The sequence below is a fragment of the Rattus norvegicus genome, chromosome 5 (assembly GCF_036323735.1).
Source record: "Rattus norvegicus strain BN/NHsdMcwi chromosome 5, GRCr8, whole genome shotgun sequence".
In the NCBI taxonomy this organism is placed as follows: domain Eukaryota; kingdom Metazoa; phylum Chordata; class Mammalia; order Rodentia; family Muridae; genus Rattus; species Rattus norvegicus.
Genome location: NC_086023.1, coordinates 165,458,057 through 165,520,700, shown reverse-complemented (window position 1 = coordinate 165,520,700; position 62,644 = coordinate 165,458,057). Strand labels below are relative to the sequence as shown.

General features: G+C 49.5%; 2 protein-coding genes and 1 long non-coding RNA gene across 9 annotated transcripts in view; 2 read left to right on the top strand and 1 right to left on the bottom strand.

The window, feature by feature from the left end:
* Positions 1-2,514: 2,514 nt before the first annotated feature.
* Positions 2,515-42,631, top strand: Slc25a33 (solute carrier family 25 member 33). 4 transcript variants are annotated; one of them, XM_063288452.1, is made up of 9 exons: positions 2,515-2,753; positions 15,896-16,052; positions 17,416-17,940; positions 28,840-29,019; positions 33,840-33,917; positions 35,856-35,956; positions 37,324-37,390; positions 40,593-40,873; positions 42,167-42,631. In XM_063288452.1, the coding sequence occupies exons 3-9, from the start codon at positions 17,885-17,887 to the stop codon at positions 42,364-42,366; spliced, it is 963 nt and encodes a 320-aa protein (XP_063144522.1). In that variant the 5' UTR covers positions 2,515-2,753; positions 15,896-16,052; positions 17,416-17,884; the 3' UTR covers positions 42,367-42,631. The 4 variants fall into 4 exon arrangements, with proteins under 4 accessions (XP_063144522.1, XP_063144523.1, NP_001121046.1 ...); XM_063288453.1 differs by lacking the exon at positions 15,896-16,052 and having other exon boundaries at positions 2,528-2,753; NM_001127574.1 differs by lacking the exons at positions 2,515-2,753; positions 15,896-16,052 and having other exon boundaries at positions 17,728-17,940.
* On the bottom strand, positions 7,867-15,901 carry LOC102548220 (uncharacterized). Of its 4 annotated transcripts, none has more exons than XR_010066746.1 (4): positions 12,876-15,901; positions 9,246-12,193; positions 8,421-8,556; positions 7,867-7,964 (listed from the first exon to the last, which is right to left on the bottom strand). It is a non-coding gene; the product is annotated as an uncharacterized LOC102548220 (long non-coding RNA). The 4 variants fall into 4 exon arrangements; XR_010066744.1 differs by having other exon boundaries at positions 9,246-12,132; XR_010066745.1 differs by having other exon boundaries at positions 9,246-15,258; positions 15,661-15,901.
* Positions 42,632-48,799: 6,168 nt separating the features above from the next.
* The window catches only part of Tmem201 (transmembrane protein 201), a 22,632-nt gene continuing 8,787 nt past the window's right edge, over positions 48,800-62,644 (top strand). The window contains exons 1-6 of the mRNA XM_001078224.7: positions 48,800-49,029; positions 55,075-55,195; positions 55,723-55,917; positions 57,357-57,533; positions 58,592-58,941; positions 59,398-59,601. Of these exons, the coding sequence (XP_001078224.2) occupies positions 48,917-49,029; positions 55,075-55,195; positions 55,723-55,917; positions 57,357-57,533; positions 58,592-58,941; positions 59,398-59,601 (1,160 nt within the window). The 5' untranslated portion in view covers positions 48,800-48,916. The remainder of the gene's footprint in view (positions 49,030-55,074; positions 55,196-55,722; positions 55,918-57,356; positions 57,534-58,591; positions 58,942-59,397; positions 59,602-62,644) is intronic.

Below are 62,644 nucleotides of genomic sequence, written 5' to 3'. Positions count from 1 at the left end.
ACTCGAAGAATGGCTCATCTTGTGGTTGCCTGAGCAATGCTGGCACAGCTTCTCCTGGAGGATTATCTGACCCCCATTCCCCTACCATCCCCAGAGGGAAAGCCCTAGCGCAACGGACAGCTGAAGGAAGAAACATCTCCTGGGACAGCAAGTTCCCAGGAACCCTTGGGGCTCCGCCAGGACAAGCCAGTCTCTCAGGGAACGACAAATGGGGTGAGGAAAGGAAGTGGTGCAAAGTGTGTGCTCTAGAATGGAGAGTGCAGCCAGGCCGTGGTGGCCTATGCCCTTAATCCCAGCGCTCAGGAGGCAGAGGTGGGCGGATCTTTGAGTTCAAGGCCAGCCTGGTCTATAGAGGTAGTTCCAGGACAGCCAGGGCTACATAGAAAAACCCTGTCTCAGAAAGAAAAAGAGAGGGAGAGGGGAAAGGGGAGGGAGGAGAGAGAGGGGGAGAAAGAGGGGAAGGAGAGAAAGAGGGAAAGGGGAGGGAGAGAGAGGTGGAGGGAGGGAAAGAAAAAAAAGGAAAGTGCATTTATTGATCTATTGAATCGATGGTGTGCCTGATGCATGTGTATGAGGATCATATTTCCAGATGCAGAGACTCTAGGACTGTATCAGTCAGGGTTCTGCAGAGGAACGGAACACAGAAAGAGATTCATGGCCAGATACGGTGGCACATGCCCACAAACCCAGAATCTGATACGGGGAGGGAAGGAAGGAGGATTTGATAGTTAGAAACCCGCCTGGACTACATAATGGTGTTTGGGTTCTGTTGCTGTGATAAAGACCATAACCAAAAGCAATTAAGGGACGAAAGGGTTTATTTGGCTTACATATCCCTGGTCACGGCCCAGTGAAGGAAGACAAGGCAGGAACCTAGCGGCAAGAACTGAAAAAAAAAGCCAGAGTAACTGTGTTCACTGGCTTGCTCTCCAAGGCTCACTTTCCAAGGTTTGCTTGCTCGACCTGCTTTCTATACAGTCCAGGGCCCGCCCACTCAGGGGTGGCCCCGCCCACAGCCGCCTGAGCCCTCCCACATTAGTCATTAAAAAAAAAAAAATACCCCACGAACTTGCCCACAGACCAATCTGATGGAGGCATTTTCTCAAGTGAGGTTCCTCTTCCCAAATGACTCTAGTTCGAATAGAGTTGACAAAAAGCCAATCAACTCGGAGGCCTTGTCTCAAGAAAACAAAAAGAGAAGAAAGAAGAGGAACAGAGGAGAGGGTGACAAGAAATTTGTTTACTTAGGTGACTATAGAGGCTGAGAAGTGGTGGCATCTACAGGCTAGGATCCCAGAGAAACTAAAGCTATAGTTTCAGCTCAAACCCAAGGTCTCGATTGCTTAAATTCTCGAAACTACGAACTCCATTGCCCAAGGGCAGGTAAAGACAGATGACCAGGTAAAGGGATAGTGAGGATTACCCTCCCCTGTGTCTGCATTCTAGTAGGGCCACCAATGGATCAGACAGTATGTTTTGTCTTTTTATTTTATGTGAATGGGTGTTTCGCCTGCATATGTATGTGTGTGCACTGTGTGCATTCCTGTTACCCTCAGATGCTAGAAATGGGGTTCAGATCCCCTGGGACTAGAGTTACAGATAGCTGTGAACCATCATGTAGGTGCTGGGAATCTTTGTAGGTCCTCTACAAAGAGCAGCGAGTGCTCTTAAGTACTGAGACATCTCTCCCTCCAGCCCTGAGTAGCCATGAAGTGGCAGAAGGGAGCGCCTGGGCAACCCTGCCCCTGGGCAGACCCATGCCCCTGAGTGGATCCATGACCCTGGGCGGACCCATTTCCGGCAGAACCATGTCCAATTATTCTCTGTGAGAAATCAGCCAAAAGAGTTTATTGGGGACCTGTAGAAAGGGGTAGAGGCAGAGAACAGGGATAGAGAAAGACACAGAGAGAGAGGAAGAGAGAAAGAGGGGAAAAGACTGGTTGAGGACACATGGGGAAGGGGTGGTGGAGAGAGAAGGTGGCAGGGAGAGAAATGGGAAATGGAGAAAGGCCAAACAGTCTTTTTTAAAACGAGCCAGGCTCTTAACCTGGCTAGCAACTGTTGCTAGGTAACTGTGTTGGGCGGAGCCTAGAGGAAATGCTAACGCGGAGAGTCTAACTTTTTACCAATTCAAATATTGATCTCAACCAGAAAACCTTCACAGGTGCGCCCAGAATCACCATGCTACTAGCCGGCAGGGCGTCCTTTGACCCAGTTAAATTGAAATTCAGTGTCACAAGGACTTTTCTTTTTGTAAAGAGCCTTGTAGGTCACACAGCACCCGCTTAAGCAACGAGGCTGCTGAAAGACCCCAGGCCTGGAGGGCAAATCCCTCCCACTTACTGACATTGACCTCCAGCTGCTTCTCCGCCCCCAAATTCTTCCCCTAACTCTCTCTGTCCGCCCACCCCCGCCCCCAACTCACCAGGCTTCAGCCACACTGGCCTGCTTCTTTCTGTCTCTTACATAATCCGAACTTCCTTTCACCTCAGAGCCTTCACACTTCCTGTTCCCACTGGTCAGACGGTGGCCCCAGCCCCTTACCAATGGCGCCTCAGCCTCGTGCCAGCTCTGCACTCTCCCTGAAGAGAATGTTAGATGGTTACAGTGATTGCGTGTTCACTGCCTTCCTGCGCAGAACTCGAGCGTAGTTTAATGGACCTTTATTTCTTCATTTGCAGTCGATCTCCACCACTGGGACTGAGCTCCACAGAGGACCGGAATCCTGGGTCTGACATTGAGGTAGAATTCAGGTAGAAGCTGTGTGTGTGTGCGTGTCTACAAGAGTGCGCGCGCCTGTGCCTGTGCGCCTGCGTGGTGTGTGTGCTATATGTAGACATGCGAGTACACACACTTGAGTGTGTATATGTGTGCAAAGGGAAACGTTGGGTGTCCTGCTCTCTCTTTTCCTTTGCCCTACTCTCATGAGACAGGCTCTCTCACTGAACCTGGAGCTAGGCTGGCAGCTCCCAAGTCCCAGCTATCCTCCTGCCTCCAACCTCCCACAGCTTTTATAGCCCTGGAATCCAAACTCAGGTCTTCATGGTTCTTGCCCACTGAGCTATCTCTCCAATCCAATGCTCTCCCTTCTCCCCTTCCTCCCTCCCCCCCCTCCAGACTTTTGCAGTAATGGGGAATGAAAATCCACTCAAAGCCTGGCACATGCTCAGTGCATGCAGAGCTCCACCCCTGCCCTATGGCCTACTTTACTTAGCAAAATGAAACCATAGTTTTCCAGCGTCTTTAAGGGCTGGCACTGGAGATAAGGTGCCCCTGTCCTAGTGGAACCAGCAGGTCAGTGGGAAGGGCCTTGGGGCAGAGCCACGAAAGCTGTAAGGAAGGAGTAGGCAGAGTCCCAAGGGAGCAGGAAAGGTCACTTCCAACCCTTAGGAGCCAAACCACACAAAACAGGTTCTCGGTGCCTCAGTCTCTTCCTTTGTAAGGGGGGGGGGGGGTTCGATAACGTGGCCTCTGCTTTGTGTTACTGTGAGTGAATCTAGGAGAACAGCATGAGACACACTCTCTACTTGTGACCAGATGCCGGACCTGACAGGCCTGGCCTCTTTCACATGGAAATCTCCTAACTCAGCTCTGCTCACGCTGTGGCTGTGCCAAGGCTGCAACTGGAGCCAGCTCTTTGGAAGGACACAAACACGGATCATTTCTATGAGCTAATGAATTCTTTAAATCCTTGGGACCTACTGGCCCTGGGCAGAGTGCTTTGATTCCCTCTTTCGGAGTAACTGGGCCTAGAAAAATAAATAGCCACAGAGGGTTAGGACCCTGCAGGGCTAGGGCCACACAGGGCTAGGGATGTAGCTCGGTGAGTAGAGTGGTTGCCTGGCACACATGAAGCCCCGGGTTCTATCCCCTGCACTGCAAAAACTGGAGCAGATCTGTCTTTTGTGTACTAGATAGATGGAGGCAGAAGACTCAGAAATTGAAAGCCCTCTTTGGCTAGATATCAAGGTTGAGCCCCACCTGGACTACACAAGAGCCTTTCTCAAAACAAGCAAGCAAGCAAACAAACCATAATTGCTCACAGAAAAGTGTCTTGGTGACCCTGAGGCTATTCTGCCTCCCCTACAGCACAGGGACCTCTGTATGAGTCATTACCAGGTGTCCCTGACTTCGACCTAGGACTTTCAACTTTGAGTGACTGTTGGTGTCAGACACTTCAGTCCCTTGTCTTCCAGAGGGGACTCTTAAATGCTGCTAGATGCAATTGAGGCGAAGCCACCACGTCCAGCAGACAGAGCCCCTCCCTACTCAGACACTTCAGCCTTACCCGCAGTCCTTCCTTTCTGGTTTGCCTGCCTAGCAGAATAAACAGAGGATACCCGGATTTCTGTTGTGGATCTAGGATCTGCACTTTGGCTCTGAGCCTCTAGGTCTGGGCATGCTTTGAAAGTGTAACCAGATCAGGCTTGGTTTGGGGGGGCCAGCAGTTTCCATTGGAATAGCATGGTAACCCCAGGCCCTCTCTTCCGCTCCCTTCCTGCTCCTCTCCAGCCCCACAGGATTCATGCCTTGTCAGCCTTTCTCTCCAGGCTCCAGGCCTTGTCCCCCCAAGCTCTCTATCCCTAGGTCACTCTCCCAACTCTTGCCGATCAATTTTCAGGTACCCCTTCCTCAGAGAAACTCCCAATGCCTTCCCAGAGGAATTCAATGACTCTCGGCTCTCATACCTTTCAGGGCTTTTGCATTTTCTAAGGATCTCAATGAAGCTTGCGTTCTGAAGGCCAGCGTCACGGTCAGATTTGTAGCAGAGAAAGGGGCAAATCAGCATTCATCATGTGCAGGCGTGAATAAATGAATGAATGAATGAGGTCTGTTCTGGTCCCCTGCTCCTCAGGGTTGGATGCTGGTATGAATCTAGGTATCATTTTATCTCCAACACAAGATGGCCATATTAATGCCCTTGGTCCAGCATCCCTCAGAACTCAGAGCACTCAATTCTGGGAGCAACAGGTCTTTTCCTGTGCTGGTTTGAATAGGTTTGGCCCCTGTCATAGGGTTTTACTGCTGTGAACCACGACCAGGGCAACTCTTATAAGAATAGCATTTAATTGGGGCTGGCTTACAGGTTCAGAGGTTCAATCCATTATCATCAGGATGGGAACACGACAGCATCCAGGCAGGCATGGTGCAGGAGAACATGAGAGTTCTACATCTTCATCTGAAGGCTGCTAATAGAATAGTAGCTTCCAGGCAGCTAGGATGAGGGCCTTAAAGCTCATACCCACAGTGACACACCCACTCCAACAAGTCCACACCTATTCCAACAGGGCCACACCTTCTAATAGTGCCACTCCCTGGGCCAAGCATTCTAACACATGAGTCTATGGGGGCTGTGATGGTTTATATATGCTTGGCCCAGGGAATGGCACAATTAGAAGGTGTGGTCCTGTTGGAGTAAGTGTGGCCTTATTGAGGAAAGTGTGTCACTGTGAGGGTGGGCTTTGCGATCTCTAGGCTTAAGTTCTGCCCACTGTGGAATTCCAGTCTCCTCCTGGCTGCCTTCAGATCGAGATGTAGAGCTCTCAGAACAGATTCTCCTCCAGCGCCAGGTCTGCCTGCAGGCTGCCATGCTCCCTGCCATGGTGATAATGAACTAACCCTCTGAACCTGTAAGCCAGCCTGATTAAATATTTGCCTTTATAAGAGTTGCCTTGGTCATGGTGTCTCTCCACAGCAATGACATCTCCTCACGTCAGAGCCACACTGTGTGGACAAGAACCCACCTTTCCTCTTGTGCTGAGGATCCTCAAAGGCCTTTCTGCCACTCAGTGTAGCATAAATCTGTTGCATTTAAAAAAAAAAACACGAGGTTGGGGATTTAGCTCAGTGGTAAAGCGCTTGCCTAGCAAGCGCAAGGCCCTGGGTTCGATCCCCAGCTCCAGAGAAAAAAGAAGAAAAAAAAAACCCACGTGACGGGTTCCCACACTGCAAGCTTCTCTCCAGGCCTCTCTCTGACCCAGGCAGTCCTCGGGCCGTTCCATCATGGCACCTTGCTACTTTGGTCTCTAATGTTAGCTCCAGTACCCGTGGGGCCATATAGACGTAACCTAATTTATCTCTGATTAGTATCTCTCCTGGCAGATCTCTATTAACCTCAAACTCTCTGGTTCAGTTACCCGGTATAATAATGGCTTTCGAAGTCCAGCTTGGGGCTGGCCTATCACGGCTCCCTGCCATGGACTCTGCCCATACTCCCAGCAACCCAGTGAAATCAAGACTCAACAAACTGTAATTTATCAATCAGATTTATATGGTAAATTCTCAATCCACAATACATCCACACAATAAACTCACAACCAATTGATAAGGATATAAACCTCCTCCTAGATAAGAAATTTGCCTACAGAAATCAATCCCAACTACTTTGGCAATGCAAGACCATTTCTGACTCTGGACAGGACAATGTACTTAATCTCTCTCATTCAATCTCTCTCTCTCTCTCTCTCTCTCTCTCTCTCTCTCTCTCTCCCCCTCTCCCTCTCCCTCCTTCCCTCCCTCCCTTCCTCCTTCCCTCCCTCCCTCTCTCCCTTCCTTTTCCCCTTTCCTCCCCACTTCTCTCTCTTGTATGCATATGTCTTACACATGTATGTTTGCATGGATATGTTCGTGTGTGGGGGAGCAGCACATGCATGTGTGTGCATAAGCCAGAGTTTAAAATCAGGTGTCTTTCTCGCCCTTAAAAAGACAAGCAAACAACAGACAACAGGGTCTCTTACTGACCCTGGAGCTGATTGGTCCAGGCAGGATGCTTGATGAGCTCACCCTGTCTCCACCCCCTTGGCATTGGCACCGGGGAACATGCACATCATCGGCCTGGCTCTCACATGGTGCTGAGGATTCAAACTCAAGTCCTCGAGTTTGCTCAGCCTTAGCACGCTGTCTCCCAGCAGTTAGCCTCTCTTGAATGAATGGAGATAGTAAGCCCCGAGTGGTTGGGAGGCTCACGTAGATAAGGTGTATGAAGGGCTGCTGTGCCGCAGCCGACAGACTCAAGGGGCATGACCGAGGATCTAGCTCAGTGAGGGAGAGCTCACTTAGCACATGTGCGATTCGAAGGAGAAGAGTGTTTGGGGGACGATGAACAGGGACAGAGCGTTTGCCTGGTGTGCCTGGCATTGCATCTAGAACTCACCCGCAGTTGGTGTCTGGCTGTCAGATGAAGTGAAGCAGACACAAAGTCCTTCATCTGCAGTTGTAAAGCCCCCAAAGTCACAAAGGCGAGATTAACCCTGTTGGCATCAGAAGGTCACCTGGCAAGACCTCATCTGGCAGCGCAACCTGACCTTTACTTACCACAAAGCTGCTTAAAGGGTGCTTGTTAATCCCTGCATGTGACCACTCGAAACTTTATATCTGGAAATGCAGTGCTGCCAGAGCCAGGCATACCTGCTATCCGACTTCTGGAAAATCATTCCAACCTGGAAAGCACATCTAGGCTTCTGCTGTCATACACTCTCCCTGAGCTGTTCCCCCTGACCTAAGCATTGTGCTTATAACACCCTTGGCCCATGACTGTCTCTGTGTCTCTGTCTCTGTCTCTCTGTCTGTCTCTGTCTCTCCCTGTCTCTTTCTCTCTATGTCTCTCTCTGTCTCTGTCTCTCTTTCTCTCTCTCTGTCTTTCTGTCTCTCTCTCTCACACACACACACACACACACCTGGCTGTCCTAAAACTTGCTCTGTAGACCAGACTGGCCTTGAACTCAGAGATCTGCCTGCCTCTGCCTCCTGAGTGCTAGGATTAAAGACATGTACCACCGTGCCCAGTCAGTCCTTTCTTTTAAGATTAGAACACCCTTAACATCTTTCTTTACAGCCCAACCTAGTCTCTTGTGTTTGAAACAAAAGTTCCTTTTTATAAAAGATTTATTTGCGGGGTTGGGGATTTAGCTCAGTGGTAGAGCGCTTGCCTAGGAAGCGCAAGGCCCTGGGTTCGGTCCCCAGCTCTGAAAAAAAGAACCAAAAAAAAAAAAAAGATTTATTTGCACCCGTGTGCAAGAGAGAGAGGGGGGAGAGAGAGAGAGAGAGAGAGAGAGAGAGAGAGAGAGAGAGAGAGAGCGCACGCTTGCATGTGCCTGTTAAGGCCAGATGAGGATTTAAGATTCTCTGGAACTGACAGTTCCGAGCCACTGGATGTAGGTACTGGGACCTGAACCGGTTCTCAGCAAGAGCAACAATTGCTCTTAACGGCTGAGGCATTGCTCCACCCCCTACCTCAGTCATTATTAATCCTCACTCTGAAGTATCAGTTCAATTAGCCTGGCCCCCTGCCACAGCAGGTGGGGAAACAGAGGCACAGGTGGCTCTTTGGTCACAGAGCCTCGTGCCCTGCAGCCTCTCGGAAGCTAAAGCCAAGACGAAAGCAGGAGGAAGAGAGGAGACCTTTTCTGGACAGTACCTACCCACTGGCCAGTCTGTGGACACAGAGGTGCCAGCCACTCCTTTGCGTGACCACGGAGTTTTCCACACCATTCAGCATAGTATGGAACACAAGTGTAAGCCTCTCAAACTTGACGTTATTCCAAAGGTGATTTCCTCCTAAGAAACAATCAGAACAGGAACAGGGGCCTCTCAGGGAGTCAGGGAAAGCAGGTTCCAGCCTGGCAGACAGAGGAGACTCACAGCCCGCCCTGGCTTTTCCTTGCCAAGCAAGGACAACGTTGGCCTTTCATTAACGAGAAAGCTTGGCTTGCAAATTCTCACTAGGACATAGCAGGGAAACATGGCGCAGGCTGGATCTGGTACAAAGAAAGAGATAGGGGAGCAAAGAGGCCCGGCGATGGTGTTTACCGCCACACTTCTGTTGCCTCTGTTGCTACCCTCCTTGCCCCTGGATGGAAACCAGTCTCACTGGCTATCTATCGGTCGATTATACAGGAAGCTACCAGAAGCCTCCAGAGAGAGAAATGACCCCGAGCCCCACCTCGGGTGCCCATAGAGCAACAATCCCTCAAACTCTCCACAAAGCAATGAAACCTCAAAGCCACTGTGGCGGCCGGCGGCGGCCGGCGAGTTGTTACCTGCGCCGGCAGTTTCTGTAGGAAAACAAGAATTAGGGAATTAGAGGCTTGAGAGACAGCAGTAAGAGGAAGAAACAAGACGGAGCCTGCCTCGGGTCACAGGAAGTCACTGGCCTTGGAAACCTGAGTGGGCAAGGTCACTTTTCTTCTTCCACCCATCAAGTCGGGGACAGCAAATGGATGGATGGATGGGTAACCCATACTTACCTCATCAGCTCTGAACTTGACATATGGTATATTTGGTCCACTTTATCTACTTCTTTATGCTAACGGCAGAACTCGGCCTGGTGTAGTAGCGGCTGAACCCAGGGCCTCGCGGCTGTTAGCATTTTGTCTAGGCCCCGCCCCAGGGTTACCTGGCAACAGCCCGACTCACTGTAAAAGGGGCTGCTTGCCCCCTCCTCTCTCTCTCTTCCTTCTAGCTCTCACTGTGTCCTCTCATTCCCCTCCCCCGTCTCTCTCCACATGCTCTTGGCCAGCCTCTACTCCTCTGCTCTTTCTGTCTTTCTCTGTCTTTACTACCCCCTTAACTCTCCTTCCGATGCTCAGAATAAACTCTATTCTATACAGTCAGGGAGAAGGGCCTCAGCATGGCACCCCTTTCCCCACACCTGACTGCATATCCACCAAACATATTCTCAATGGACACTAAGCATGTACTCTACCACTGAGCTACACCTGGCTCCTGGGCTAGTGGTACATGTAGTTGGCCTTGCTTTTTTTCTAATCAACTTCACTGAGATGCAACATACACACAATAAAACGTATCTGTTGTAAAGGGGACTGGGGGGGGGGGGGTGTGGCGGGACTGGTTTCACATGATCCAGAATAGCTTCAGAATTGCCATGTAGTCAAGCATGATCTCAAACTCCTGATCCTCCTCTCCTGCCTCTGCTTTCCTGAGTGCTGAGATTATGGGCATGATCCAGCATTTCTGGCAAATTTACACTTTCTTTTCTTTGGATACAGGGTCTTATGTGTCCTAGGTTGGCCATGAATTCACTATAGAGCAGAGAGGATAACTCTGAACTTCTGGTCATCCTGCCTCTGTCTCCCAAGCACTGAGTTGAAAGCTTGCACCGCCATGCCCAGCCTCAGAGTGGAACTTTCAGTTAATTGTGTTCTTATTAGGTTCCTATGCCTATATATCAGTATACGGGGCATTTCCTTGACTCTCGGAAGTTTCCTCCAGCTTCTACTACGCTGGATAGTTTTATGTCAACGTGACACACACTGGAGTCATCTGACAGGAGGGAACCTCAATCAGAAAAATGGCTCCAAAATGGGTTTGTAGCGGCTGGGAGCTTACTTTTAATCCCAGCACTCCAGAGACAGATCTCTCTGAGTTCAAGGCCAGCTTGGTCTACACAGAGATGCTGTCTCAAAGACAAGAAAACAAAACAAAATGGATCGGGTTGCAGGCAAGCCTGTAGGGCATCTTCTTAACTAATGATAGATATGGCAGGGCGTAGCCCATTGTGGGCAGTTCCACCCCTAGGCTGTGGTCTGGGGTTCTGTAAGAAAGGAGGCTGGGCAGCCCTGAGGAGCAGGTCGGTAAGCAGCACTCCTCCATGGCCTCTGCATCAGCCCCTGCCTCTAAGTTCCTGCTCTGTTTGACTGCTTCCACTGAGAGCTGCTATGTGGACAGATATGTGAAGAGAGCAAGCTCTTTCCTCTCCAAGTTGCTTTTGGTCATGGTGTGTTAGCACTGCAGTAGCAACACTAAGACACCTAGTCATCAGTCATCCCTTTCCCATCCCACCCCAGGCAGTCAGCCGCTCGCTTGCCTAGCAGGAATCCGTCCTCCCACCCCCATCCTGTTATATAAACAGAACTATGGATTCTTTTACACCTGTTTCTCTCTCGCTTTCCGATCTTTTCCCTCTTAATGCTATTGTAGATGAGGTCCTTTTAAAGCTCCGTTTGTTTGCATGTGTGTGGGCATTTGTGTGGTGTGGCACGTTTGGAGGTGAAAGGACTGTTTGCAGAACTGTCTCTGTCCCCCCACCGCATACTGAGCTCAGGTCATCAGACTCTGTGGCGAGTGCCTTTACCTGCTGAGTCATCTTGTTGGCCCCAAACGGAATTTCGTAAAGCTTCATAAGCCACTTATTTGAAAGGAAAAAAAAGTTTCTTTCATATACTGTCTTTACTCCCTGTGACCTTGCTGACTTTACCAGTTCGTTCCTAGTCGGTATGAAAATTCCCTGGGATTTCATAATAGTTACATCATCTGTGGCTGAAACAAACATTAGCAGACTCAGGCCTATCGCACAGAAAGTCAATGTCCAAGAGACCGACAACGTTGAGGAAGAGACAGCAGAGCTCCCTGGGGTTGCTACTTACTTACTTAGTATCTCCAGATGGCCTTTCGACCATTGGAAAGGAAGAGATGTTTACAGGAGGATCAGGCTAGGGGCTGCAGAAGCAAGTACCCTAAGAACTTTAGTCAGTGGACTGGTGTTTTGACACCTACCAGAGGTGATACTCTCCTGGCAATCACCATAAATTCATGTGCCTGCGTGCGTGCATGCATGTGTGTGTGTGCATATTTACATGTGTATACATATCTGCATAGTGAAATAGGATCATATCTACCCTATTTCCCTGCTCCCGTGTTCCTTCAACATGCCCCTTTCCAACCTGCTGTCTCTCTCTCTCTCTCTCTCTCTCTCTCTCTCTCTCTCTCTCTCTCTCTCACACACACACACACACACACACACACACACACACACACACACACACGCAGTTATTGCTGACTGTATGTGCACAGATGTGAGGCCATCCTGTGGAGCATGGAAAACCTACCAGTGGCCACATCCTTAGAAGTGAATTCTTCCTCCCCTGGCAACTACTCACGGTCAATAGCTCCTCAGGAAAGAAAGAGTGGGGCTCGCAGGTCATCTCCGCTGTCTGTGCCGGGACGTTGGCTAGTCTGATACTGTGCAGATGGGTCACCTCAGATGCCGTGAGCTGACTGCAGTGCTCACATCACATCCAGAAAACAGCATTCCACCTCTCCATCCTCCTCTTCCCCAGGTCCCAGTGGTGGCGGAGTTAATAGAGACGTGCCATCCAGGGCTGAGCTCAGTCTCTTTTGAGGATGGGAGAGGATGGGAATAAATCGGGATGGAGTCAAGGCAGCAACCTAGCTGCTGTTGTAATAATATGAAAAATAAAAAAAAAAAAAGTAGGGTCGTCTTCTATCCCCGCTAGGTCTGGCACCGCGGTGCCCCAAGATATCTGCTGGATATCTTAAGTCTCAGTCAGCAAAGCGTCTCACCCGCTCTGCTCCATCCCATATCACACTGCCGAAGGCTTCTCTCTGAGTCTGGCAGCAACCTCTCTACCTATGTAATTCTCAAGGCAGGTTTCCATGCCAGAAACACACATCCCAACTCTGTGGTGGCCCAGACCAGCCACCACACACTCCATTACACTTAAATCTACACATGAAAGAACACACAACCCAAAAACCTTTGACCCAATTGAAAATATATAATATATGCCCACCTAAACATACAGAGCCCTGTTCACACCCATCCCTTAAGAACATTAACAGCAACCTGTAAATACACAGAGCAGAACCTTAATGTCACCTTGCATGTTGTCTACCGGCTTCTCTCTCTCTCTCTCTCTCTCTCTCTCTCTCTCTCTCTCTCTCCCTCCCTCCCTCCTTCTTTCTGTTCCAGTCTCCTTCTCTTCCTTCAAACTTTTCTCCCACCCATCCTTCCTTCTCGTCCAGTGACAGGCCTCCTCCTATCTTGTACCTGCCTCACCTGTGACATCATCCCACACCTAGCCCATAACCTTTGGGCCTTTCATTTATTTTCTTACCTTATTGCGCAGTCTGGGGCCACTCATACAGCGACGGAGAAGAGTTGGAGCTCACACCTTTGCCGCTAATCTTGGGGAATAGGCAGCCACTTTTTGCCATTAAGTATGATGTCAGCTGTAGGATTGTTCCGGACAAGGTCTCATGTAGCTCAGGCTGGCTTTGAACTCCTGATCTTCTAGCCTCCGCCTCCCGAATGAAGGACCACAGGTCAGACAAATAGGCAGGCAGGGAGGGAAGAGATGCTCTAGGTAGATTAATACTCTTTCCGCTTAAACATTCAAGGTGGTTAGCTTCCTTGAAGACAAGGATTTGCTGCACATTTTGCTGCCAGGGGGAACTTTTCAGTGGAGCTTTCTTTTTTTTTTTTTTTTTTTTTTTTTTTTTGGTTCTTTTTTTCAGAGCTGGGGACCGAACCCAGGGCCTTGCGCTTCCTAGCTAAGCGCTCTACCACTGAGCTAAATCCCCAGCCCCTCAGTGGAGCTTTCAAAGGAGGGTGAGCTAGTTTGGTTTTCTATGCTGAGGACCAGCCAGCTTCTCTTTCTTTCTTCTTTTTTTTTTCTTTTCTTTTCTTTTTTTCGGAGCTGGGGACCGAACCCAGGGCCTTGTGCTTGCTAGGCAAGCGCTCTACCACTGAGCTAAATCCCCAACCCCCAGCTTCTCTTTCTTTGTCTAGATTACTGGCCCCCTGTGTTAGCCCAAACCAGCTAGTCCTGATGCGCACACACATTGCTTTTAATAAAACTTGGCTGAGGGAGCTGGAGAGATGGCTCACTGGTTAAGAGCACTGCTTTTGCAGAGGACCTGCGTTCACTTCCCAGCACCCACATGATGCTCCCATGTTAAACCAGCTTCACGTTTCTGTATTATAAGCCGCCTGCTCCTATTTTACCCTTTTTCTATAATCGCTGAGTTTGATTGTGTGTTTTGTTGTTTTGTTTTTGAGAAAACATTTTATATAGCCTAGGCTGGCATAGAACTGTGTAGCCAAGGACGACTGAGACCTTACCATCCTTCTATCTCTGCCTCTTAAATACTGGGATTACAGATACATACCACCATGGCCATCTATGTATCTATGTCTGTCTGTCTGTCTGTCTCTCTCTCTGTCTCTCTCTGTCTCTCTCTGTCTCTCTGTCTCTCTGTCTGTCTGTCTGTCTCTCTCTCTCTCTCTCTCTCTCTCTCTCTCTCTCTCTCTCCCTGTGTGTGTGTATGTGTGTTTTGCCTGTACATCTGTGTGCCTGATGCCCTTGGAAGCCAGAAGAGGGCGCTGGATCCCCTGCAAGTGGAGTTACAGACAGTTGTAAACATAAACTGTGGGTATGAATGCTGGCAATCAAACCTGGATCCTTTGGAAGAGCTGCCTGTGCTCGTAACTGCTGAGCCAGCTCTCCAGTCCATGCACAGTTTTTATGCCATGCTGGGTTCGATACACGCAGCGTTGTGCAAGCACACTACCGACCACTGACCCAGTGGGAAGGATTCTTATCCATTTCCATCCCTGCTGTACCTCAGAGCCTGAAATACTGATTTAAACAGTAGATGTGTTAAACAACAGAAACCAATAGCTCTTACCTCGTGGCATTGCTTAGCAAAATAATGTATTCACATACATCAACAGAAATTCCCAGACTTCCCTCTGAAAACCCTGCCCGAGTCCTTCCTTCCCGGCAAGAGATAACTCCAGGGAGTTAATTCGAGTAGTTCACGACCTCCTGCTATAGTTCCATAGTGTGCTGCAGGCAACTCCTTTCAGGGAACAGGAGCCAAGAGGGACTAGAGGGAAGCTTCACGAGGAGGCCAATCGCTGAGCTGGCTTGATACTCAGTCCGAGGAGGAAGGAGGAGAGGTAGTGTAGGTCCAGAAGGAACCTGCCCGGTGGAGGAAGGCTGACATCCTGGAGTCAGAAACAGCTCATTCAAAAGCACAGAGGCGTGACAGAGGGTTGCATCAGCCACCAACTTAGCTGTTGACCTTGAGTGGCTGTGTCCTGCTTGTTCATAAGAGGGAACAAAACAACAGGGCTGCCAACAACATGGGTTTGCAGTGATAATGGATGTGAAAGACCTTGGGAATGCTCTCACAGGGAAACTGCATTGCTGACAAGCAGAGTGGAGTCTCAGCCGGCCATGTGTCCAGCTCAGCACTGCACTGCCAGGCCCTAGGAGAAGAAGCTAGGAGATTGGCTCTGGCGAAGGGTTAGAACCTGGGTCCCAGTCTCAAACAGCAACCAAGGAAAGGGTGTGCTCCCAGGGTGGCACCTCCTCTGATTTAAAACCCAGCGGGCAGGCGGGCGGGCAGGCAGGCAGGCAGGCAGTGTTCTGGGAGTTCAAACTTAGCTTTGTTCACATAGTGAGTTCCAGACTACATAGTAAGACCTTGTCTCTGGAAAGACAGACAGACAAAAATAGACAAACAAAACCCAAAATCCTGCATAGAGAGGGACAATTCCCTTCCGGTTAACAGCCTGGCAGTACCCTGTTTAAGTTCCCCACTACCCTACAAACCTCCTTTAACTGGAGCTGGAGAGATGGCTCAGCCATCTTGGAGAGGACCTGAGTTCTGTTCCCAGCACGGATATGTTGGTTCACAACTTTCTGTAACCCCAGTTCCAGGGGATCTGACTGCCTCTTTGGGCCTCCTTGGACCCTAGGCATACACGTGGTATATTTATACACATAATTTTTTTTTTATTAAAAGACTTAAAAATCTACCTCAGCTAAAGTAAGCTTCCTAGGCAACTAAAGCGAAGGATTTGGTAGACACAGGAAAGAAGAAGAATCTCACCTTTTCCTCCCCTGTGTCCAATATAGAGCTGGTGTGCATCCTCCCACACGGAGGCTCCACATGGATTCAATGCCAGCTCTGTCTGGCAGCAATGGCTTTAATATGGAGCAATCACTGTGTTTGTAGACGACTGAGCCTAGCAGTTGTTTCTAAGCGATGCCTGTTATCAAATACAGATTGGCCTTGTTTGCTCACGGCTCGCCTCCTACTCCGGTTTCTCCTTGTGTACACACAGGATGTCTGGCAGCTTTGACGGCTAAAGGTGGTGCTTTTCATCAGGTGTGGGAGACGGAAGACAGAGGGTTGGTGTGTTCTGCATCTCTGAAGACTCTGGAGGGAAAAGGAGCGAAGGAGTGGCCCATGGGAACAGCTAGCTTTCGGCTGTGGAGTTGGTGGGATACATTCGCTGATCTGGAATCCCTAGTGGGGGAGGGGCCAGAGAGAAAGAAAGGGATGGATTCTGGGACTTGCAGGAGCTAGAAGTCAGAAGGAGAGGAAGGGAGAAAGATAGATGGAGGAGAGGAATGGAGGCAGGGAGAGGGAGAGAGTATGAGTCAGTTTAGGAGCAGAATACATTTATGGCCTTGGTGCCTGTGCAGAATTCAGAGTCACTACCAGGGCAGGGAACAGGAGAGGCTGAGCAGGTTTGGGGGAGGTGTGGAATGATCCGTTCAATCTAGGACATTTGTTTATTAGTTCCTTGGGCAATACTAGGTGGCAAGAACAATCTGTTAAGAACAACCATGAAGTGTAAAAAAACAAGCCCCCCCCCCCTTCCCATGAAGCTCACATTCCAGAATGGGAGGGAACAGTTTGAATAAAACAGCAGAGTGAGGGCAGAAACCCACATGAGGAAAGTCACCGAAGTCATGTGATCAGGGTGCTGCCAGGGCAACCAGGCAAAGCCCAGCCAGAGCCAGGCTTGGACGTAAGAAGGTGCCAGTCTCCCTATGGCAGTGGTCCAGGATATCTAGTGGAGGAGCGGTCTGGGTATCTCAGTCTGAGCATCAGAGCACACAGTACAAAATCCACATGGAAAAACACATACCAAACATGATGCTATTTATAGAAAGATGCACACACGAAACACTAAGGGTACGCTGGAGGAGGGCAGGCTGTTTAGGTCAAATATTTTTTTCCCGACTTAGGCTCAGAGATGTGAGATGTAATATGTCATCGGTATACATTTTCACATATGGAAATATTACAAAATGAAATTCTTAAAAAGATCGGCGGCTCAAGGTGTAAATGTACTTACAGCCGAGTCTGATAACTTGAATTCAATTCTGGGCCCCACATGATGGATAGGCAAAACTGATCCCTGCAAGACCCTGTGCTCCGGCCTTCACGCTTGCAGAGTGGACTGTGTGAACCCACGACATCCCCTAAACGCACACAAGAACCACACAAAACAGCCGGGTATAGTAGTGCATGCATGCCTTTAATCACTGGAGAGACAGAGGCAGAAGGATCAGAGTGATTTCGAGGTCATCTTGATCTACGTAGAAAATTCCAAACTAACCAGATACATAGTGAGACTATGTCTTAAAACAACAATGAAAATCAACAAACACAAGCCAGGGCTGGTGGCACACGTTTTTTAATTCTAGCACTCAGGAGGCAGAGGCAGGCAGACCAAATGTGAATTTGAGGCCAAGCTTCCAGGCGGTCCGGGGCTGCACTGTAAGACTATCTCAAAAGCAAAATAAATCACGCACACGCATAAACATAGTTTTTCTTTTATTTTCTTTTAAGGCGAGGTCTAGAGCATAGGGGATGGTTACGCACAAGTTTCCAGCCTCTGAGAGGACCAAGCAGCATCGACCGGTTTGCACGCCATCCCCTTAAAATGCTGGTGAGCCCAGTGCAGCCAGCCTCCCGGGCCTGACCCGCCCCGCGTTGCACAAACACCACGCCCACATCCACCTGCCGTCCAATAGGCGTACGGGATCCGGGCCCACACCTCCGCCGCGCCGCGCCCCGTGACGTCACGACCCTGCCTCCGCCACGTGACGGCCGCGCGCTGGGCTCTAACCAGCGGCTGGAAAGCGCCGCAGAGGCCGCTGACTGGCCGGCCGCGACGCCGCGGAGGTAGCCGGGCGCCTGGGCCTCCCGCGCGCATGGAAGCGTCCGCGGCTGCCTGAGGAGGGCAGCGAGGCCAGCGGACCTCGAGACCTCGCGCGTCCCACGAGCGGCTGCGGCGGGCCGCGGAGCCGGCGCGGCCATGGCGACGGACACTCAGCAGAAGGAGAACACGCTGCTTCATCTCTTCGCCGGCGGGTGAGCCTCGGGCCCGAGCCGCGCTCTCCTAGTCCCGGCCTTCTCCCCCTGCGTGCGGTGGCCTCGGGAATCCGCGTTTCCCTTCTGCCGCGGACTGGGGTGAGGCCAAGGCGGGCGGCCCAGGAGGGTGGAGGGCTTCTGCGTCCCCACAGCGGGGTCAGCCCGCACCGCGGCTTTCCACCCTGCGCGTCCGCGTTCCCATCCCCCACCCACCGGCCGCCTCTCGCCGTATTCTCCTTTTGAACAATTCCTGACTGGTGTGACTGTCACCAGGGGCGATCGCGCCGAGCCCCTGTGGCTCCAGCCTCCTTGCGTTTTCCCGACCACGCTGCGGTCACTCACCGCTTCAAAGGTGCGGATGCTGGAGGTCCCGGGGTAGCTAGCGCAGGAGGTACTGCGCTGGGTCAAAGAGCCTTAGGCAGGTGTCGCAGGGCAGGCCACGGGCAGGGCACGGGCGTACGGGGAAAACGGATGCTGGCCTGCACCACGTGGGAGGGTAAATGGGGACCTCGGAAGGTTTGTCTGTGCATGTCGATCCTAAAGCACCTTCAGTGACTTTCAGTGGAGGAACGCAATCATGGTAGGAGGATACAACCAGGGGCTGAATTAACCCCCAAAAATAGCAAGCTAGTTTTTTTTTTTAAGTATTAGTATTTTTTTTTCTTCCTTTTGTCATAGCTGCTAGTGGCTTGGGATCCTTTTGGTGCTGGTTTTCAAACTATCTATGGACCTGTGTCCCCAGCCCTGGGGTCTCGAGCTCTTTGAGACTTAGTCCAACAATTTAAGCGTAGCCGTCTATCCTGTGTTATCTTCTTCACTTGAGAACTAAAGCTGTGACCTGGGCCTAAAGAGTTCCTTATATAGAAAGCAATGGTTGAAGAATTACCCTGAAAATAACCGTGATGAAAGGATTTCTGGTGTCTTGGTACTCATACCTGGCAGGCAGGCGGTTTCTTTCTCCAAGCAGATAGCTTTCAAGGTTGTGCTTAGGCAGGAGGAATTTCTTGTTCATTCATTTCGGTCAATCCCTTATTCCTCCCATCCTTGTCTTCATTGGTATCACCTTTGCGTGTAAAAGCCTCAGAAGGCACCCTTAGAGTAAACCACTTTCTATAAAGGGGAATTTTAAACCCGTTAGGCATTTTTTTTTAAACCCAAGAGAAATAAGTTTATACTCAGTGGATTTTATCTTTTTGTTTTTTACTTTTTTTGTCTTTTTTTTTTTTTAACTGTGTGGTCTCTCAGGTTGTATGTGCGTGTGCTCTTAACTGGAGGAGTTTCAGAGTGGCCTGTGTTGAGGCTCACTGTAGTTGATGGCCCTGTCTGGATGGATCTCCCTGCACATCCTTCACAGTGCCCTCTGGCTGCCAATTCCAGCCTCTTACGTTCTGATAGAGGATACTGCAGTGGGCAGCGAGGCTTCCCGGACTCATTAAGAGGCGGGGAGTTTATTAGTGCTGTGCCTGAAGCAGTGGTGTTTAACAAGTTCTAGTTCCTTCATTAAGATCTCCGTGCTTGCAGACAAGAAAAGAATCGAACCCTTGGAAAAGATGCTCTCAGAGTTGCTAATTGGATTTTTAGCCTAAAATACCTTTTAAGGTAGAGCATGAAAGGAGTTGGGTATAAAGAGGGCACGGCCTGTAGTTAAAAGTGTCAGCCCAGGGTCCTGGTAAGCACTTTGCTCTGCTCTTTATCTGCTGGCTCTCCAGGGAGCTAAGTTCAATGCCTTTGAGAAGTCTGAGATCTTGCTTTTAAAATCTGTTGTGCTTCCCTTGTTTATTGAACAGTCATTGAAGGATATGTTCCCAAACAGATTTAACGATATCCCAAATTATAATAACACAAACAAGTTTTGTTTTTTGGAGATAAGGTCTAGAACTCAGAGATCCTTTGTCTCTCCTTCTGCCTCCCAAGCTGGTTTAAAGTATGAGAGATTCAGAGATTGACAGTCCGCTTTCAGGCTTATTGTTTATGGTGTGGCTGTGTGTGTGTGTGTGTGTGTGTGTGTGTGTGTGTGTGTGTGTGTTTTATCATAATATACAGTTATTAAGATTTTTTAATAGGGGCCAGGAAATGACTTTATTAGTAGATTGTGTGTTTATTATGACATTGGCCCTGGGTTTTTGGCTTAATCCCCAGCATGCCCCAAAAAAGTATTTTAATGGGAATATAGTAGATCTTTAAGGTCTGAAAATACATAGCCCGTAGATATTTTCAGAATGCATTATCTTCCCACAGATCACTGACGACAGCTGACAGGTGTACTCTGGCACTGTGTTGCTACCAGTTTAGTCCTGGTTCCTCTTAAGCATCACAGAGATGACTGTTCCCTTGTCTAGGGGAAGGTGTAGAGACCATTCACTCTTGCCTGAGGTCCGGGATGTAGCTCACTGTGAAGCACTGCCAGCACACACAGGTCCTTGGTTGGATCTACTGAACTGTATAAAACGAACGAACAGTAACACATGCTTACAGGAATTTTTATTAAACAAATATAGTGAGCAACATTTTTATCAGGCCATTTATATACCATTATGAATATAATTGACTTTAATATATTTGCATATATGAAAAGTATTTTTTAAATTTGCTTGGGAAAGCCCAATGGAATGGAAATTTCTTTCTCTTCCTCCTCCTCCTTTTTGTACAAGACAGGGTCTCTCTGTATAGTCCTAGCTGTCCTAGAATTTAACTCTGTAGACCATGCTGTCCTTGCATTCAGAGATCTACCTGTCTTTGTCCCGCTAGCTTTTGGATTAAAGGCATGTACCACTACCCTACCCTCACCCCCACCCCCAGCTAAGGATGGAAGTTTCTTGTAGTGCACAGCAGGTTACAACTACTGCTTTATTGCTGACTTACACATTAGTATTTGCAGAAACTGTATGGTATAAGGTAATGCTAATATAGATTTCTCTTACTTTTGAAAGATATGATTCTTCTTCATTTGTGATGCTTTTTCCCTCTTAAGATTTATGTATTTTATTTTATGGATATGAGTGTTTTGCTTGCCAATGTTCATGTGCTCCGTGTGCATGCCTGGTGCCCACTGAGGCCAGGAGAAGGTATTGTATTCCCTGGAACAGGAGTTATAGAAGCAGTTATGAGCCACCATGTGGGGGCTGGGAACTGAGCCTGGGTTCTCCACAAGAGCAAGCAAGTCCTCTGACCCCCGAGCCATCTCTCCAACCTTAGGAGTGCTATTGAAAGCTTTCTTTGCAAATGATATGGAATAGAGGATGTGTCATCTAAAGGAGAAGCATCTACTGCCCATTGTCTGTGCCTTAATGAAATGAATATGCAATTTGCTAATTGACGTCTCGTAAACCTGATGTCAGATGTTTAAATGAACTTACCAGAACATTGTAGTATATGCCAAGAGTAACTGATGGTCTTCAAGGTGATTGCAGAAGTATCAGAGAAGAGGAAGAATTGCCGAACTCCCAAAGCTTGGCGGGCTAGAGCACTGCTGGGACTGTTTGTTCATAGAGCCCATTCTGGACCTATGTATAGTACATGAACGTGGAAGTCAATTCGCCACTAGTTGGCTAGTGATTTTATTGTAAATGGCACATTGGGGCCTAAGGGCTCAGTGGCCAAAGGGTTTCCTGCTAAGCCCAACAACTTGAGTTCAAACCTGGAGACCCACATGCAGAAGGAGAAAACTGTGAGTTGTCCCTCTGACATCCATATATACATAGAAACATGGCCACCCAGCCCCACATTAAATAAGGAAATGTGATACAAGTTTATGGGCCAGCAAAATGGTTCTGTTGACAGAGACACTTGACCCCAAACCTGACAAGAGAGACATGGTGGAAAGATAGAATTGACCAATTGCCACATAAGCACTACACACACATACATGCAGTATTTTAAAAGTAATAGACTTTCTTAAAAATAAAAAGCTACTTTGGGGGGTTGGGGATTTAGCTCAGTGGTAGAGCGCTTGCCTAGCAAATGCAAGGCCCTGGGTTCGGTCCCCAGCTCCGAAAAAAAGAAAAAGGAAAAAAAAGCTACTTTGGCTTTGATTTTAGTGCCTAAGGAGTGGGCATATGCTCAGGAAACAGCATATTTTACTGAAAATATTTATGTAAATTTTTCTAATTATTCAAAATTTGGAAGTGGAAGGTAATTTATGTACATAATTTAAAACTTTTATGTAACTTCATGATTTCCATAAAAATAGCAGAAAGATCCAGTGTATATTTTGTAGTAGTTGTTCTGCCCTAAACTGGAGAGATACCTTCTCCACAGGGGAAATTAAGCAAGGGCCATGTAGATATAAAAAGATAAATGTTAAATATGCCTTTATGTAATAAATGCTACTTCAACTCTAAAAGGGAGAGTAAGAGGAAGTGGAGAAGTGCCCAGGAACATAACTTTAAAGAAATTAGGCGAATAGACTTCAAAGCCAAACTGTGTCTTCTCGTAGACATTTGATCACTCTCCACATCCTTCCACATCTGCTCGAGTACAGCATCCCAGAGAATTTTACTGGACTTTGGCATTGGTAACCAATGCAAACTCACCCTGTGAAAGAAATTAAATTAGCATTCCAGAGGTTTTCACCTAACTGAGCTGCTGGAAATGTAACCTCCCATTGATGGGAGTGCTGACTGCCCATTGATGTTGTCGGCAATAGTAAACTTCCTGTGAGCTTTCCTGAAAAGTTTATGTCAGACTTAGGACTTGGAGCTGTAAGCAAGAGGAAACCTACTCTTCACTGGTTCACCTCTTGGAGCAAGCTCTCCATAGTCACTAAGGAGCTCTGACAGCTCTCCTTCCAGTGACATCCACATGGTTCCCCCCTCCTGCATGCAGTTCCTCTGACTGGGTCTAGAGTTTCAGTTATGGGACCAGCTTGAAGACACACCCATCTCTAAACCAGTCATTGCTGGGCCAAATCACATGCTCTTCTCTGAAGGACTGTGTGGTGGAGTGTGTAGTATCACGTTAATGGGTTTAAGTGAGTCAGAGTTAAAAGTAGGACTGCCCTTGGTCCCATTCATACATATGGCTTAAGAGAGAGGCTGACAGCAGTGCCCCCACCCTGTTTACATGCCTTACCTGTCTAGAATGACGTTCTCTAGCTTTGACAGGGTGATTGTTCTCCCGTCTGTTTTAGGATGTTTAGCACCCTGCCAGTTTGCTAATAACAGTATTTCAACAACCAGAAATGTCTTGAGATGCGGCCAGATGTCACTGGAGATGGTGGCAGAATTGCCCAGGCTCGGAACCAAGAAACCAAGTCTAAAATAGTGGTCTCAGATTTTGATCCCATGGCCCCAGATTACAGTGTTCTCACATTCCTCCATATGTTGGTGTGTATGTATCAGCTTTGTTTAAAGACGGAGTCTGTCTGTCTTAGTTAGTTTTTACTACTGTGAACAGACACCATGACCAAAGCAAGTCTTACAAAGGACATTTAATTGGGGTTGACTTATAGGTTCAGAGGTTCAGTCCATTATCATCAAGGCAGGAACATGGCAGTGTCCAGGCAGGCATAGTACAGGAGGGGCTGAGAGTTCTACATCTTCATCTGAAGGCTGCTAGTGGAAGACTGGCTTCCAGGCAGCTAGGGTGAGAGTGTTAAACCCACACCCACAGTGACACACCTACTCTAACAGGGCCACACCTTCTAATAGTGCCACTTCCTGGCCTGAACTTATACAAACCATAACACTGTTGTAGAGCCTGGAGCTCAACACTTTGGCTATATTGGCAGGCCAGTGAGCTTTGCAGATCCACCTGTCTGTTTCTCTGTTGCTATGGTTACTTGTGAGGTAAGCATTTTACACATGGGGCCATCTCCCCAACTCCTGCCATGTATAGTTTTAGTACCCTCTTTTTTCTATACATATGAGATATACACATAAAATATACATTAAATTGTAAAAGTTTAAGTAAATTTTCTTTCCATATTTTCCTTTAAATTTTTTATTTATCAATCAGGTGGTAGTACACACCTTTCTTTAATCCCACTTGGGAGGCAGAAGCAGGTTGATCTCTGAATTTGAGGCCAGCCTGGTCTATATAGTGAGTTCCAGGACAGCCAGTACTACACCCCCCCAAAAAAAAAACCAAAAAACTTTAGTGTGTGTGTGTGTGTGTGTGTGTGTGTATGTGTGTGTGTAAGAGAGAGACAGAGACAGAGAGAGAAGAGTATGACAAGTGTGTGGGTTCCTGTGGAGACCTGAAAAGGTCTCAGATCCCCTGGAGCTGAAGTAACAGCAGTTACAAGCTGTTACAAGCTGCAGGAAGGTGGGTGCTGGGAACCAGAGTTTGGCTCTCTGGAAGAAAGGGATGAGCTAACTACCGAGCCATCCTCTCTCCAGTGGATATTTAGGAACATATCTCAGTATATGTATTCCACTTGTGATAACCGTTCTCAGCCCATAGGTCATGATCCCTTTTGGTAGTCATACAGCCCTTGCAACAGGGGTCATGTAACATATCCTGCATATTATATTTGCATGATGATCCTTAACAGTAAAAAAGTTACAGTTATGAAGTAGCAACAAGGGGGCTGGAGAGATGGCTCAGCGGTTAAAGAGCACTGACTGCTTTTCCAGAGGTCCTGAGTTCCATTCCCAGCAACCAGATGGTGGCTCACAACCATCTGTAAAGAGATCCGATGCCCTCTTCTGGTGTGTGTGAAGACAGCTACAGTGTACTTACATATAATAAATGAATAAATCTTTTAAAAAAATGAAGTAGCAACAAAGTAATTTTATGGTTGGGAGTCACCCACTGTGAGGAACTGTATTAAAGGGTTGTAGGATCATGAAGGTTACAAACCACTGACTTAGGAGATTAGTGGTTTAAATATCCCTGGTCTAGCCAGATGGTTGATCCTCCATCTCTGATGCTAACACTGCCGTCGTGTTGGGTAAGACTTCCTGATGTCTGAACATTGCCCAAAGATGCCCAGAACCAAGGCACCAACTCCACACCATCTCTGAAGAGATGTGAAAGGCTCTTATCAGTGTTGGGCTGTGTAGGGAGGGCATCTTCCTGTTATTCTTCCTGCTTTATCTCCTGCTCTTGCAGGTCTGGATTGCAGACTGAAGGACTTAGTTGGTTCTGGATGCTTCCTAGCATAGGGGCTGCATCTGTGCCCAGGCCAACAAGATGAGAGGAGGCTAGAAAAGGACATAGGTGACTTCCTACCACAGGGTGGTCTTTCTGGGACACAGAGGACTACTCTCACGTGCCCAGGACGTGTAGACTAGAGAAAGAAAATGCTCAATGCTGCCACAGAGTTTCTGGACAAGTGTGTTAGATTTTTTTTGTTGCTGTGATAATCAGCAGAAACAAAAGAAACAGAGGAAAGGAGTTATCTGTGTTTGTGTTTTCAACAACTTCAAGGTGGCCAGGAAGCAGAGTGAGAAAGGGAACACCCCTTTCGTTTCATGCAGCCCTTGTCCCTATGATGCTCTGACACACTTTGGGGACAGGTTTGCACCCCTGGTGAATCCTCAGATACGCCTAGATGTTTGTTCATTTCTTTATATAACTAAAAATAAAACAAAGAAGCCTTGAAAAGAACAAATCCGCTCTGCTCTGTCTTGCCTCCCTTCAGTCCTTGTCACAGCATTATAGATTGTCCCTTTGTGGTTGCTGGCCTCTAGCCTACCTCAGAATACTGTAGTGATGGACTTGCACTGGTAATGCTACTGCAGGGCTGTGCTCAGCTCTAGCTTCTGGATTCTGTTTTGTTTGAGACAAGGTCTTGCTCTGAAGCCCTACTTGGCCTGGAACTCATGATAGCCTTCATGCTCTAGCCTCCCCAGTGCTGGGATTGAAGCATACATCAAACAGGCCCAGGCTGCTGCCTCTTCCCGTCTTCCTGTCTCCCTGTCTCTTTCCCTTCTTCCCTGCTGCCTTGTCTCATTCCTCCTTTTTTGGTAGTAGATAGCAGCTCAATTATTTTATTTTTCATGCTGTGATCATAATTTTAACACAGGTTTGCCTGAATGGCCAAATAAGCCATTTGTCTCCTCCCTCACCAATACATGTTTCTATTTTGTAACATTCAAGTCCTTCTGGAGAATTGGGCTAATACATTCCCACATCACATTCCCACATCATAAAAAGATTGTTAGAGGATCAGATGCTTGTCACAAACCAGTACTTTAGTTTCCTTCCTTCCTTTCTCTTTCCTAGGCAGGGTCTTGCTGTATATAGTCCAGGAGAGCCTGAGTCGCCCAATCTCCCTCTCCAGCATGCTGCATTACCCATGTGAACCATAGCATTTAGCAAAAGTAAACTTTTAACTATGGAGTAGTCCAGTGCAAAGTTACAAGGATGTGGCTTCCTCTGACCATAGCCCTTGGGGTAGTGGTGCTGGGGCAGAGGAGGGAGTCCAGGCACACCGGTGCTCCTGCACATCTGGAAAAGGACAGCTCTTCTATAGTTCTTCTCTTCTCTCACTTTTAAAGATTTATTTATTTTTTTTTTTTATTTATTTATTTATTTTTTGGTTCTGTTTTTCGGAGCTGGGGACCGAACCCAGGGCCTTGCGCTTCCTAGGCAAGCGCTCTACCACTGAGCTAAATCCCCAACCCCTTATTTATTTATTTAATGTGCATAGTGTTTTGCCTGCATATATGTAGAAGAGGGTGCTGAGAATCCTGGAACTAGACATAGGAGAGTTTTAAGCTGCTTTGTGGTCCTGGGAACTGAACTCAGGTCCTCTGGAAAATCAGCAAGTCCTCCTAACCTCTGAGCCATCTATCTAGTCCTTCCCAATTTATGTTTGAGGCTGAGGTCTCTTGTTATTTCTCTCACTGCCCTTTGTATGTGAGCTTGTGGCTAATTCTCCTTCGTCTATCACCCATCTCCCTGTAGGACGCTGGGGCTGGAGTCACAGATGCAAACCACTCCAACCAGCTTTATAAAATACATTCTAGAAATTAAATTCAAGCCATCAGGAGTGCATGAAGCACTTTTACCCGCTGCCGAGCCATCTTGCCCGCTGTAGGTCTGTGATTTAAGTCCTCCCTGCAGATGGTGCTTTACTTGCTTTGGGGATCTATATTAAGTGCTATGTCACTCTCTAGATTTGCAGCATTTAGACTCAGTGCTATAGAAAAGCTAACATAAAATTCTGCATATGCTAGGAGTTCTCAGTATAAGAGGACAGTGGGTAAAAGGTAGTGTGGGGTGTAAAACCACACTAGGAAGTTTGGTAAGGTAGAGCAGGTTGAGGCCTGGAGACTCGGTGGGCACACACCTGAGGCCTAGGCGACTCCTAGCTCCCTGCCAGACTGGAAACATGTGCCATGCTTCTCACATAGAAGAAATATGTCCTTTGGTCAAGTAGGCCCAAAACCGAGCTCTCCATGTTAATGAGGTACCTAGAGGCCCGGAGGGTTTAGCCAATAAGCTTCCCTTCCCAAGTGGGTATGGCACATTTTGCATCCATTTTCTACCATGAACAACCAGTAAACTGTTTAGAGCCAAGGACTGTCTCTTTCATCAAGATCTGCTGCTGAGGCCTTTGTCTCAGAGCTGCATGTAGCCTAATTCTCCTGTGGAAGGACTCTCTGCACTCCTAGCTACAACCGCCACCAAGCCTGCCTCTGCCACTAAGGACAATCATGGGACAAGCTGGAGCTCCCCTCCTCCCCACCCCCTGCCCCTGGCCCCGGGCTAGGCCCTGCCCACCCCCCCTTCTCTGCTCTTCCTCGACTCCCAATGAATGGCACCTAGGTGTCCAAGAGGCTGAGACCCCCACAGCAAGCCCAGAGACCCCCAAACCAGCTCTGGCTTTCCCACCACAGAGCGATGTCTTGGAGCTTCCCCTACAGCCCTCCACCTGCCCTGTGTGTGGTAAGCATAGTCAAGTCAAACTCCCCAGGAGGCAGTGCCCAACTCGGGGCAGACTTGGACAGGTAGAGGAAATGCTCCCCTAAATATTTACACTGAGTCAGTTGTGGGTGTAGGTACCTGCTGCCAAAGCCAGTGACCTGAGTTCAGTCCCTAGAGCCACGTGCTGGAAGCAGAGGCCCCACTCCTGAAGTTGTCCTCCTTCCGTGTGCTGGGGCAAGCTTCCCCACCCCAATACATGTAATGTAAAATTATTTAAAAAGTAATTTAAAACAAGACTTTCCTGTGAATTCTCAACTGAATGACCCTTGGCTGAGCAATCACCATCTGTGAGCTTGTCTGGTCCTGACGCAAAGCTGAGTAAGACCCGGACCCTCTGTGGACTTGCTCTGCTGTAGGGCCCCGATTTCCAGGGAAGAAAGTCCCAGTTGCGTGGGTGGTGACTTTAGATGGCGCCTGGCATCAGTTGTTGTAGCTGGCCCATCCAGCATGGTTTGTAGGTAGTGTCGTGAAGGAGAAGGCGGAAAGAGTTAGTATAGGATAAACGAGTGCGCTGTCTTGAAGAAAGGCGTTTAAGCTCCGTGTAGTGGTTCACGCCTGTGACTTGCTGCTTAGGATGCTGAGGCAGGAGCATTGCAAACTGGGCGTGAGACCTTGTCTTGAAGTAAAATAAAAAGGTCTATGAGTATAGCTTAGAGCATCTGCCTAGTGTGAGCCTTTTTGTGTCAAAAAAAAAAAAGTGTTCAAGAGGAGTTCAAAGTGTTAGGAAAGGCAGAACTGAAGCAATGGTGTGTTTTCTAGATTATTCATGGTGAGATTGGATGCATCTCCATCAGTGGGAGTTGACACCAAACTGTTGGCGAGTGACCATGTGGCATCTAAGCTGACAGGTCCTTGTGAAATGGTTCTCCTTAGTTCTGGAGCCTCAGCTAATATTTTTAAGTCTTTGCAAGTTGTATGAAATGAACAGGTATTCTGTTTTAAAGAGGACGAGACCAGATGTCAATCACGTGTGCTGACAGTCACATGCTGCCTTCTGATCCCGTTGTGGCCTCTCTCCTGCAGGTGTGGAGGTACAGTTGGTGCTATTTTCACATGTCCACTAGAAGTCATTAAGACGAGACTGCAGTCTTCGAGACTAGCTCTTCGGACGGTGTATTATCCTCAGGTTCATCTGGGGACCATTAGTGGAGCTGGAATGGTGAGACCAACGTCTGTGACGCCTGGACTCCTACAGGTTCTGAAGTAAGTGCAGCCTAGTCATGCAGGCCTCCCCTGTCACTCTCCTGTCCTCGATACAGTGTGGTCCAGATGGAAGAATTCGGTTTCTTACTTACCTTCTGAGGACTGGACTGATGTGCCATAGCACATGGGGGGAGGGCAGGCTCCAGGGATCAGGCTCAGGTTGTCAGGCTTGGTGACAGTCGTTGTCCTTACTCACTGTGCCACTGTGCTGTCAGATGGGTTTTTTTGCTTGTTTGGTTTTGTTTTTAATTAATTTTTTAAAATTACATTAGTGTTTTGCCTGCACTTATGTCTGGGAATTGAATCGAGGTCCTGTGAAAGAACTGCTAATGTTCTTAACCGCTGAGCCATCGCTCCAGCCCTGGTCAGATTGTTTCTAAAAGAAATGGCTGCTGAGGAGGGTCGAGTGCTCAGTTTTAACGTTGAGGGAGTGAATTCCCAAAAGCAGTGGTTAGTGATCGGCTCGGGAGGGCCAGAGGCCGGGATGGAGCTCAGTGAGGACAACAGGATCTGTGGTCCTCGGTGACTGAGAGAATGCTTCCCGCTTGGTGTCAGGTGACACCTTTGTAGTGTCTTGGCCATCGTGAGATGGAAGTGGATAAGCCGGCCACTTCACCAATTCAGAAGTCATGCTTCACATGACTAGTTAACATTTACTCTCTTGAGAATCACTACCCAAAAGCCGTAGCTACCGGCTGGACTGAACCTGTCAGGTAAATGTGAACGTTTCTCTTTTGTAAGTATTATGGGATGTGCATTCTCCATCTCTAGTTTCTCCTGTCTCCCGTAGCGCCACCTACACTGTCATTCATCACAGTGGAAAACAAAGGAAAGGGCACTTTGTTGTTGGGAATTCAGGAACCACATCCACACCACACAAAAGCCAGTGTTTCATCACAGACCTGCAGCAGTGGGTGCTTGATACAGTCAGTGAGTTAGTGGCTGTGACGTCACAAACTACCGTTTCTGCTATGTTCATGTCAAAATGATAACCATGGGATTAAGTCAGGTTCTTGTTAATGGTGCTGCTCAATTAGAAAGGTTGTGTGCAGTTGTCGTGCTCACTCAAGCTGTATTTCTTTAGCCTGTTGGCTACGTTCTTAGGATGCTCCTGCTGCTGTGTCCTAGCCGCCCTGGCCTGAGGTGTGGCCATCCATACTCCTCACGCTGCTCACTTCCCTCCAAGCAACAGCCGTTCCTGGGCCTGCTGGCTGTTCACTCAGTGGTCCCATGCCTGTACTGTACCCCTGCATCCTCCTTGTCCCTTTAAAGGCACAGGAGTGGGCATGGTGGCACACGCCTTTAATCTCAGCACTCAGGAGGTAGAGGCAGGTGGGTCTATGAGTTCGAGGCCAGCCTGGTCTACATAGAGTTCCAGGACAGACAGGGCTTCACAATGGGACCCTGTCTCAAGAATAAATTATAAAAGCACAGGAACATAGCTAGCAAATTTCCCTTGTGGCAGACATCATGTCTGGCTTTGACACCTTTGCAGGTATATCCTGCAGTGACCCAGTTATTTAACCTGAGCTCCCCCGCCCACCCTCCCACCCTGCCTTCCTCCTTCACCCACAGCTCCTACCTCTGTCTTGTCTCCTCACTCTCACTCCATCCTGGGCAGTGGGAGGTGTTTTGTTTAGATTGATAGAGTGTCCTCAGGCTCCTTAGAATGCTGTGAGTGAGGAGAAGCGCTGGGTTCCAATGGGCGCGTCAGTAAAGGCCGGGAGTAGACATGTTTGTGCCGTCATTAGTGCTCTCCTGTGCGCCTTAAGGGAAGGTTTGCAGCAGATTTTCTTTGTACGGTGAGGCCTAATCCCCATGTGAAGAGAGCATGGCCTCAGGCTGTGGGTCTTCTTGTGGATAAGATCCCAAAGTAGTGAACGGTGCCCTGCCTGGGAGGGAGGTCAGCAAAGGTAGCGGCTTCCCACTCAGCCTGAGCCGAGCAGAGGGGCCGTATGCTACAGGAGGGCACATGGGAAAGACAATAGGCAAAGACAAGCCCAGACCTTTTCTGCATACCTGCGTTCAGTTCTGGTTTGTCAGGTGTCTCCTTTTTTGAAAAAAGTATTTTTTAAGTAAAGATTTTAATTATTGGGGTACTTTATTATTCTATATTTAAGATCTTTTTAAAAGTTTTAATAATTTTTAAAAACTTAAATGTATGCCTGCTGTGCGTGTTTACTACACATGCATGTAGGCGTCCAGTCTCCTGAAGCTGGAGATGTGCAGGCCGTCGTAAGTGAGCTGCCGGGAGACAGCAGGAGCAGCAAGCGGCTAACCCAGCTTCTCTCCAGCTCCCTTTCTCAGTCTAAAAATCAGTGTCCACGTCTTTGGAAAACTGCCGCGTTCTGGTAGATACTCGGATGAGATACTTGTCTCTCCTGTGCAACCTGGTCTAACCTGGGGAGAGAGTGACGGACTGCAACAAGACTGGTTGCTTTTTACATGCTGTCCAGTGACTTGCCCGTGCAGGGGTGAGCCTGGAGCCTACGTTGTCTCTCTAAACTGTGTGCTCTGTGCAGTGGGAGCTTGATTGTTCCAGAGAGTGTATAAACACCCGAGAGGACAGAAGTTCAGCTTATGTAACGGGTCTGACTTGTTGCCACTGTGAAGTGCGTAACTACGGAGACTTTCTTCAGCTCTTAAAAGGCACAAGTCACTTGAGGACACACTCCTTGCTGCATTATGGATGAGGGCCCCTAGCTTCCTAGAGCCAGAGCTTCCCTTCACCTTCTTGAATGGCTTCTCGGTGCACAGGGCTCCCTGCTGGAGACCACAGTGAAGCGGGCGCTCTCTCACCTGTGTCGTCAGGTGTAGGTCACCCCAAGGTGCTACCAGAAACATGTCTCTTCAAGGAGCTTGGCCTTTCCGAAACCGTCCTGTCTTTGAGGAAGATAATAAAAATAAAGTGTCTTGGGGCTGGGGATTTAGCTCAGTGGTAGAGCGCTTGCCTAGCAAGCACAAGGCCCTGGGTTCGGTCCCCAGCTCCGAAAAAAAGAAAAGAAAAAATAAATAAATAAAGTGTCTTAATTGAAAACATTAAGTTGTGTCTGATAGTCGCCAGGAGGCTCATTTTTGGCCTTGTGACTCCAGTGAAACTCCCACGAATCTCACTGTGAAGCACCGTGTTCATAGAGTCCTGAGAAGTGCTAGCCCTAACCCTTGATTTTTATAAACTTTACATGCTATAATTTCAGTCTCAGCTAATACGGCCTGTAGGACGAATCGTTGGAGTTGTTTTTGTTTGTTTGGTTGTTTGGTTGGTTTGTTTTTTGCTGGGTTGATACTTTTACTTTTTTTGCTCCATCTCTTTATAAATGTTTTAATTGGGGCTACCAGACTTATATTTCTTTCTTTCTTTTTTTCTTTTCTCTCCATCTTTATTAAATTGGGTATTTCTTATTTACATTTCCATTGTTATTCCCCTTCCCGGTTTCCAACCCCTCCCCCTCCCCTTCTCTATCGGTGTTCCCCTCCCCATCCTCCCCCCATTACCGCCCTCCCCTCAACAATCACATTCACTGGGGGTTCAGTCTTGGCAGGACCAAGGGCTTCCCCTTCCACTGGTGCTCTTACTAGTCTATTCATTGCTACCTATGAGGTTGGAGCCCAGGGTCAGTCCATGTATAGTCTTTGGTTTTGTTTTTTCAAGATAGGGTTTCTCTATGTAGTCCTGGCTGTTCTGGAACTCAGAGACCCACCTGCCTCTCTTCCCAAGTGCTGGGATTAAAGGTGTACACTACTGCCTGACCATTGTTGTTGTTGTTAAAGAAAGCCTTTTGTTTTGAGATAATTCAAATAGGAGAGGAGTTACAAGAATGACACAGATGACTCGCTTGTGCCTTTTATAGACACGCCAGTTTGTAACCTGTTACTGTCTCGCTTTGGCATTTTTTCTGTGTTCATTCATAAACTCTTCTGAACCATTCAAAAGTGTGTGTCATGGGGGTTGGGGATTTAGCTCAGTGGTAGAGCGCTTGCCTAGCAAGCGCAAGGCCCTGGGTTCGGTCCCCAGCTCCAAAAAAAAAAAAAAAAAGGAAAGAAAGAAATTTCATCTGTTCAATTCGAGGTATTGCATACATGTAATCCTAGCACTTAGAAGACTGAAGCAGGAGCAGAGCCAGTTAGAAACCAGCATGGACTACAGTGAGATTGTTTCCAGAAATAAGAAGATCATAGGGATATAGTGGGCCCAGGTTGCAGGGAAGCAGAACTGAGACCTAACCTGGAGATGAGGTAAGTGTGAGTATCTTAAGACCGCAGCTCACTGCCCTGAGCTCACTGAAGTCAAGCAGACCTTGAACCTGTGATGTTTCTGTCTCAGCCTCCTAAGATAGTGAGATTTCAGACTGAAGTGAGAGTAACTGAGAAACGGGATCAGAGATTTCCCAGGACAGTCTGTCTTTTGCATTTATTCTGTGTAACATTCCTGTCTGATTCTACAGCCTTCTGGCATTATATTCTACAGAGGGAAGTAAGAGTCAGGGGCTTCTACACAGTTTATTCCTTCAAGGCGATGCTGTGAAGGTTGGCTTCTCATCGCCAAGACAGGCCTTGTCAGAGCCGTGGTTTGTTTGAGGCAGTCTGGTGTAGCGCAGCTGGCCTCAGACCCTTTGTAGCCCAGGATGACTGAACATCTGATCTTCCTGCTCCTACCTCCCAAGGGCTGTGCTTACAGGTGTACGCCTGCCTCGGTACCATTTGTTCTGAGGATCCACTAGGGCTTCACAGTGTCTAGATAGACACTCACCCAACCAGTGACATCTGCAGCCACAGAATCCAGAAAGATTCTAAGGCTATGTCTCTTTCTTATTATTCAGATCGATCCTGGAAAAGGAGGGACCAAAGTCACTCTTTAGAGGCTTGGGTCCAAACTTGGTTGGAGTTGCGCCATCCAGGTAAGCACATAACTCATGAGTGAGCTCCCGGGTGAGCCATGTGGGTCTGCTCTTGCCCAAGAGCGACACTGTTGAATGGCTGCCTGTTTCCCCTGTAGTAAAGTCGCCTAACATGTCTGACAACCTAGGTTTGTTCTTAGTGTGTGAAAAGGGGGTTCTGTTGTTTTAGTGGGAAAATTAATCTGTCAGCATTGCGCTCTCTCTAAGGGAGAGTTTCTTACCTTGAGTATGGTGTGTGGTCAGCCCCTGGGCACTTGTGTATTGCACACAGATCCATGTCATCTGCTTTCTTAGCAGGATATCCAGGTGACTCGTAGAACGTTAGTCTGAAGGAATTACAAAGGCTCCTAGCTTTACTTTCTATGACATTATGTCCTTGGATTTTATTTTATTTTTAAAGATTTGTTTGTTTGTTTGTTCATTTCATGTAATGTGAATATACTGTAGCTGTCTTCAGACACACCAGAAGAGGGCATCATATCCCATTACAGATGCTTGTGAGCCACCATGTGGGCGCTGGGAATTGAACTCAGGTCCTCTGGAAGAGCAGTCGGTGCTCTAACCACTGGGCAATCTCTCCAGCCCCTCAGCCTTGGTTTTTTTATTCTTTTTAAAGTCTTCGTAGACTTGTACTGTCTTGGTCCACTAAGCTACTGTCACCATTCACCTTTCTGATGAGAGAACTGGCCTCTTTCCGAGTGCATTATCCATGCGTGGCTGGTGTCTCTGAAGTTATGGGCAGTGCTAATAGACAGGCACTGTGTGTGAAAGGGACAACTGGCAGTATCATCACAGGCCACAGTCCTTGAACGATGGACTCTAAAGGTTTTATTTACCTTTTCTAGTTTGGAGTCTGGCCAAATTCCAGTGCTTTATTCCGTAAAATGAGATTGGTGTGTGTGTTTAGACAGAACAGGGCTGTAAACAGATAGACAAGGATAAAAAGGTTTCATGGAGAGGTCATATACCTCAGAGTTACTCAAAGGGAAGAACAGAGGGAACAGTAGAGCAATAAAGAGCTGGTTCTTTTAGCAGGGTTAACTCAGAAGGAGCCTGCTTACGCTGATTAGAGCTTGCTCTGTGGGGAACATGTTACTTTTCTCTACTCCTGATTTCTTGGAGGGCCAAATGACATGGTAACAGGATGGCAACTTCAGCACAAATGATTACCACCACCACAGCCCGGACTCCCTTTCTGTCTTTTCTGTTGGGATCTGGTGCCAGAACTCAGTCCAGACCCGTGACCTCCTGGGATCTTGGTCAGCAGTAGTCAGGATTCTTAGTTGAAACAGATTCTCTGATTGACCCATTGGTCAGCAGCGCTCCTGCACGGCATATATGAAGCAAGCCTCCCCAGTCACTGCAGGCGGCTCTGATCAAGTCTGCATGGGTCCAACACAAGGCAAGAGTGAGCGTGTTTGCATTGCAGACACAGTGCGCCTTAAAATGGCAGTAGACGCTTCCCTCAGATGATTAGCATGTATCCAGAATGTCCAGAATAAGAGTAAAGAATGTGAGAGGAGCCAGGTGGGGGTGCACACCCTCATCCCAGCACCCTGCAGACAGAGGCGGGTGGATCTATGAGTTCAAGGCCAGCCTGGTCTGCAAAGTGAGTTCTAGGACAGCCAGGGCAACACAGAGAAACTCTGTCTCAAAAAACAGACAGACAAACAGAATGTGAAAGAACTTTTCTAGGCGTTATCAAAACTCTCATTTCCGCTGTCATCCTGGCCATGGCTGTCACCACCTAGTTTCTGGAAGGCGTGAACATCCCAGGAGGAGCGGCAGGCCAGGGTGTGAGTCCAGCCTCTCGTTCCTTGCTGGCTGAGATCACTACTGTCTGCTATGGTCTCCAGATTGTGATGGATGTTGCAGAGGGACCTGCATACTTGAAGTGCGGTGATGGGTCCTTCATGGTGTTCTCTGCTTATCCTACAGGGCTGTGTACTTCGCGTGCTACTCCAAAGCCAAAGAGCAGTTCAATGGCATCTTCGTGCCTGATAGCAACACTGTGCACATTTTCTCAGCTGGCTCTGCAGGTACGGTCCCCTAGCAGCACTGTCCCAGAGCATGCGTTGTTTTGTTTTGCTTTCTTTTTTCTTTCCAGGAATTAGATGTTAACTCCCTGCCTCTTTTGACCCTAAAACCACTTCCAAAAGCGTTGTGTTGGAGTTTAGAGAATGTGACTATTAGCAGTCTATTACAGGATCATTTTCTGTCACCACTCTAGCTTCTTATTCTCCCTCCAGGCGCCCACACACGCCCTATTCTGCTCCAATGTGTGCTTCATCGTCCTGATCTCCCTATTGAGTTCTAATGTGAAGTGGGAGCTGCTTTCTTTCTGACTCCCGAAGGCATCTGGGGTGCATCCGCCCTTAGCAGCTGACTTGCGTAGCAAGAATCAGGGTTTCATGTGTTCTGTGATACTTGAGGCTGAACCTAAGTCCTCACGCCGCCAGATGGTCTGTTCTCCTCTGAGGAGTTCTCCCACCACTGCAGAGCTCAGGGCAGGACTTCTCTCCCCCAGGGAGTGCTTGTGAGAACGTACGGGCTCTTAAATTGCAAGAAGAAGCCTCTGCCCTTCTCCACAGAGGCTTCCGTCCATTTAAATCCAACAGAGTGTTTAAAGAATTTAGCATTTTACAGTTTCTTCCTTCTGCCAATAGACTGTAGTGTGTCCTTTGTTACTCTCAGTAAAATGACTAACCCAGGTATGCGCTTTAGTCAGAGACGAGCAATAGTAAGCAAACGTCTTCACACAAGGACAGTGATTCCCCTCAATACCGAGCCCAGAGAAGGACGGTGCACCATTCCAAAAGAGGGTGATCCGTGGAATTAGTCATAATCCGGATCCGTAATCAGCTTTGTGACGCTTGTAAAATTAACCCGGGAGACCTGGGCAAAGCAAGCACACCTTGGGGAGCTTCTGAAGGCAGTGCCCTCCAGTGACTTAGTTAATGTGTCACTCAGGCTGGTGAGCGGAGCCGGGCTGACATCGGGGCTGGTCAGGAAGTTAAATGTGCTGAAGCCTCACCCAAGTGACTCGGGGGCAGTGGGTTTTTAAATGTCTGTCTCCTTAATTTCCAAGTTTGAACTCAGGTAGCTGAAGATTTAACATCCGTATTCAATGCTAACTATAAGTAGAGATCAACAAGTTTAAAAACAAATTTATTTCTGGATCTGAAGCTTCTAACTTGGCATTTTAGACAGTTTCTGCCCTGGGATTGAAATGAACCGAAACGATAGCGGCGCCACCTAGAGGCCACCCGGGCTGTGCTTGTGCAGTTGCTGCACTGTGGACGGGTAGAGTGCACTAACCCATGGCTTCTGCCCCCAGCTCTAGGCCACTGCATCGTGACTTGAGAGTAAAGCGGCTGTATCAGTGATGACTGTTTTTTCCCTCCAGCTTTTGTCACAAATACCTTAATGAATCCTATTTGGATGGTTAAAACGAGGATGCAGCTAGAACGAAAGTAAGTCAATAGTTCCTTCCTTATCTGCAGTCTTCCTGCTGTGCTGTTTCCTTCTCCCAACACCAACTATGGACAGGAAGCAGGGGTCCTCAGCCATCTGCTCTGGATTTCTCTCTAAGCACACAGAGAAATATCTTTTGAAATCTGTCCTGACAGCTTTGTTGGGGGAGGGAGCCCAGAGAACAAGGGAAGGTGGACCGAAGGGCCTCTCCATGGTCCCAGCTTCCTTCCTGGGTGCTCCTCTCTGGGGTTCTTTGTGCAGCCCATGTCAGGAGGTAAACTCTGGAGAGGCCTGGCTGTCTAGCCAGGACACCAGCGGGGGCACTTAGGACATAGCCCCCGATGTCCCTGGTTTCTGTCCTGAACCTAACATGGAGTTCTGAATTAAGCTCCTTGGGTGTTCTGGTGGAACCTATAAAATGTTTGACTGTGTTTTGCTGAGCCGGGGACGTGCTGTGTAGTCCAGGCCACTTCAAGTGTCCATCTTGCTGTCTCGGCCTCCCCAGCCTCGGCTTGTTACCCTCAGCTACAGCAAGGGCTTTAAAGAAATAGAGAGCAAATGAAGCCAGCGGTGTTTTAAAGTCTGTGATTCAGTAATAATGCTTCTATATGTAAGCCAGATCTCTCAGCAGGCCAGCGACACCTGAGAATTTTCAAAGAACAAGTACACTAAGCAATGCCTTTTAACTTTATGACAAATGGTAGGAAAATGTTTCTATTTGTGTCAACCACTGCTACTATTTCTGTGGGCTGTCACCCACACTCATACTTCTTGAAGGAATGCTGATCTCCGATAGAAACTTGGGCTCACCCAGACTAAGTTCAAGGAACTGCTTGTATTCTAAGAGCCATGTATGTGCTAGGTAGCCCAGAAATGCGAACCCTGGAAATACTAGCAGACTCTTCTTCCCTCCAGCTTCCTCTAAGGGAGAAGGGAAAGCCTGAGATGTACCTGTAGGGTGAAAGAGGGGCCTGCCTGGCTTCATCATCCTCTTGTGACCATGCATGCCCTGATCAGGGCTTCCAGGCTCCACAGTCTGATCTGCCTTCTGAAGTGCTTGCTAGAATCCTATGACAAGGGTCAGTTACTTCCGGGGTAACTCTTAACTTCTGGACCTGAGACAGTCCTAGTAGTTTCCAAAAATGCCATGTGTGTCCCACATGCCCATGTTCCTAAGTGTCCAGTCCCTCACCCCTCCTTACTGTTGTGCTTCAAGCTTCTGGCCAACCTTGTCTCCTGGAAGCCTCTGGTATCACCTCAGAGCCAAGTGTTCACCGTGTCCTGATATCACCTGTGGTTAGCAGCAGATAAATGTTTCTGTTGACTCAGGCCCTTTCTAGTGGTTAGGACGTTTTAGACCTTTATTTAGGGGAGATCTGTGAACACCTGTGAGTATATGTTGTTTCAGTGGTTGCCAGGGAGATTGTTTGCGCCTTCTACCTTTCAGCAGCAGAGTGAATCGGCAAATAGGATTACAGCCTGGTGGGGCAAGGGGTGTGAGGTGTGCAGCACTCTGGAGGGTCCATAGTACAATCTAGGCTGGATGGAGTCAGGAGAGGATAGGAGAGCTCCTGAGGGGGCAGCAGCTCCCACCCTCCTGAAGGGAGCTAGCTGCAGGGGTGCGGGGGGCACACACACAAAGGTTTGAGCAAGAAAGCGGTTAATTCAAGTACAGAAGTTCAGGGGTTTGGCTGAAATCTCGTTACGTTTGTTGGGATTTTTGAGACAGAATCTCAGTCTGTGATCCATTACAGTTACAGGCGTGAGCTACAACTCCCAGCTGTCTGTGTTCCTGATTCTAATATCAGCACCACTTTATTCTGTAAAACAGAACTAGTCTTCAGTGAGTCTCGAGCAGAGGACACTGTTTTATAAACAAAAGGAATTTGTCAAAAAGTAGATTATTTCTGTTCATTATTTTCTTATAAAGTGAGCACAGACACATAAGAAATACTAAAAAACAGCAGCAGCTCACTCTGTGTTACCTTTAAAAAAGAAAAAGATTAGGGCAGGAGTTCTGACTAACCTTAAAAATAATAGAATGAAAATAGAGCATCATGGGCTGGAGAGCTGTCAGCAGCTAAGGGTACTCACTGCTCGGTTCCCAACACCACACCAGCCTATAGTGTAGAATATGCCATCCAGGGAACTAATGCCTGCTGTACACACACACACACACACACACACAAAATACACACATCAGGGGCTGGGGATTTAGCTCAGTGGTAGAGCGCTTACCTAGGAAGCACAAGGCCCTGGGTTCGGTCCCCAGCTCCGAAAAAAAAAAAAAAAAAAAAAAAAGAACCAAAAAAAAAAAAAATACACACATCAATGGATACTTAAAAGTAAATGAGTGAGTAAAATATCAGGAAATGGACCTGGATTAAAAATTCCATTTGACAAAACTAAGAAGAAATATATATGTATATATTTATATGTGTGTACATAAGTTTTGTTTGTTGTGGTTGTTGTTTTTCAATGCATGAGGCCCTGGATTCAGGCCCTTGCATGCGCACAAATCACACTCCAGAGAGCTGTGGTGAGAGGGAGCCACTGACCTGGCAGATAGCTCAGTGGTAGCACTTACCTACCATGCACAAAGCCCCGAGTCTAATCCCCATATTCCAAAAAGAAGACTCTGCACCAGCCTTTCCCCTCAGCACTCTCTCTTATGTCATATTCGTTTACCTTGTTTATAATTTTGTCTACTTTTCACTTAGCTTTCTTTTTTTTTTTTTTTTTTTTGGTTCTTTTTTTCGGAGCTGGGGACCGAACCCAGGGCCTTGCACTTCCTAGGCAAGCGCTCTACCACTGAGCTAAATCCCCAACCCCTTCACTTACCTTTCTTGTATCTTCCAGCCGTCACAACTGTCCTCATCTTGTGTGTGTACCACACTTTACTTAGTTAACCCTGCTTTTAGATGTATAGATGAGTCCAAATATTTTCTCTGACAAATGTCGTCTTTCATTAGCATTTTCTAGAATTGGGTCAGAGCTATAAGCCTGCTTTGGTGACTGTGGATTCAGATACCATCTGTTTAATGACCTGTCAGGTTTCTCAGCTCACAGTGGGCCAGAGGTCAGGTGGCCTCAGAGCAGGGACAGGTTTCTTCTCCTGTGTGGTTTCTGTGTCATAGGGGATCCCCCTTATGGCTTGGGTGTGGTGTGTCTCTCAGTGTCTCTTGTTGACCCCTCTGACAGGATGAGAGGCTGCAAGCAGATGAATACCCTCCAGTGTGCTCGGCACGTGTACCAGACAGAAGGCATCCGTGGCTTCTACAGAGGGCTGACCGCCTCCTATGCTGGCATCTCAGAGACAATCATCTGCTTTGCTCTCTATGAGAGTTTAAAGAAGTGCTTAAAAGAAGCCCCGATAGTCTCCTCCACGGACGGAACGGAGAAAAGTTCCTCCAACTTCTTTGGACTGATGGCGGCTGCTGCTGTTTCTAAGGGGTGCGCCTCCTGCATTGCTTACCCGCACGGTATGTTTTGCTCATTTCTCCTGGAGGAGTGAAACAGTTGTCAGCGTTGTCAGTGGTCATGGTGTAGTCTAAAATGCAGCTGTAGAGTGGGTGTCCCTCACCTGAAAGGTGATTGAACCCAGAGACTTCCAGCTTGGGGCATGTGTAAGCATGTCCCTGGAGGCAGAGCGACACCATCACTCACTGCCCAGACACAAGTTCTGTGAGTGGTGACCTACTCTACCTTGCTCGGCTCAATCTCAGTGTGGCAAAAGTTGGCTGGGTCAAAATGTGGGTCACTGAACCTTTGTCTTCAAAGAAGCTCAAATTAGACTTTACTCAATATTCTCTGGCTCAGAAAGTCATGTGGGAGACCAGTGAAGAATCACTCAGCTGCTTCTTCGAGCAGATGTGACATCAATCTACTGCTGGGGCCTTTGTGCTTCTTTTTGTGTTCTTGTTGTTTGGGGGGAGAGGGGCGGTGTTCATTTATTTGTTTGTTTGCTGTTATTGTCATTTTTGAGACAGCCTTTTCTGTATCTGGCTGTCCTAGAACTCACTATGTAAGTCAGACTGGCCTTGAACTCACAGAGATCCACCTGCCTCTGCCTCCCAAACAAGGAACACTTTTCCTGTTGGGATGCTAGGGGTTGAACATAGCTCCTTGTTCAATGCATGCTCTGCAGCTGAGAAGCACCCTGATCCAAGATGCGAGGGTGGGATTCCCACTGTCCCACTAACCTACTTAAAACAGTTCAGTTTGATGTCAAAACAAGTTATGTTTTCAAAAGCCCCTGCGAAGCAGTGACAGATACACCATGTCTCAGGAAAAAGGGTCAGGGCCCATGTGTGCTGGAGCACCACCAAGACACAAAGGCAGAAAGAGGTAGAGAACAGCAGTGCCTCCTGGGTTCTGAGGTCTGCTCAACAAGCAGGGCTGACCAGCACTAGGCCACTGTGCTGGGAGGGAGGGAGGGAGCCCAGGTGGCTTTTCAGCTAGACAGAGTAGGGAGATCTGAGGGGAACTTGGGAGCAGAACACAGTCTAAGAAGAACTTACCTTTTCTTTTGCCTCTTTCAAGATAGGGCCTCACTGTGTAGCCCTGGTTGTCCTGGAACTTACTCTGTAGACCAGACTGGCTTTGAACTCACAGAAATCTGCCTGCCTCCCAAGTGCTGGGATTAAAGGCTTGTGCCATTGTGCCCTGCTAGAACTTTCCTTTGTTCCTCTCAAATATGACTGTTTTGTCAGGTTAGAACCAAGATGCCCAGTAGACACGGGAGCCCTAACTTCTTCCCTCTGTCTTTCCCACAGAGGTCATCAGGACACGGCTCCGGGAAGAAGGCAGCAAGTACACGTCATTCATGCAGACAGCACGCCTGGTATTCCGGGAGGAAGGCTATCTCGCCTTCTACCGAGGACTTTTTGCTCAGCTCATCCGGCAGATCCCCAATACTGCCATTGTCCTGTCCACCTACGAGTTCATCGTGTACCTGCTGGGAGAGCGCGCTTAGTGACAGGGCCACACAGTTGTGCTCTAGAAGAATAAAACTGAAAACCCTAGAGATTTTCTTTTCCGTTAATGTTTAGTGTTCAAAACTGAAACAGCAAGGCCATAGAATACCCGGCTCGTGTCACCTGTTGGACATTTCCTTTTGGATTCATGTTTCTGGAAGGTTTAAATTCATTAACGTTAATAGTTAATTATAACTTTCTTTTTTAACTTAAGAGGATTGAGGATTAAGCAGCAAGTAAATTAAATCATGCTATTTAATTTAAGTTTGTGCCGGGTTTGTGTTCTCTTTTGTTTACTGTGCCATAAGCCAGCCACGGGTTCTGACTGAAATGTGGAGAAGACAAGTAAGAAGCGTGGCTTGTTTTCTAAGCAACTGTGGGGACTGAGTGGAGGGCAGGGAAGAGCGGTCACACTTGGTGACAACTGTGAGTAAATGTTCCACACTTTTTCCTCAGTACACCTTCATTTTCCCACATAGGTAATCCGTAATCTAAGGTTCCAGACACTGAAATGGGGGAGGGGGTGTAACTCCCTTAACCACTCTCCCACCCCCCCTCTTTGAGTCAGGGTCTTGGTGCTATAGCCCAGGCTGATCTCAAACTTTAATTCTCCTGCCTTAGCCTTCCAAGGGCTGAAAATGCACATGTGCACTACTGGGCCTGACCCAACTTGACAATAAATAGTGTTTTTAGCTACGTTACAAATATTTTCCTGCATTTACCTCTTCCCCCATGTTGGAACCCAAGGCAGTTATAAAGAACTGCTTCCCGGTCGCTTGCCTCCTGCAGTGTTTCCAGAAGTGAAACCTATTGAAGCCCTGGCACACTCAGTGTGGCCTGCCACAGCCTGCAGTGCTGGCCTCACACTGAGAGATGCTGTGAGACAAAGGGGCTGCTGCCAGCCCTGGGCAGACTTATATTCTGACAGGGTTGGGGGACGGGGTGCTTAGAGTCCTTTTTAAAGGTTTTTTGTTTGGGGTTTTGTTTAATGGTTTGTTTGATTTTGATTTTGAGACAAGGTTTTCTCTGTGTACTCCTGGCTGTCCTGGAACTCATTCTATAGACCAGGCTGGCCTTGAACTCAGAAGCCCGCCTGCCTGGGGACCCCAGGTTCTAGGATTAAAGGTGTGCACCACCATGCCTGGCCAACCCTGAGCTGCTGCTGCTTCTGTTCCTCACTCCGAGTGTTGGAATCCTAAGATGTGCCACCACACACCACACCCACACGCCACACTCGGTCTGGCCGAGCATGCCAGACAAGCACTCCCACCAGCGAGTGCAACAGGGACCCAAAAGACCACGTAAGGCTGAGACAGGGGTATAACTGGAAGCTCAGGACCAGCCTGCTGCTCTACATGGAAGACCCTGTGTTGCGGAAGATGGCAGTCAGGAAAAACCATCTGTCCTTCACTTCTATTGCGGAACTTGAACATGAATTCTACAGAGGTGACGTCTCAGTCTGAGCACCAGAGACTGGCAGCCGAGCGTCATACTTCAGATTCAGCTGCAGATGCTCCGGAGAGGTTGGCAGGAGGAGTTTTCAAGTCCTATGGCATGTGGGTTTGTTGCCTTTACCATGTGGGAGGCCAGTGGGTGCGTTCCCCACCCCCACTTTGCATCCCCAAGTATCTAGAGCTCAAAGCAAGTGACTATCTCCATGCTCCCAAAGTGCACGGCAAGAGAGAGTGACCTCCGTTCCAGACATTCACAGATGCTTGACAGTGGCACCAGAGCCCTGTTTTTAAGATTTATTATTTCGTGTATGTGAGTACACAGTCGCTCTCTTCAGACCTACCAGAAGAGGACATTGGACCCCATTACAGATGGTTGTGAGCCACCATGTGGTCGCTGGGAATTGAACTCAGGACCTCTGGAAGAGCAGTCAGCGCTCTTAACCACTGAGCCATCTCTCCAGTCCCAGACTCCTGTTTTTAACACTCTTAGTAAAGCCTGAATGGTTTTATTTATCAGAATGTTTAAAAATTAAATTCCTTGATATCTTTTGGTTTTTCTCTGTGTTTTTTTTAATTTATGCATATGAGTGTTTTTCTCAGTGGTATATCTTTGTACTAAGACATACACGTGAGCGCCTGGTGTACCCAGGAGTTTAGGAGAAGGTGTGGGGTCTCCTAGAAGTCAAACCCAGGTCCCCTGCAAGAATAAGTGCCCTTGAGATAAGATGTAGTCTAGGCTGGCCTCCAGGTCCTTATGTAGCTGAGGATAGCATTAAACTGGTCCTCTTGATTTTGCCTTCCCTAGCTGCTGGGATCACAGGTGTGTGCAACCACACTTGGCGACACTGCTTTGTTTTCAGTTGCAGTTTTGGATAAGTACATGTGGTTTTATTTTTCTGTTTTTATTTGAATGTTTATTTATAATTACTTTTGCTCTCAGTTGTTATGCAGTGCTGGTATGGAACCCAGGTCCTTCTGCGTGCTAGGCAAATACTAATGCAGCTACATTCCCACCCTCCTTTGCCTTTAAATCATCAGCATAGACATTTCATCTGTATTGGTTCCATCTGGGAACATCGTGGGCTTCCCACCTTACTGACTGACTAGCTCCTCCCACTCCTATCCCCCTCACCTATGACCGTCTGACCAAAAAAAGAAAGGGAGAAAAAGGAAAGTCTGTTTCGTGTTATCCATACACTCACTGGAGCATGGTCAAATTGTTAGCTGTCAGCTCCCGAAGCAGGGGTGAGTCTCTCTCCTCCCGCATCCAGGCTAGAAGCCACCAACTCAGGAGAGCCTTGCACAGCTGGAGAGGAGTGGGACCAGCTCCTGGCACCCATGCCACCACCGGTGCTGCCACGGGAGTGGCTGGATGATCCATGGACATTAACACAGCCCCTGGCTGAATCAGGACCAGTGACCAACCTGGGGCCTGCACATGGCACCCACATCATCGTGCCTGCACAACTCCACAACAAAGCAAGAAGACATCACCAAGGCATCGACTGCAGGGGCTGCCTCTATCTACATGGGTCTCAGGCTTCACTGCAGCCTAGGGCAGCAGCATGAACCACGGATACCAACGTGGCCTCCAGCGGCTTCACAGACCACTGGGGTTTTTGCAGGAGGTCCTCATCTCTGGCCTCTGTCATTGCCCAGAGCCAGGGGTATCCTGCGGCATAATCTGGCTGCTGCAACCATCACGACGACATGCTGTCACTGCTCGTCACCATCACACTTCCAGTTCGGCTTCTCTCCACAGCCTATGCACCACTCCATTTTTCTGTCTTCCCCACCTCTCCATCACATATTTGTTCAACTTAGTAGTGCCTGCCGCCCACCCACCCACCCCACGCCACAAGGGTAGGAGCGACCTACGTATCTTCCCCAACAAATCCATTTTATATGCGCTAGTATAAGTAAGTTTTCTGCTTTCCCTACACCAGGGCACTAAGTTAATATCATGTTCCCTCATTTCTTCCCACCCACATGGTGTAGCCCTGGGTGTCTAGAACTCACTCAGATCCTCCTGCCTCCGCCTCCTGGGTGCCGGTATTGAAGACAATGTCTCACCATACCCAGCCCTACAGATTCATCTTTATAATTTTTAGATTTATGATTTTATGTGTATGAGTGTTTTGCCTGGTATTCACATGAATCAAAGCTGGTCCAATAAGAACAGCAAGGCAGCTCAGTCTGGAACCTCTGAATGGTCCTCACGTGTACTTCTTTATGTGCATTCATAGCACACCTTTAATAGCCCTCGCTTCATCCGGGCACCCGCCAAGCACTGGGCCAAGGGGGCAGGTGTCTCCCCATATATGCAATCCTGGCAGCCTTGTCAGCAGGAGGCAGACCGTACATGGCCACCTTGCAATGGTGCGGATTACAAGTGGCCTACAGGACTGTGTGTCCCTCTCGCAGGATGCCATGACTAAAGGATAGCCAAGAAGCCGTAAAGACTGGTGGAATGCCTAACTCAAGACTGGCAGCTAACGCCTGAGGTGGTCAGTCTAAGAGGTGGGAAGGTTTGCTTTGGCTGTTTGAGAAGTTCTAGTCTATGATTGATTGACCCATTGTTGGGGGGGTGGTTCTGGAGACACAGCTCAAATAGGCATACAGCATAGCAAAGCCATCTAATGTCCTGGAAGCAGAGATAAGATACTAAAGCCTCATGGTCCCCCGCAAGACATGCCCCAGTGACTAAACTACTAGGCCGTGCCTCGTAAGAGTTTTTACCACTTGGGGCTAGAGAAATGGCTCACCTGTTAAGAACGCTGGCTTTCCTCCTACAGGATATGGGTTCAAGTTCTGAATCCTACAAGATGAATCAGAAACATCAACTTCCAGTCTCAGCAGACCCAGCGACACTGGGCCTCAGTAGGCACCGGGCATCGTCATAAAAGGTGGGACTTTTTGTTTTGGTGGTTTTGTGTTGTTTAGTTTTAAAGTTTCCAACACCTTTCAAGCTTCACCAGCTGAACATCAAAACCTTAACACGGGGGCTTGGAGGAGTTCGAATGTGAAATGGATCTGAACTCAGTTTTCCTTCCATTTACCTAAGACTTCGAGATACCAATAATCATGGAATGCCTAAGACCGTGTGAGTGATGTTCAGGAAGCTCGTAGACAACAGTTCTCTACCCACTGGAGACCTTCCCAGGAACCCAAGGCACCAGATCCAGAGAGCAAATGATGTTTAAACATGGGCACACAGTGTGTAAGCCACTGCATTCTAGGCACAATCGAAGCTAGGAGAAATAGAAGGATGGGAAAGGCCTTGACTCTGATGTGCAAGACACGCCTTCCGGCCCAGACCCTAATGCCACTGTGGTTTTACATTGATTCCCTGCACTTGTCCTGCTCCCTCCTTCCTGACTGGTGAAACATGGACAGATGAACTGGCAACAAAAAAGCAAGAGGTTTCAGTGACCCCCAGACCATCATTGCCGACAGAGAACTTGATCTTAAAAAACACTCATAAAGGGGCTGGAGAGATGGCTCAGCGGTTAAGAGCACTACTGCTCTTTCAAAGGTCCTGAGTTCAAATCCTGGCAACCACATGGTAGCTCACAAACATCTGTAATAGGATCTGATGCCCTTTTCTGGTGTGTCTGAGGACAGTGACAGTTTACTCACATATATAAAATAAATAAACAAATCTTTAAAATAAATAAATTAGAAGCAGCACCCTTCCATGGCCTTTGCTGATGCTCCAAGTTCCTGCCTTGTTGGAGCTTCTGCCCTGACTTCCCTCAGTGACAGATTGAACTGTGATCTGGAAGCTGAATAAACCCTCTCCTCCCCCCCCCAAATAAATTAATTAATTAATTAAACATTAAAACACTCATAAAATTGTGTGTGTTGGGGGTATTCCACAGAAACATAACATGCAATTAAATATAAACATTTTTGTTTGTTGTTTTTCAAAACATAGTTTTTCTGTGTAACAGAGCCCTGGCTATCTTGGGACTTTCTTTGTAGACCAAGCTGTCCTCAAACTCACAGAGATCTGCCTTCCTCTGCCTTCCAAGTACTGGGATTAAAGACATGCACCACCATGCTCCACGATTTTTCGATTTTTTTGAGAGATCAAAGGCTTGTGCCACCACGCCTGTCCAACCTGGTATAAATTTTTCTTGCTAGAGTTTTTTTCTTTTGTTTTCTTCTTTTTATTTCTGTTTGTTTTTTTTTGTTTTGTTTTGTTTTTTGTTGTTTTTTTTTTACCCCCCTGGGACAGGACCTCCTACTAGCCCATGGATTGCCTGATGACCTGGAACTCACTGTGTTGCCTCAAATTTACAGAAATCCTCCTGCCTCCGCTGAGATTAAAGATGTGGTTGCATCACCAAGCATCAGTGAGTTTTTCTTGATCCGTAGTTTACCTCACATAAATGCTGAAACACTCCTATAAGTGGCTCTTCCCTCGATCCCACTCCCCGAGGTAATCAATTTGAAGTGCTTCATCAAACTTGGCAACTATGAAAATCATCTACATTCGACTAAAAAAAAAAAAAAAGATTACCCCTTCAGGGCCAATCCCTCCCCCTCAGCCATTCATTCTAATGGCTGCATTATGTTCTGAAACATGCCAATCCAGTGATTATTTAACCTCGTTTCCGTCTTTGGACGTTTGTATTTGTGCAAGCTAATTTTCAACCACTGTGGGTTCTGTAGCGGCACAGGCCGGCTTTGGCCCGACCCCAGGAAAACAGGACTAATTAAAGGAAAGCATTGGCAAGGATTGGCGCTGAGTAGCAGCACTGGGAACCGCAAGTGCACGCATGCGCAGGCGGCAGGCGCAGGCAGCAGGCGCAGGCGCAGGCGGGGCTCCTTCCAGCTCTAGAGAGTGGCTTTCCAACAGCGGCCGCTGGGAGGCGCGTCCGAGCCAGCGCTGAGCGCTTCCGTCGGCGCCCCGCCCACCCAGGCTCGCCCCGCGCCTCGATTGGCTGCGCGGCGGGAGCGCGCCGAGTCAAGGGGCGGGCCCGCGCCGGCTACAAAGCGGCGAAGGTCACGGCGCGAGCAGGAGCGCGCGGGCCGCCGGGAGTCCCTTTTGCGTCCGGCGCCCCTAGCCCACCGACTCCGCCCGGAAGCTATGGAAGGAGTGAGCGCGCTGCTGGCCAGCTGCCCCACCGCCGGCCTGGCGGGAGGCCTAGGGGTCACGGCGTGCGCTGCCGCCGGCGTGGTGCTCTACCGGATTGCGCGGAGGTGAGTGCGCGCCCCACTGCACGCGGCCCGGGCTGCCGCCCCGCCCCCGCGAGGCTACGGCGGAGTCCCACGGGCGGACCAGGCCTGCTCGCGGATGCGAGATGCTTTCTCCGTCTCCACCTTTGCTCTCATCTCCGAAAAACCTCGTCGGGGAGCAGCTCCCTACCGTGGCTGGGGGAGGGGGCTGCTACTTGCTCCTCCCTTCGAGGCCTGCGCTCCTGGCTGTATTGCCCTGCTGGGCCTCTGTAGCTCATCGGTTGGGGTGATGAGAGCTGGCATTTGATGATCTACATGCGATAGCAATAACATTCCTCACGTAAGCTTCCCCCCGGAGAAGCCCTGGAGCTGAGTACTTAGAAGAGGCACGTGTGAACAGTAGCAGCCTTAGGCAGGCGCCTGCACATTTAGGGAACTTGCCCATTCTGAGGTGTACGCTGTACTCCTTGGACACCTGTCTGGAATGGGCTTTGGGGCCCAATACTCTGTCCTATCATGACTCAGAGATCACTCAGACCCCAACTCTCAAAGCTGGCCTTAGACATTCCCCTCCATGGTCAAACGCCAAAATGGAATAGTTTCTTCAGCAGGATGAAGGATTAGCTCACCTGATGACATTTCCTGAGGATAGGAACATATGTGCATTTATGGGAGCCTCTTCAGGACAACTAGGGATGTGCAAAGCTCAGGATTTGCCTCTAGTCCCCGGGGCAGCAAAGGGCTGTGATTTGAACTCCTGGCAACCTGGGTAATGGGTCGCCTTCCTTAACCCTGCTTTTTTTCTGAAGGAGAGGGCAGGCAAAAGTTGTTAGAGGTAGGTGAGTCACATGGGACTTCTAAGGAGAGAGTGGACATTAGCTGTGTCTGAAGGAGGGGACCACATCCCAGGGGGGCTGACTCTAGAGATCTGAACCCAAGCTTCCTGCCTTGTTTCCACCTACTTTTTGGAAGTCAGGGGGGCCTCTTAAGGTCAGCTAACCCAAAGCGGTCTCTTTTTACCTGGACCTAGGGGAGCCTAGGCAGTCTGCTTATGTGCCAAGCAGAGCTTGTCCCAAAGCCCAGGCACCTCCTGGGTGCCACTGCCTCTGCCAGCTCAGGATAGGGCACGTGGCCAGAAGAGCAGAGTGGGACTAGATCACTGCCTGTCACTCCTGCTCTGACTATGAAGGCCCTGCCTCTGCTAGAGACGGGAATCTAAGGCCTGAGGAGGTTTTGTGTGTGTGTGTGTGTGTGTGTGTGTGTAAAGGGGGGGTAAGGGCTGGTGGGGGTGGGGATATATTCTTGGAGGAGGAGCCAAAAACTCGTTCATTCTTTTTTTTTTTTTAATATTTTATTTATTTAATGAATGTGAGTACACTGCAGTTGTCTTCAGATACACAAGAATCCGTTACAGATGGTTGTGAGCCACCATGTGGTTGCTGGGAATTGAACTCAGGACCTCTGGAAGAGCAGTCAGTGCTCTTAACCACTGAGCCATCTCTCCAACCCCCTCGTTCATTCTTTTTTCATGCTGACACCAGGCTGTACGGGTGTTTGGACTACTGCTTGCTGCTGATTGGTCAGAGCATGGGCGCCTGGTGTGCACCTGTCTTTGTGAGCTCTGGGTTTCATCTGGAGGTGAATTGTCCACTCACAGGTCTGAGGCAAGCCTAACTTAGCAGGAGGCCAGGCTGTGGCAGGCAGGGGCCCACTGTTGTGGAGAATGGTGGTCGAATACGCCAGAGGAGAGCCTACAGGAACTTGCTGTTGGGAGGGCCTTTAGTGGAGTGGGTGTTTTCAGGCTAAGCACAGAGATAGCAGAGGACAAGACTGTGGCCCAGAGGAGCCATGTCCATGTCCCTGTTCAGGTCAGCCCTTCCGAGTTTTTGAACTGGCCAAAGTGGTTGCAGAGAAGTTGTCTAGAGCCCAAATCTAGCCACCCTTGCTGCCTTACCCATGGAGTTTTCGTGTCCCAGTTACAGTTAATAGTGAACGGCTGCCATTCCTGTCAGGTGCCCTGCACCATGCACTCGAGCACCTGTCATTCAGTAGCAGCTCTGATGGGGCAGGAACTGCCATTCCACCCAGCTGGGAAACAGGTCTGGAGGAGTGCCCCGGTTCACCCCACCATAGGTGGAGGAGCCCTGCCTCTCACCTATACTGTTCTACCAGCCAGAGAGGCTTCCCTGGAGCTGGGGTTCTTGGGTGGAGGCCCCACATCCCTCTCCCTGTGCCTCCACTTCTCATGCTGCTCAGTGTGCATCAGAACCTTGTTCCTTTGCAGGGTGCACTTTGGGTTTGCCCCGGGAGCTCAGTTTAGCGCCCATCACTGTCCTGCTTGCACAGCCCACACACCACCTGTGTTGGTGTTTATCGAGGTCACAGTGTCTGCATTTGGAGGTGAGGATACATTGGGTAGCCTCTCTAAGGTGTGTCACAGAGCCTGTCCTGGCATTCAGATGCGCTCTGGCAGTTACTCCTGTCTAAACTGGCCCAAGCATTCACTGTGCTGAGTAGTGGCCACGTTATGTGTGTGTTTTAGTTGCCTCTCTCCTGCCTTCTGCCCTGCTGCTGAGGGCACCTGTTTCCGGGTGGCAGCATGTACCCTACATGTGGGTGGCCAGCCCTGTGACATTTGTTGCCTGCCCCTCTGAATTGTGGTTCTTGTGTCACAGTCATCTTGCTCAGATGTCGTCTCTGAAAGCCTTGCTTGAGGGACTGAGTGGGTGATGTGTTCATCTGGGGCTGGCTTTGTCCCCCGAGGGATCAGTTTTGGGGTTCTCCGCTGTTGTGGATGGCGTTGCTGCTGTGAGATTAGGCTGGAGATTGAATCTCCTTGTCCAGGCTGTGCAGTTGCAGTTCAGCCCTGCTGCTACCATCGAAGCCCAGGGTGTACCTCTTTGAACTTCCTCTTAGATGAGGTCACACTTGGAAGAGCAGAGACAGAGCATCCTGTGAAGCTGAGCTTTTCCCGGACCCCGAGGAAACCAAGCCTGGTTCTCACAGCTCGTCAGGCTCCTTAGGAAGAAATAGGCACATTGGTCCCCCCAGAGACTCGGAGCACCCCACAAACTAAACCCATCCAGTGTCTCCTCTGTGACATAACATGGGCCCTGGTTAGTTCCTGGGCCAAAGAACGTGAAGTAGCCACCTATGCCGAGGTGTGGGCAGGAGTTTTGCTTTTCCTAAGTGTCCTAGGCTGATGGATGGAGAAAACGTCACCAGAGGCTCATGTCCGCATTTCCTGCAGTGTGTGTTCCAATCTCATGGACGGGTACCAGGCATGCAGTTGCCCCGTTCCCTTCGAAGGATCCACCCACCCTGGCTCCCTTAGGTTCCCTCTGGCATCCCAAGAGTTGAGCAGCACAGTGACCCACTGGAGAAGTGACTTCCAGGTCCCTCACCCACCCATGGCAATGAATATGACCTAACCACCTTCCTCTCCTTTGTTAAAGTGACATGCTATCTTATCACCTTCACTGTAGTCCCCAAATGCGATTTGTCATAGAATTGGGATTGTTGGCTGGAGGGAGAAAAGTGAACCAAGGAGTTTGCCGGGGAAACTGAGAGGCCTTTCCCTAAAACAAACTGGGTGAGTTCGGAGGCCAGGGCTGCCCTGTCTGCCCTGGGATAGTGCTGGAACCGTGAGGTGGCTGCTGGGATTGTTTGCATGTTCACCCACCCTTTGGTACATGATGCAGCAGCTGGTTGATGCCAGGTCTGAGATTCTGGCCAGCTGCCTTGCCGCTCCTGCTGGTGTACCTCTTGGGGCTGTCTGTGAAGGAGGTAGCTTCCGGTGTAGGCAGACAATGGTTGCTCTGGCCATAAAAGAACACCCCCAGCCCAAGTATTCACCCCTGGCAGAGATTCGCCTATGGCCTCAGGGGAGGATGAAATCCCATCATCATATCCCCCCCACCCCCCTTCTACTTCCAGACCAGGCTTTTTCCTGAGGCCAGGAGCCATTTCCCTAGCAACAGAGCTGGAGACCCAGAGTGGGAATGATAGCTTCCTGGGCGGGATGGGCTTCCTGGCAGACTTGTCACTCCAGAGCAGCAGCCCCCCCCCCCCCCGCCACACACACACACACACACACACACACACACACACACACTTGCTTGTGTTTGGTCTGCAGAGCAAGCCCAGAAGTTGACCTTTTCCATCAAACAGAACCTGGTTAAGGAGCCCCAGGGGCAGGTGAGTGCTTAGCCTCAGACTCGGCAGATGAGAATGCACACTGCTTGTGTACTAGCTATGAGACATGCCTTGTGCGTAATTACAAAGAGGCCTATAAAAGACGGACAAATTACCACAAAGTAAGTGTTTAATTACCCAGGAATGCCAAACGCACAGGCCCCCCAGCAGAGCAGATTTCCAATCCTCCAGCCACCGCTGGTGCCAAAGTCTCCTGTGCTCCTCTTTCAGTTTGGGGGCCCATGGAGCTGTCAGGTACTGGGTTCTAGCAGCGTCTGAGCAACCCATTTGAAAAATGAGGGGTTGAAATAGGAGAGACCGAGACCAAGGCACGGGGTGCCCACTGTGCAGTCGTAGGGTGTCGTCTGTGAGCCCTGTGCTATTGTTACTGATTTTAATCTCAGTCTCTGTCTCTGTCTCTGTCTCTGTCTCTCTCTCTCTCTCTCTCTCTCTCTCTCTCTGCGTGTGTGTGTGTGTGTGTGTGTGTGTGTGTGTGTGTGTGTACTCTGTGTGTGTACTCTGTGTGTGTACACATTAATACAGGTGCCTGTGGTGTTCTTGGAGACATCAGATCCCTTAGAGTTGGAGTTATAGGTGTTTGTGAGCCACTGGACATGATGGGTGCTGGGATCCAAACTGGGGTCCTTTACAAGAATAGTGAGTGTTTTAACTGCCGAGCCATCCCTCCAGCACCCCTTCCTACCATTTTGAGGGGTTAGACCTGAACTGAGGTAGAAGGAAGTGTGAGGCTGGGCCCTCTCCTGTGAGGGAGGTGCTGTTATCCCCGGCTGACCAGACACCCTTCCTTCACCGCCCACCGTAGGTAGAGGGAGTAGAGCTGATGATGGGCGGGCAAGTGTGGGCTGTGCGAGGAACTAGACCTGCACCTCCATAGCTGCCTTCCCTCCTGACTTCATGGCCTCTTGTCATTGAATCTGTGTGACATACAGAAGCAGCAGGCGCTGTCCCTGGTCCACTTTTCAGGCTTTCACTGCTTAAGAAATGAGAATCTCCTGAGCACATCCATAAGTTCCACCGCCAGACTCTCTCTTTCATGCTTTCTAAGGAGCAGGCTCATCTGTGTGTGGTGGCTCACTCTACCGAGGTCTGGGCAGTGCCCCTGAACTAGATAGACATGGCCTCTGAGTAGGACAGGGCAAAAGGGCAAGGTCGGGACACCAGGGCTCCCAGCTGCTGCCCTTCGCCCGTTTGTTTCTAGATTCCTGAATGGGATTTGCTGGGCAGTTGCCGTGTGCTCTGTGCTGCACAGATCTGCAGTGTCTGGGCCAGGATTATCCTGCAGACCCCACCTGTCGTGTGACCAACAAAACACACTGTGGACTTGCCCCTCACCCACCCAAGAGGCTGTGCCCTGGCCAAGCAGCTGTGACTTGTCCCTGCCCCTGTCAACAATCCCCACCCCTTGGCCTCCTTGGCTCTCTCTCTAGGGATTTTTTTTTTTCCCCTGGGAAGGACAGAAACTCCCTTAAGTCCTGCAGCTCTCCACAACACGATGTCTGCACCCTAGGGATAGACCTCATGAGGGAAGAAAGGCCCTAAGTGTTAGCTAGCCCTGATCTTGTGCTGCCTCTCTCTCCCCCTGCAATGTTTGAGACCCAGAACAGAAGGGCTGCCCACCCTGGGCTTCCAGGTAGATGCTGCTTTGGAGCCTACGAGCTGGTGAGTCTCCAACTGCCTCCTGCGAAGTCCTTGGTTAGCTAAATCATCCTGAGAGAACAGCGGCTGAGAGTCCCTTCTCCCTCCTTGTCCTGTGGTGGCGTCTTCCTTTCCACTTTGGATGCCACTTCCTGCTCTTGAAGTGTGCTCTCACATTTCAGAGACCGAAGTCTTCCAGACTGTTTTCTCGGTCCACAGGGTGAAGCCAACGCATACGATGGTCAACTGCTGGTTCTGCAACCATGACACACTGGTGCCCTACGGGAATCGTAACTGTTGGGACTGTCCCCACTGTGAGCAGTACAATGGCTTTCAAGAGGTATGGGCTGGCAGTGGGTCACCTGAGCTCACATTCCGTGCCACTGTCTTCAACTATGGTTCTGGCACTGTGTCTCCCTTTGAGGAGGAAGAGCGGTGCAGGGAACTGTCCACTTGTCCTGACTCACACACAGCAGGGTCAGATTTGGGTTAGAGTCGAGAGCAGTCAGGCCTGAGGCCCAGGTCTGCAGACGCAGCATTCAGCTTTGTGGGTGGCTTGTTCTCTGTCACAGCCTTGCTTGCATAGCCACCATGGACAGTGTGAGTGTCTGAGTGTAACTTTACTGACAGTAACAGACAGCCTACCCTTCTAAGGGACAAAGCCAAGGTGAGAGATGTGGGCAAAGGTCACCCTAGGGCCCGCCCAAAGGTACATGCTAAGTAGCTTCTCAGCACCTAGATTTTTGGGGTTCCATGTTAGGCAGCATCAGAAGGAATATTACTGCTCTTTTGTATAACGAAAACCAGAATCTGAATCTGGAGCATCCCTGAGCGAACCCACACTGACCAGGGCCTCTGCCTCCCCAGAATGGAGACTACAACAAGCCGATCCCAGCACAGTACATGGAGCACCTGAACCATGTGGTGAGCAGTGTACCCAGTCCCCGTGACCCTGCACAACCGCAGCAGTGGGTGAGCAGCCAGGTCCTGCTATGCCGAAAGTGCAGCCACCACCAGACCACCAAGATCAAGCAGCTGGCTGCTTTCACACCACGTGAGGAGGTGAGCACGCATGGCTGGGTAGAGCCAAACTGTTGGCTGGCTGTTCACCTCCTGCCACCCCACATCCCGGGGTGTGTGGCTTCCTTCGTAGTTGGAGCTGAACTTGCTATCACTGATCTTGTGACCTCTGGGAGAACATCATGGAAACCAGAGCCTGCCAGACCAGAGGGCTTTGTCTTTGAGAAGAGGGAGTTAGAGGCCTTGGGCTCCAACTGCAGCCTTGGGGGGCAACCTCCTGGTCTCATTCATTAGTCAATCCTGGGAGGAAGAGAGACAGAGCCACCCAAAGGTGCCTAGGAAAGATAGGGACCAGGAATGAGCTGGGATAAGAGGAAGAGCCACCAAGATAAGATGGTTCAGTGAGCAAAGACACCATCAACCTTGACTGTCTGAGTTCAGTTCCTGGGGTGCACGAGAGGACAAATTCACCCAAATTATCCTTGTCTTAGTTAGGGCTTTACTGCTATGAAGAGACACCATAGCCACGGCAACTCTTATAAGGACAACTTTTTTTTTTTTTTTAAAGATAGATTGATTGATTATGTATAAATACACTGTTTCTGTCTTCAGACACCAGAAGGGGGCATCAGATCCCATTACAGATGGTTGTGAGCCACCATGTGGTTGCTGGGATTTGAACTTGGAACCTCTGGAAGAGCAGTCAGTGCTCCTAACCACTGCACCATCTCTCCAGCCCAAGGACAACATTTAATTGGAGCTGGCTTACAGGGTCAGAAGTTTAGTCCAGTATCATCAAGGCAGGAACATGGCAGAGTCCAGGCATGGTCCAGGAGGGGCTGAGAGTTCTATATTTTCATCCAAAGGCAGCCAAGAATATACTGGCTTCCAGGCAGCTAGGATGAGGATATAAATGTAGTTTTTAAAGGGTTTTTTACGGGGTTGGGGATTTAGCTCAATGGTAGAGCGCTTGCCTAGCAAGCACAAGGCCCTGGGTTCGGTCCCCAGCTCCAATAAAAAAGAAAAAGAGAAAAATAAAAAATAAAGGGTTTTTACAAGAAGCCATGAGGGAGAAGATTGATGCCAGGTGCCTTCCTGTTACCCCAACAAGAGATCACACTGGCTATTCCAACCAGCGCGCTGGCCGCCGTGTGCCTTGCTGCACCTCTAAGAAAGCAAGGGATGGGGCTTCTCTCCTGGGCTACTGTGAAACCGAAGAATCAGTTGGCTCTTGCTAACCGAGGCTCAACCAGTAGCTACTTCTCTAGTGTGTGTTAGACCTTCAGAATCAAGGAGAAGGGAAGACCCTGAGCCTTGGTTGTCCTGCCGTGAGCTACAGAGTATCATTAATATCCTGTGTCATGGCCTCCTCTCCTCCTAGCCCTTGCTCCTGGGAGCTCGCATCACCATTTGCACGGGCAGAGCCAGACCAGAGTCTGCCCAGTTCTAGCTGTAATGCAGGCCCTCTGTCCCCCATACAGGGCCGCTATGATGAAGAGATTGAGGTGTACCGCCACCATTTGGAGCAGATGTACAAGCTGTGCCGCCCATGCCAGGCAGCTGTTGACTACTACATCAAACACCAGAACCGCCAGCTGCGTGCCCTGCTTCTCAGCCACCAGTTCCGGCGTCGGGAGGTTGACCAGGCCCATGGGCAGGTCTGAGGCCATGGGACATTTGGGTGTTGGGGGGAGATGGTCTGGGAGCTGGGCCCTAGTGACTGGAGCAGAATACAGCACACCAAGACTCCTCTTCTGGGATCAGCTCCTGGTGGCCCCTGCTCTAGGGTGTCTAGGATCATGATGCGGCTGTCAGGGACCTTGCCTGGTCTGAGGGTGCCTTGCTGACCCTTCCACTTTCCAGACACCTTTGTGTTTGTTACTCATGGCACCTCATGTACGGTAGTCTGAGCACTGTGGCTCCTGGTCACGGCTGTGGGAGCAAAGAGTGGGGCTAAGATGCTTGCAAGGGGCTACACACTTGATCCACAACAGTGCCAGGGCTCAGGCCCAAGAACATGTTTCTGAAATTAACTGTAGTTTTGTTATAGTGTGTAAGCAAATCGTCTCGGTTTTTAAACAGTAATAACCCAGTAAAGAGGGCAATAGCCTAGCAGTAGGAGGCTTGTCTGCATGCAAAAGATAAGTCAGAATAGCAAGTGCACTGAGAGAGAGACTCCCCTAGTAGGAAGTTCCTTCTTCACCCCGTGTCAGATGTGGCCTGCATTTGCCCGCTCTGTCATTTCCATTCAGTAACTGGCTACTGACCATTAGGATATACTACCTCTGTCCTTACTCTCCTATGTCTGCTCAAAAGAACAGACGGCCCCTGTCCTCAAACCTCAGACCTTTGATTCTTATTCTATTCTGAATAACTTATTAACAGAAAAAAATTATTTGAACTTTTTTCAGAGTTGTCTCTTCATTTTACTGGCATTCTAGTCAAGTGTAATAGGAGTTTTTGGTAAAAACTTGACAAAGTGATTAAAAGGTCTAGAAGCATGAAGTCCTATTGTGTAGAAATGGCCTCTAAAGGAGGCAGCAGAGTCCCTCTCACAGAGCCCTGTCCTCGTGAGGCAGTGACCTGGATGAGGCAGTGGTCCCTGAGCATCAGAGCAAGGGCATAGGAATGGGGCTGGCCAGCACCCACGTGGTGGGCATAGGGTGGCTGTTGGAGGCTTTCTGGCTTCTCACTGACCCATCTCTCCCTCCCTCAGAGTTTCAGTTCCTCGGCAATGAAGGCCCCATTCCAGGTCATCCTGCTCCGTGCCCTGGCCTTCCTGGCCTGTGCCTTCTTGTTGTCCACTGCACTGTATGGGCCCGGCGAACCCTTCACCCCAGGGGCTGCCCTGCCCCCGGCCCTACCTCCTGGAGGCAACAGTTCTGCTGCCTCAGACAACGCCACTTCTCAGGCGGAGGGCTGGCAGCAGCTGCTGGGCCTGTTGCCTGAGCATGCCACAGAGAAGCTACATGAGGCCTGGGCCTTTGGGCAGAGCCACCAGACCGGCATTGTGGCAGTGGGCCTGCTCACCTGCCTCCTGGCCATGCTACTGGCTGGCCGTATCAGGTGTGTTGCGGGGCCTTGAGACTGGGTGGGCACAGATCTGCACAAGACATCGCTGCCTCCTTGGTGGTCCCCTACTCTGGACTGAACTCTAGACAAGTTCTCCAGGGGCCAGGAGGACAATGCAGAAGTGCAGATGGTGGTGGCACTGAGCCCATTGCCGTTGGCCTCTGCGGCTGGGCCCAGTCACCTCACACATCTCTAAAGTCAGTAGCAGAAGCTGTGGAAGCTCAAGTGGGGGCAGTGTCCTACCTTGGTTCCCAGGCTAAGCGATGGGCATAGGAGCACTGACCTGCTTAGTGCTGGACAGCCTGTGAGTCGTAGGATGTCTTCAGACCCTCCACCAGCCTCACTGGCCTCCTCTCTGAACTGGACCTGATGTAGACAGGGTGTGGCACAGGAAATGACAGGGAGGCTCTGTACTGTGTGGGCACACACTCACCTTGCTCTCTCCGGCAGGCTCCGACGGATCGATGCCTTCTCCACCTGTCTTTGGGCCCTGCTGCTGGGGCTGCACCTGGCTGAGCATTATCTACAGGCTGCCTCACCCGGCTGGCTAGACACACTCAAGTTCAGTACCACGTCCCTGTGCTGCCTAGTGGGCTTCACCGCAGCTGTGGCCACAAGGAAAGCGACAGGCCCAAGGAGGTTCCGGCCCCGAAGGTCAGAGAAACAGCAGTGACTGCGGGGGGAGGACAGGTGACGGATGGGCCCACGCTCGAGCCCACCCCCTGAAGCTCTATCTTGTCTTAGCCACTCCCACACCCTTAGCAGAGCCTTGCGTTCATGCTCACCCCATCCGCTGCCCCTTTGATTTACCAGCTCCCCCAGTCTCGGACTCCCGGGTGCCCTGTACTTGCTCACCACTGCCACCGCCTCTCTGGCCTGAGACCCTGTCCTAGCCCCAGTGACCAGACATGGCCAGCTCCACAACCTGTGTGTGACCCATGGCTTCCTGTTAGCTCCAGGCACCCCAGTCTTGTCATCGCTTGAGGGTGTAGGCTACTGCTTTACCCTTGTCATTTGCTTGACGCTGGCCAGTTGACAAGCCATGGCCTCTCAGCATGGTGACCTAAGACTAGAGCAGAGCTTCCTGCTCATCCCCCAACCTCCTGGACCCTCAGGGTCCATCCCTGGAGTAGCAAGGACAGTTCTTGGGTCCAGCCTGTCATTGGCTGTGTTTGTGAGGCAGCCCCTCTCAGATGGACAGTAGAAAGCCCTGCGGTTCCTTATGGTCAGCAGGTTCCGAGTATGCTAGGTGGAAGGATGATCAGCCTAGATCAGTAGCTGCTCTGCCCAGATGGGCCTGGTGTTGGTGACACCAGGTCATTGACCCTTGTACCTCTCTAGTGTTGGTGGCTTCCTTGGAATTTGTGAAGGGTGCCAAGGCTTCTGCCCTCAGTTTCTCTGGGGGCAACTGTAGGCCCATGTGGTCTCAGCCTCTCCCTCCTCCCAAGCACACCTTCCCGGGATGCTACTCCAAAAGTCCAGGCCCCTGCTAGCTGATGGGTTTTGGACAAACCCCTGTTGGTTTCAGCTTTAGTTAACCATCTGGAGTGAGAGGTGGGTCCTTCTCTAGGGCCCTGGGGTACTAGTGTCAGTGGATTTGAGGACTACATGAAGTGACACATGGTGACACTGGCAGTGGGAAGAAGTCATTGTCTAAGGCTCTATCTGGACCATAGGCCAATGCTCCATCCACCTGGCATGCTGGCCTCTGGTGGCTCCTGATTGACTTACACTCATTCCGTGGTTCCTGCCACTTGTCCGTTAACTTAAATCCCACTAAGTGCGGGCTCTTTGAGCCTCCGCAACGGAGCCCAGGGAGGGCAAAAGCAAATTACACATAAATGACTGTCACATGGGACATGGCCATCAGCTGCTGTGTCTTTGTGAGTTGGCTGGTCTGTCCTCTTGGAACCCCATAGGGAGCTTGAGAGGCAACCAGGCCCCACTGTTTGAGGGTCCTTAGAAGCCTCTGTCCTCAGACCCTCCATTATCAGACAGCAACCCACCTCTCACTCAGCTTCCATGTGTGCTGACCTGGAAGTGTCAGAAGACCAGGGGTTGCCTCTGGCATTGCAGGGCTCAGCCTGCTCTGGGTAAGGGTGTGGAAGGCCCCCTCTGATGAGGCGTAGGCGAGGCTGTGGTTGGTGTGCGCCAGGTGCTGCTGACCTTGTGGGGCGCAGCTGAGAGGACAGAGAACCCGCCTGTCTCTCTCCCACAGAACTGGCCTACAGGGAAAACTGTAACGGGGGGTGGGGCTCTTGTCTGCGCGTCCCCTCACATGTATTGTGGATCTCAAAAGCTGACAATATGGTGTTAATTTCTGCATTCTGGGCATTAGATAGAAGCAGGGTGTATGTGTGCGTGCGTGCATGTGTGTGTATATGTGTGTGTGTATTTAAATTATTTATGAAACACAGAGCCAGCTCTGACCAGCCAGAATCTCGGCTAAGTATGTTGCCTGCCTACTGGTGGGAGTAGAGAGCAGTGTGAAACGGGCTTCCTGGCTTTTTAAAGCTTTCATGTTACTTCTTAATATTAATAGTCCTTTAAAGTTTTGTTAGTTGGGGAAAGCATGTTCTGGTGTCGCTGGCAGAAACTGAGGGTGGCAGAAAATGCAGGCACCTTTGGGTTGTAGCTTGTTGTTGACTGGGGACAACCACCAGGCTGTCCCTGGTCAGAGTGAGTTCATCCCAGGTACATATAGGTGGTATCCCTGAAGAATGAAGGAGGGACACTGAGCTCACCTCTGGGTCTGGGTTCCCACGCTGGGCCTAGCAGACTCTCCAGTAACACTTGCTCTGGAGCAGGACCCTCCTCCATCCCCAGGCTAGCCCGTCCACGCTGCTGTGTCCTCTGTCTGCTCCCAGTGCAAGCCTGTTGTCATAGTGAATTGTGATTAATTGTCCAGCGACCCTAACCACTGTAACCACCATTGGCCATAGATGCCATGTTTTGAATGCTGTGTTTTCAATAAATGCCTCCTGGGTCCTGCTCATTCCAGTTGGCACCAGGTACCGCGTCTTTTTTTCTTTCATGTTCTTCAGAAGGCCTCCGTGCCCAGGTGGGAGGTGGGTTGGTTTGGGGGTACTGCCTTTGGGATTGGGAGCAGGTTGGAGAGCGGTGGTGACGAGGAGTGTGTAAGGGCGCTGCTGCTCCTTTGTCTTGCTGCCCAGTGTTTGCCATGTGGATAAGCTGGTGCTTGAGCAGCTCCACTCTGGATGGCACTGTGAGGACGGAGTTTTGAGGCTCCCCTCGGGGTTGGATTAGTGCGCTTCGGCCTGCTGGCCCTCTTCGCATTCAGTGCTCCCAGGGCTCAGGAGACTCTCAGAGGTGGGTTCCAGCATGCAGATATTAGGGACCGACCACTCACGAAAGAAGCATTGAACAGTGTACAGAAGAGGCTGCCTCGGGAACCCCAGGGCAGAGCAGGGCTGACCTCCGCCAAGCTTCCCACCTTTGGAATTTGCTCCTCTGCTGATGCTGCTTTGTATCACAGCAAGAGGGAGACAGACCTCCAGAGTCCTTTCTCAGTGTGGCATGAGAGGCTCAAACCCAGCTGGTCACTGTTCCTGTGCTTAGTGGCTAGGACTCCCAGCCTAGCCGTGGCCGTGGTCCCAAGGATGAGCAGAACTGGAGAGAATGGGACTTGCAAAGCCAGCTCCGCTTTAGGTGCTGACTCTAAGGGGCCAAGAGAACG

Coding starts and splice junctions, on each gene's coding strand:
- Slc25a33 (XM_063288452.1), top strand. CDS start 17,885: ATGGCGACGGACACTCAGCAGAAGGAGAACACGCTGCTTCATCTCTTC. Junction 17,941..28,839: donor CTTCATCTCTTCGCCGGCGG/GTGAGCCTCGGG, acceptor TCTCTCCTGCAG/GTGTGGAGGTACAGTTGGTG. Junction 37,391..40,592: donor AGGATGCAGCTAGAACGAAA/GTAAGTCAATAG, acceptor CCCCTCTGACAG/GATGAGAGGCTGCAAGCAGA.